This window comes from Solanum pennellii, chromosome 4 (assembly GCF_001406875.1).
Source record: "Solanum pennellii chromosome 4, SPENNV200".
Classification (NCBI taxonomy): Eukaryota; Viridiplantae; Streptophyta; class Magnoliopsida; order Solanales; family Solanaceae; genus Solanum; species Solanum pennellii.
This window is the reverse complement of record NC_028640.1, coordinates 56715620-56787708: the sequence shown is the minus strand read 5'-3', so window position 1 is coordinate 56787708 and position 72089 is coordinate 56715620. Positions and strand designations below refer to the sequence as shown.

General features: G+C 35.2%; 1 protein-coding gene and 1 long non-coding RNA gene across 2 annotated transcripts; both read left to right on the top strand.

Moving 5' to 3' along the window:
• The first annotated feature begins 11766 nt into the window (after nucleotides 1-11766).
• LOC107016805 lies at nucleotides 11767-37370 on the top strand. The gene is made up of 21 exons (XM_027916595.1): nucleotides 11767-12067; nucleotides 12978-13052; nucleotides 14359-14447; nucleotides 16138-16222; nucleotides 16805-16886; nucleotides 17907-17994; nucleotides 19109-19255; nucleotides 20674-20744; nucleotides 20957-21044; nucleotides 21137-21211; nucleotides 21453-21509; nucleotides 27025-27394; nucleotides 27493-27552; nucleotides 27882-27929; nucleotides 29043-29175; nucleotides 29274-29350; nucleotides 34856-34954; nucleotides 35028-35098; nucleotides 35182-35272; nucleotides 35348-35461; nucleotides 36954-37370. Exons 1-20 carry the CDS (start codon nucleotides 11888-11890, stop codon nucleotides 35456-35458), a joined length of 2097 nt encoding a protein of 698 aa, XP_027772396.1. The 5' UTR covers nucleotides 11767-11887; the 3' UTR covers nucleotides 35459-35461; nucleotides 36954-37370.
• LOC114076933 lies at nucleotides 25082-26281 on the top strand. The gene is made up of 3 exons (XR_003578005.1): nucleotides 25082-25130; nucleotides 25206-25323; nucleotides 26029-26281. It is a non-coding gene; the product is annotated as an uncharacterized LOC114076933 (long non-coding RNA).
• Nucleotides 37371-72089: the final 34719 nt, after the last annotated feature.

Sequence of the window (72089 nt, the reverse complement as noted above, 5' to 3'; positions counted from 1 at the left end):
TTGGGTCGTGACACTCGGTGTATATATCTGAAGGTTAGTGGGAATAAGTTAATTATGTTAGTCATGAACGTTTATGACATCTTGCTTTGTACTAATGATCTTGGTTTGTTGCACGATACCAAGAGATATCTATATAATAATTTTAAATAAAAGATATGGGAGAGGCATCCTATGTGATTGGGATAGAAATATTTCGAAATAGATCACAAAGATTATTAGGTTTGTCTCAGAAATCCTATATTAATAAAGTGTTAGAGAGATTTAGAATGAAAAAATACTCATCAGATCCCGTTCCAATTAAGAAAGGAGCTAAATTTAGTCTCAATCAATGTCCAAAGAATGAATTGAAACGTAAGAAAATGAATAATATTCTTTATTCATCAATAGTTGGGAGTCTAATGTATGCCTAAACATGTACTAGACCAGACACCAATTTCGTTGTAGAATTTTTGGGTTGTTATCAAAATAATCCAGGAATGGATCACTGGAAAGCTGCGAAGAAAGTGTAGTGATACTTGCAAGGAACTCAAGATCATATGCTCACCTATAGAACATCTTATCATCTTGATGTGATTGGATATTCAGATTTTGATTATGCTGGTTATGTGGATTCACAAAATCCACATTTGGATATTTGTTTCAGTTAGATGGAGGAGAAATACCATGGAAGAGTGTGAAATCGTATGTTATAGATGCATCCACTATAGAAGTTGAGTTTGTGGCATGCTTTGAGGCCACAGTTCAGGCTAATTGGTTGCGGAACTTTATTTCAGGACGTGAACTAGTCGATAATATTTCCAAGCCACTGAAAATTTATTGTGATCATACTGCAGCAGTCTTCTTCTCTAAAAATGATAAGTATTCGAAGGGTGCCAAACATATGGAATTGAAATATTTTTCAGTTAAAGAAGAAGTCCATAAACATAAAGTGACAATTGAATACATTAGCACCAAGCTTATGATTGTTGATCCTTTGACGAAAGAATTAAGCCCAAAACATGTGTTGAACATGTTGAAAGAATAGTTCTTATTAATAGCAATGAATGACCTTCTGTAAAGATTATATTATGTTTATGCAATTGACACTTTGAGCTCAACTAGATATATGTTTCTGTTATTACCTGTTTTTTCTTGTATACATTATGTTGATAACGATAATGACATGTTTTGATTTAGATAAATATTTTCTTAGCATTAATGTTGGAGCATTATCTATTTAAAGGTTGTGTTGGAAAATATATTAATATTTTAGTATATGGAAGGAATTATGTCGAGAAGTGATGTATGACCGCCATGACTCCTATTAGTTAATTTGCTCAAACTACAAATAATGTTGGATTTAGTATATGTGCACATTGTAATTGAAATGCTTATTAAACTATTAAGTAAATGATGTTACGTGTGCCAAGTGGGAGAATGTTCGTTTTATGACCCAATGACGTTAATATTATTTTGGTTTAATATATAATTACTAACTAAATTCTAATTGGATAAGTGTGGAAGTTTATCATGGTTATAATTCCCCAGTACTCCACTACTTACTTTGATGGAAAGTGGTAATTAACCGCTTGGTCCTCTCTCCGCCTATAAAAAGGCAACAACCTATCCCATCTATGGTATCGTGAAACACATAAAATAAAGAGAGAGAAAATAAAACTTAGTTCTTGATTTTAAGAACAAAGAACAATAAAGTGCTTCCGCTAATATTGATCAAGAGGTAAACTATGGACAACTAAGGTGTATTTCTTGACTGGCTTACTGTTATAGAATTGCATGTGAAAATCATTAAGTTCTACGATTATGAAATCTTAATATATTTACATTCATCAAAACCCTATGTGTCCCACATTCCAGGATACTTCCTTTCTGGGAAAAAAATTTGTGTGAGGATGAGACTTTTTAATATGTAGGAATCATTAGTATTTAGTTGTAAAGAGGAGGGGTTCCTTGGCATAGGGTATTTATTGAACATAAGTTTTATCCCAAAAATGATTGCTAAAAATCACCAAATGAGGTTAATGATAAGAAAATATTTTACTAGTAGTTTTGAATAGGCCAAGACCATCCATATGTTGTGGAAGAGTTACAGAATCCCAATTAACTAGGTGTATATTCCTATTTTCGTTGGTAGAGCTCTAGAGAAATTTCCTTGAATACGGTCTATATGATCTCGGATAATTTGAGGTAAAAGGTTACTTTGCATCACATACCTAGGTTTGGAAGTAAGAACCGACTTTACAAGGGTTATGCGACACGCCAAAGATAATAAGAGTTTTTTCCAACCATTTAATATGTTGTTCATGCTATCGATAATGTATTTATAGTTGGAGCTTTTTGGATGGTAGTTAGTAATTGGAAGTCCTAAGTACTTTCCTACTTTAGTGGATTGATGAATGTTAAGAATAGTGGAAAGGTTATTTTTTAATTAGCGGGAAAATTATTTGAAAAAATTACTTTTGATTTTGTAAAATTTATTTTTTGCCTCGATTGAATAGAGAGTGTATTAAAGATTTGAATGATGGTGGAGGCATTACTAGGATTGACTTTTGCCATTAAAATAATATTATTGACAAAGAGAAGATGTGATGTGAGTTGCCCTAAACTGCCAATTTTAATAGGTTGCAATGTTTCTCTTCTATAGATATTTTATAAACCTAGAGAGATTCCATGGAGATAAAGAAGATATATAGAGATAGAGGATCGCCTTGACTAATGCCTCTAGAGGGGAGAAAATAGTACCGTTAATTAAGATGGATATTGATAAGGTAGTAATGTGAGAAATGACCCCTTTAAGTAATAAGTTATAGTGAATTGAAAAGAGGGTATGAGAAAAATTAAAATTGTTACATCAAACCCCCATACACAACAAATTGTAAACTAAATGTCTCCTAAACATTTCCTAAATTTATACTGTATAATTAACGCTCACATGCAAAAACAGAATGATCACTATACTTATTTATCTTATGAATAATATATTTGTATAAAAGAGAACCCTAAGCGTGCCTATGTGACGCCACCACAAACAAGAATCCCCTTTTAATTCCAAAGCTAGCCTTCTTTTTTCATGAAAATTTGTGACTTTTATGAAAAGTTGCGACTTTTATGAAAAGTTGTGACTATTATAAAAGGTTGTAACCTTTACGAAGGGTTGTAACTTTTCCAAAGAGTTGTGACCTTTCCGATACGGCACCATAATAATTTGTTCATACTACCCTTTGTTTTCTATAAATAGAGAAATTTTCTCTTCTTATAAAACAACGAAAAATCTGAACTTCTTCTTCTTCTTCTGGATAGTTAAATACTTGTGAACATTGCTCCTGTTGAGTGACTCACTAACACCATTATTTACCATTGTTTTGTATCAATACACTGGTGACTAAAATTATTTTGTCATGAGATGATCTATTCCCATAAACCTCGGGTACTAGCGGGGAATAATTTCCTTAGGGGATACTGTGCATTCGGTGCGCTCGATTTTTTTCATTCTGTTTCATTCTGTTGTTACATATCCTAATATGCTTTTTACAATCATTAATTTATGCTTATATTACTAGTTATTGTTTTTTAGTACATGCTTTAAACTTTGTTGTTTATATATCTATAAATTTATTGTTATAAGTATTTCTTAGTGCAGATTAAATAACAAGTGTTAATTGACTATTCGGATAAGTTTTCTCTACTGGAATTTTTGAAGGTACGATAAAAGAATCGCCACAAATCTATACTTTTTTTTATCAACAACATCATTCCTTCACATACAAGGATAAGATTTTTTGTTAATTAAAAAATCATTTGAGAGTTAATGGCTATGAATGCCCATATCTTTTGGCTTTTATATTGTAAATTATCTATTTTTACTAAATTTTATTAGTGGATATTATGCGTTCTTTAAGGAGAAAGTTGATTGAAGTATTGTATATGATCTCATTTTGACAAAGTTCATCCTTTTAATGTTTTTCTTATTTCCTTCTCATTCAACTTTTCTAAATATTTTTGGTGTGATTTATGATTATTTTTGGTAAGCTTAATTTGAAAAATAATGAAAACAAACAAACTATAAATAAATGTAATACCTGAAGCTACAAAATATGACTATTAAAATAGATTGTTGGCCTTCAAGTCGCAAGTCATTGCTGAACATTTGAAATATATAGATAAACACATTTTTAATTTTTTTCATGTTCAAGAATATTTCTTTAACATGAGTCGAAAATTCAACATTTGATCTACTTGTACTTTCATAATGCAATAATTATATGTACATGTTTCTGAAAAAGTCATAAAATTGCATTGATGAAGCATCTAAAAGGGCCATCAGAGCAACAACTTAATGAAGAATGAATTTGTAAATGGTCAACAATATTATTTTGTTGTTTTTTCAAATTTATTTTTCTCCTTCTATAAATTTTGTTAGAGTAACAAAGTAACAATAATGAAAAGTGATGAATGTTTGACCTCAGACAAGTACATTTTCTCTAAGAAAATTATTTATGTTGTTGTGGTGTACATTTTTAACCGTCTTCTAACCCTAGAATTATCAAATTTTATATTTTTCATGAACAAAAAGATAGAAAAAAGTGATGCTTCATTGATACATAAAAATATCACTCAATTTTAACAAGACAATTATATTAGCAAACATATACTATGATAAATGATGTAAAAGATAAAAATAATTAGATATCAAGATATTTTTAATCATTCATTATATAGTTACAATTCTTGAGATATGTGATAATGTCAAATCATTAAATTTCTATTGAAATGTTCTTAAAACCTTCTAAAATTTACTTTTGTCTTCTTTCTTATAATATTCGATGGTTGGAAAGGTTGTTCTAAAGCATAGAAAGATTATTTATGCCCGCACGAACCGCGAGTAAATTACCTAGTAATCTCTATATTACAATCAATGTCCTCATGTATAAGTTATTGTGAAAAACACGATAATAGAAGTCACATAAATAATTAAAATGTTAATTGTCAAAAGAATAAAATCCAACTTTATATGAAACCCATACAGCCATGCATTTGTTGTCACCATCAATGATAGTTCCTACTAAAAATCCAGTAGCCAAGAGAAGCCACAATCAATAAATTACAACTAGAATATTACTAGCAAAAGAAATAAAGACATATAATAGGGTCATAACATATATATTTACGTAATGATAAAAAATACAATAAAGGTCTGAAAGTGACTTAAAAAAATAAAATATACATAAGAAGCTAACCCCGATTGGGTGTCACTGGTAGAAGAACATCTAACTACAGAAAGAGACTATACAAAATAATTCTATCTAATTAAAATACAAAATATATAGACAGTACAAAAGAGAGAAAAACAACAAGTCTCTAGACGCCACAAACTCACCACAATCCAAACTACAACCTTGAAAGATCAGAAGTTAATAGAGGTAACTTATACTAGGTGTTTCATAAGAAAAATGATGCAGAAATGTAGTATGAATATCACAATACCTTAGGTTGATCTCAGATAGAAACTATATAAAAGTCGGAGGTATAAAATGAGGGCTAACTAGAAATCATATTAAAAATTATAAATGGTGAGCATAACAAATAAGAGGGATAAAGTAAATCATAGACTAACACATAATGTAAGATAATGAAATGTTATAAGTAAGCCTCAAAATTGCTTTGCCAACCGCCCTCTAGGCACCTCAAGACATTTTATAGGCCCGCCAAAGCTCATCAACTTATACAGTAAATTAAAAATCTAAAATATAATCTACGGACCACGGTAGCTCATAAACATATGTAGAATGAATGAAGTGTGACTCTGATTCATATTTCGTGCTCACAATATCATAAAATAGTTATCTGTCAAAGAACTGTATAAATTAGAATGTTTAAAATAAATCATCTCTCAAGTTAAAATTAAAAATATAGTTATCAATTTTCGCACTTAATCTAAAATATCGAATAAATTAAGAGCTAACAAGTAATCTAGAGGTGCAGGGATTTGAAAATAATGTCACCTAGGGGTGATTGTGTTTCTCTATAGTATGAACATTCATGAATAGACTAAGTCATCTTTATTGACGTTAATAATCTTTTGATCTCAGAATTTATGCCTAGAATATCCTTTCGATCTCAAAAAAAATGTCAATCCTAAGCAACCCAATACCTTACTTTATTTTCTCTTTCCAAAATAGGGCAAATAAATCTGACTCAAACCTGTCTTTAAAGAAAGATACAAATATCAAACCTAAATTGCTAGTTGTAGACATTGAAATTTTATGGGACTCTACATGTTCAATTCAAATTGGGACTCTAGAAGGTGTATTCAGTTTCAATACGAATTCTTAGAGGCTACTTAACCCTAAACACTGATTTATTCCCATATAAAGGGTATTTTGTGAAGATATCAAGATCTCGATATTCTGCAAATTGATGAAGTATTCATATATAGGGCAAACCTAAATAAGCCTAATTCGAGATATACACCACTAATGAGGCTACTTTGCACCATTTTTTTACCGTTCTTTCAAACATCAATCCTTGCCTTTCCCAGTTGCCTTTATATTTGTAAGTCATCAATATTCTATTAGAACATGACAATGTCAGGTATTGAGGATACTAATTATTAAGCCAAATTGATATTAAATGAGTGCAAATATATCACTCATCAATACCCCTAACTCAAACTTTTATTTTTCCTCGAGTAAATCAAGAACACAATAAGCTTAATAAGTGTGTCTGCAAAAGTACTCAATGCGAGCTAAGATTCAAGTGTTCTAGCAAGACTATTTCAATAACATGTTATCCTCAATCATGATAAAAAAGCTTCAAATAATGACTAGCTAGTCTCAACACAAACTAAAACTCACCTTAGCTTATTGTCTAACGCAAGAACATGTTTCAACAAATGCATTCAAGTGCCCTCACATCAAGAAAAAATCCATGCTCTCACAAAGCAATTCAACAAAGGTAATAGGAATCAATGCAACTCTCACTCTCTCAAAAAGAAACACATGCAAGCTTTGTCTCATAGGTTTGCCCATATTTTTCAATCATCACACATCCTAGTTCATACAAAATCTCAAAAGTATTTAGGCATGCTATAGGTGGAGACATAAAAGATGCAGTTTTAGAATTCTTTTAGAATGGGCAACTCCTGAAGCAAGTGAATGCCACTAACATTGCACTTATTCCAAAAGTGGAGATACTAGAGAAGGAAAGTCAGTTTAGATGAGTAGCTTATTGTAATATTACTAACAAATTCATCTCTAAATTGATTTGCAAGGGAGTCATAAGTTACTTAGTAGCAGACAATCAAGCAGCCATTGTATAATGAAGATCAATGATCCACAACATATTGATATGTCATGACCTACTAAGACATTATAATAGGAAACAACTCCTAGATGTTTGATAAAGATTGTAAAATTTCGTAAATCGAAATAGCTAGGATTAAACAAAGAAACTAAGAATAGTTCATTTTGGAAAAAATAGGAGAAATCTGGAAAATTTCCCAAGTGTAAAAGTGAGTTTTTGGTCATTTTCAAACGGCCAAAACTTCTAACTCATGATAAGTTAGAGTCAGTGCTTTATATGGTTGGAAAGCCCTTGAATAGTTCTTTCTAATGTTGTCGAGTTTGCGTATTTTTGATATCGTATGAAGGATATATGCCTATTGGAAGTTGGTTTGTTGGATTGAGGAAAATCCAATTCGAATTTTAGTAAGGGTAAAGTGGTCTTTTCACCCTACTATTTCCTAATTTATTTTAAGGGTTTATTAGGGGTAAAACTAAGACTAAAGTCAGTTTTAGAAAATTGAAATACTCTTAGGGTTTGGTAGAAAAGACAAGAGAAGAAGGATAAAGGAGAAAAGGCCAAGAATTATTCAAGAACGCCAAGATCTTCAAGTAGAATTCGTCGTGGGTGATCCCTATAAGGTATGTGAGATAGTTCTATGTTGGGTTCGTTCACCCACACACTAAAATGTTTTATTCAACGAGTTTTGAATAGATTGGTTGATGAGTATTGAAGTTCTCGATGAACAATAATTGAATTCTTATTGGTTGAGTTGTAGCATGTTCTAGTTGATTGGATTCGTATTTTTGGGTTGTTTTTGGGTCTAATCTATTGGGTATTAAGGTTATTAGTGATCCTAAGTGGTTGGGTGATATCCATGGAAGTTTAGAAGGTTTATAGATGAAAAACGGATAAGAAAAGTCAGAGGTCCCATCTGAAAGGCCCTGGGACGCCACCCCACAAGAGCCCCACAGGACAGCCTCGGTTTGATAGGATCTAGCGCGCCGCGCCAGCCAGAGCGCCTCAGACTAGAGTCTGTCCGTTAGGATCTTGCGCTCAGCGCCTCTCGGAGCGCCAAGGTCACCTGGAGACCCCATTCATTCCCTAACTAGTTTTCAACCGATGTACTCATATTTCTTAGTTGATTCCAACACTCAAAGGTACATATAAACATCATAAAATCATCCTTAAACATGATTCATGAACCTTGAATCCATAATTCAATTCAAGGAAAGTTCTAAGTCAAAGAAGTTAAGAAGTCAAGTCTAAAGCTATGAAATAAGTTAAAGTAAAGTTTCTTAAAGTTTCAAGAGTCTTATTTAAACGTTTTGATTTCGTTTTAAGGATCAAGCTTCGAGTTAAAAAAGAGTAAGAGTTGAAGTACGTCCTTCAAAAAAGTATAAGGGAACTAAGTATTCCCTAAAGAGTTCATTAATATCAAAAGTTTCAAGTCAAGTAAAGAGTAAAGGGTTGAGTTTAATTCTCAAAAGATATAAGGGAACTAAGTATTCCCTAGAAAGTTTATAAATGTTTTTACATTTAAATTAAGAGGAAACTAAGATTTCCCAACAGAGTTTTGAAAAAGAAAAGGGAACCTTGATTCCAAAAGGGTTTTTTAAAGCTAAAAAGGGTTGAGAAAATTATCTCAACACAGAGGAAAAGAAGTTATTTTAAAAGCATGAGCTAAAGTATAATTGGGAGTAGCATTGAGCACTAATGCGGGGACGAGAGTTTATATTAACTGAAGTCTCCATGTAAACCATGTAGCCATCATGGGTTTTAATGAGTCATACTTTTTAGATGATCACATAAGTTTAGCCAATGGATCCGCTAGGTTGAGGATGTTTTATCGATAGCAAAGTATAGGACAATTCCGGCAACGTGGGCGAGACGTTGTATCACCACTTAGGCTCATAGTGGTGGTTGTCGGTTAGAGAAACTCCCATAGAGCTATATTACTTTCATATATAAGTAAAGTTGAGTTTGCTACTACAGTTTCTTTGATGAATTGAGTTGATTTTTTGTTTTACAAGCTTTATATATATCATATGTGTATACATACATCGAGTTAAGTAGAGCCAAGATAAGTTCATCTTATTCTCATCAAGCTTAAGTTGTTGTTTAACATTCCAACTCGAATACACGTACATTCAATGTATTGATGTTAGTTGACCTGCATCATAATGCAGACGCAGGTAATCAAGATCAGCATCCAGTGCCTCATTGATCCAGTTTGAGCATCTAGGAGTCAGTGGTGAGCCTCCTTGCTTCCGGGGGACCCTTTATTGCTTTCAATATTTTCCTTATATAATGTTGAGGGGTTTTCCCCAACATTTATCCTTGTTATTGTAGAGGCTTCATAGATAGATAGTTAGTTAGATTGTTCAGTTTGAGTCTCTTCTTATCTTATATTTCATATGTTTAAACATTGAGACTTAAGTGTCATTTTGGCCAAGATAATTATTTAAAGTATTTCTCATGAGAATGTTTTCAGTTTTGTAATGGAGTTAAGTAAAGTCTTCCGCTGCCAAGGGTTCGCTCAAAACCAGCAATGTTCATTGGGTGTCGGCCACGTTCGGGGTGTAGGCTCGGGGCATGACAAAGATAAACCTAAGAAAGGCATATGATATGGTGAGTTGGGAATTTCTAAAGGAAGCTTTGCAAGGGTATGGATTCCCAGCAAAATTCATCATCAGGATCATGATGTATGTGTCAACTCCAAAGTACACAATCAAGATTAATGGGGAAGCTATGGATATTTTGAAGGAAAAAGAAGATTGAGACAAGTAGACCTTGTATCTCCTCTACTTTTTTTACTAGTAATGGAGTAGCTCTCAGGGCCACTTAAAAACATGTCCCATTTGCCGGATTTCAAGTTTCATCCTATGTGTAAAAATCTTAGATTGAATCACCTGATTTTTGTAGATGACTTGATGATCTTCTGTAATGAGATATCAAATGTACTACTAGAATTATGTAGGCTTTACTACATTTCAATGCTACCACTGGGCTTGTGGCCAACATGGACAAGTCAAGTTTATTCTTAGCAGGTGTGATTGGATTGATGAAGGAACAACTACTGGTTGTTACTGGATTCACCCAAGGAGTTTTTCCCATTGGATATTTGGGACTCCAACTCACATAAAAGATGTGGGGTAAGTTGGAATGTCGTCACCTAGTTGAGAAAATAACAAGCTGGATAAAGCATACTTATGCATATAAACTCTCCTATGCAATTCATAGTTTTTGGGGCTCAGTGTTCATCCTGCTGCAAAGTGTAGTGAAAGAGGTAAATAAGAAATGTAGAGAATACTTGTGGGGAAGTAATGAGGTCAAAAGGAAGTATCCTTGGTTTCTTTGGAGAAAGTTTGTTTTCCGAAGAGGCCGGATGAATTGAATATCAAAGGATGTGGTAAATGGAATGTGGCTTCTGACGGTAAGCTTCTGTGGCAATTGGCTATGAGAAAGGAATCCCTATGGATGAAATGGGTGCATGGAATATGCATAAAAGCATATACAATTTGGTCACATAAAGCACTAGCTGATAGTAGTTGATATTGGAGGAATATAATTTTCCTGAAAGATAAGATGCAACACTGATATACACAAGGCAATTTAACATTACAGTTAATGGGAGGTATTTAATTAGAAGTGGATATCATGATTTGATTGGCAATCAAGATAAACTTGAGGTAGCTGCGTTAGTTTGGAACTCTGTATCACTACCTAGACAAATGATTATTATGTGGTTAGCAATGCAAAACAAATGGCTTACAAAGGAAAGACTACTAAATATGAAAATAAATGTAGAAGACAGTAGATGTTGCTTATGTCAACAAGGTATGTTGAAGACACACGGTCACCTGTTTGTAGAGTGTGAGTATGTTATTAAGGTAGGAGTTGCGCTGTTACAATGGGTCAACATCTCTATGCTTGCAAGAGAGTTAAAATCTTCATCGAAGTTGATTAAGTTGAAGTAGTGGGAGAAGTTTAAAAAGGAAGTGGTGCCTGCTATATGGGGAGCAATGATATATTACATCTGGAAAGCGAGAAACTGAAAGCAATTTAAAGGAGTACACATACAACATGCTAACATAGTAAAGGAATGTACAAGAATACAAAACGAGCAGAATATTTTGGTAGGATTTATGTAATTAATTTAGAGTTGTTGAGATTACTCCTCAATATACTGTTAAAGGTACTGAGGACCATTCTTAGATTGCAAGTGTTTTATCTATTAATGGTAATTTCACATTAGTTATCAAAAAACTTATTCCACTATGTATATAAGATAACTTATCTCGTCACTATGCTACAAATGATGAGATAAATTATCTCAAATGTATCAACCAAACAATATCACTATGCTATAAATAGTGAGATAAATTATCTCAAATATGTCAACCAAACAAAATATCTAAATTTTATCTTAGAACTATTATACTTATCCCTTGAACGAGCCCATGTTTTTACTAGGGCATACTTGAACAATTTTCATCTCTTGCACTTTCCCCCACTAAATAGTATTGGGTACAAAATAGAACACTGCAAAAGGCCCGAACAAAGTTTTGTTTTCGAGAGGACTTGTTTGAGTAGCCGTTGCTGGAGCATGACGATGGCTATGGAAGCTGAAACCCAAGAGTTGGTCACGCCAGGACAAGTATTAGGTAAAGCATCACAATTGAAAGCTGGAAAGGGGGCTTACGTTTCAACTGAGAATGGCACTGTTTACGCCTCTCTTACCGGGTTCCGTTCTCTTATACCTCCGCATTCCGACGCTGTTGATCAGGTGTTGTTCCTCTCTGAATCCTACTGTTTTGCATTTCTGTAATGTGGATAGAGGTGTTCATGGTGCAGTTTGACTGGTTTTTACTAGATTAATGCTAAAAAGCCAATACATTGGACTAGTTTTGTCAGAAGGTTTTCCTTCTTCTCAGCAATTGTTCTCCACTGCTGAACTTGTGGTGCCACTAACACAATCTAACAGAAAGTAACAGAGATTATCTGATTTCCCTTTCTCCCTCGTGCCAAGTAGCAAAAGGGACGGCTATTAAGTGAATCCATATTTCTCTAAGTTTTCTTATGCTATTTGTTTTCTCAAGTCAGATATATTTTGAAACTTTGCAACTTTTTTCTTTTGCCAATTGGGTTTTTTGTTGTTATAACCTATAACCGTGGTGTCCGGGCTAGTTTGCCTGCATCTACTAATTCCACCGGGATACCTCCATCAATCATCAACAACGAGTTATCTATTCTAAGGGTGGGGTGGGGTGGGGGGCAGAATTTCTTCGAATATGTTCTTGAATTCATTGGTATTTTTGTATCTGTTGGGATTTGAACTTGGTACCTTTGGGTGCCAATTAGAATTTTCTTGAAAGGGTTAAATGCCTTGAACACTAATGAATTAGCTAAGAAAAACAATCTGGAATGATTTGATCCAAAAAGAAAAGAAAGAAGGCATTGTACTCCAATTTTCACTGGGTGTTTTACTTCATACATAACCTGATCAAAGAACTTTGTTTTCTGGTTACATTGATGTGAGATGGATAACTCTAGCAGATTCTTAAGAGCTTTCATACATGAGCATGATTATTTCAGTAATAAGATTTTTATTTGGCACATTAATCTATTACTGTTGTTTTCATCACTTTCTGTTGTTTAAATGACAATATTTTCCTACATTTTGCAATCTTCATCAGAGATCAACAGTCGAAGTTACTGGTCATAAAGCCCATGGAGCAGTTCCTAAGCCTGGTTCCATTGTTTTTGCTAGAGTGAGTTTTCTTGGTTAAGACAATATAATGATAGTTTTCATGAATATTCTGTGTTGACGTTTGTATTACCCGAAATTGATAGTTGTTCCTTGAGTATGATAATACAGTCATCACTCTCTCTAACAGTGCTTGCCCATATGTAAAACATTGCTTCTTGTCTCAAAGACTAAGTGTATCCAAAACAGCTACAATATGATAGTTTTCATCTTTTTTCTTTTAAAATTTTTAAGCTAGAGGTGTCAGATGTGTGGTGCAAGGCAAAAACTTTGGCATTTTTCTTTTTTCCTTCTGTCATTGGTTGAACTTATGTGCTTTATTTTTTTCGTTTTTCTTTCCTGAATTACCGAGGACTTCACTAACTATCAAAAAAAAAAAAATCCCAAAACTTTACTAATTGCATCACTTTTTGTCAATTGTAGTTTATCTTGGTACCTATGTTTTTGGTTCTTCCATTGAATGCCATTAAAGTGGAACATTATCAAGGTGATATCATAATTCATGCTTTTATCTTCTCTACCATTTTCTTAGTAATTGTATAATTGTAAAACAACTTCAACCAATTGCGGACATGTCCCTGGATAGGAAGGTATGAAGGTCGAGGATTAGGGTAGAAGGGTAGTAGATAGTCGAGTGGTGTCGCACTTTATGTGGGAAAGGCAGGGGCTAGCTCCTCCCTATTAGTAGTATTTCATAGTCGCGTAGTTTCGTATTCTTCAATCTATATTACTATATGTTGCTTCATTTTCTGGATATCTTGCTATTTCTTATCATATTTCCGTGCAACCCTAATTCAGAAAACTTCTGAGTAGAGGTTCTATCAAGAACCTTATTCTACCCCCACAAAGGTAGGGGTAAGGTCTGCCTACATCTCACCCTCCCTAGACCCCACTAGTGAGATTACATTTTTTTTTTTGTTATTATTATATAATTGTAAAACAGAAATGAGAGAGAACTGCGAGTGCTTCCCTTAATACTTGTTGTAGACTGTAAAATGTCAGGTTCCCTTAATATTATCGTAGAACTGGTAATATATGCTCTTCTTTCAACCAGGAAGAGCAATAATTTAGAAGAATAGAAAACCTAGGTACTAGTCTATACTACCTTTTTCTGCTTCAACTCATTCTTGATTGTGATATAGAGGTGTAGATTCTTTAGGTTAGAAAGATATCCTTCAAAATTTAATTGGATTTATGTAAGCAATGGACTTCTTTTTTTAATCATTATTTGATAAGTCATTTCTTTGGCCACAGTCTGCAGACCTTTTTCAGACGATTTCTCTTTTCAATTAGTTGACTTTTTTTGACAGGTTACTAAGGTGATGGCTAGAACGGCATCGGCAGACATAGTGTGTGTTGATTCCAAATCTGTGCGTGAAAAATTTACTGGCATTATTAGGTGAGTTAATTTGATTTTCTTTTTCCGTTGAAAATTACTACAACAGGTTAGGGTGAATTTTGAAGTGTGATTTCATCAAGGGTTTCTCATTTGTCAAGTATTTTGGACAAAATGGCTGAAGAACTCTGTTGGGGCGTAATACAGAGCCTCATTTGACAGAATGATTGCTCTTCTAATGAAGTATGAGACATAAAGTAAATAGAATGTGCACTGGTGTATAACCGTTATTTAATCAGCGGTTATGGTGTAAGTTAGTTATATGAGAAGATAGGAGTGGTGTTTATGAAGGGTACTGATGATAGTTGGGCTGACAAATACATAGTATTAACAGGTTAATTTTCTTCTTTGAGAGGATGTGTTCAACCTAATTTGATCATTCATGATAGGAGATAGATTAGGGCATGTTCTGGTATAGGTAGGGTGTATGATTGAGGCTCTATGTAGTATGTGGTCTTTGTAGACTTCCATCCCTGCATGCACTTATTAAAGTATGAACCATATTGATGCAGATCATTTTACTGTGTTAAGTTTGCTTACTGGGTTTTTTTCATGCTGATTCTCTAAACAATATAATCTTACCAACCACTCTAAGTATCACAAAGTGCAAAATATGGTTGATTTCCTTAAATAATTCACGTGCTACACTTTGATTTGAAACCTCTACTCCATACAATTATAATGACTGAATTGCACATTGTTGCAATGATTACTTTGAAAACGGGCTTCATGTGATGACCATTGATCATAAAGTTACTGTTGTTATTATTATTATTTTTCTTTTTTCTTTCTCAAAAGGAAAAGTTGGCTGCCTTGTCTTTTAGTTCAAAATTGGATATTATGTTGCGGGTCATGAATCATTCATCATGCAGTAAGAAAATGTCTATAATACATGGTTATACAGTTCAAATTATTTGTGTTTCTAACACGTGTACTGGATATTCTATCTCTGGAATTTCATTGTTCGGTTGTATTGAATTAATTTCACAATCTGAGTGAAGTTGATGCTTAATACAAGACCTTCACAATAATCTTGTGTTAATAGCAAAGGGGACAAAGACTTGTCAAAAGAATAAATTGAAGGGGATAAAGAAAATTTGACACTCTAAATATCTTGTAGAGTTAATTCTTTTTTGGAGAAAAACTTAACAAATTTGTTTAACTTAAATTTTTTGATAGAAGAGTTGATTATTGCAGAAAAATGTAGTCCAGTGGCTATTGGTTTAAATTCAACGCTTAATTTACTTCTTTGGAGACGTCAAACATCTCAGCTAATCTGTGAATAGTGTCACAGCAAGCAAGATGTATTTCCTGTTGTTACATAATTGAAGGTAAGGATGTTTTGATATGCTGTTTCCCTTTCCAAAAAGACAACCCCTTTGGTTAGTCATGTATGTACCATAAAGCCTATGAACGATTCGTAAATTGCAGATCATTAAATACTGATTTTTCACTTTTAACACCCCTCGGGTATTTGTCTATCTTAGTGCATACAATTCATATTGGGTTTCAATCTCCGCTTTTACTACATCTGTTTGTTGAATCACAGCAGTTCATATTTTCAGATAGCACTATTTTACTTATAGAATCCCATCCTTTATCATGTTGACTTGCTTTACATGCTCATTAACTGACTCTGCGGTGCGGCAAGATTTTGGCACAGAAAATCTGAAACTTTCTTCTGAATGAACAGGCAACAAGATGTCAGAGCAACTGAGATTGACAAAGTCGACATGCATTTGTCCTTCCGACCGGGTGATATTATTCGTGCATTGGTGGTAATCTCCTATTAATTTTTATGACTAAGAATGGAATAAACTTTTGAGTGTAGCTAATCCCCAAAAGCCGCCTAAGGCAAATGTAAAAAGCTAGTAATTATTGTCCAGGCAACTGAAGTAAAAAAAAGGTATGTGAAGAGTATAATTCTAAATTCAGAAGGCGTGCTACATACAGTGCAGGTTAATGGGTTAATTGATAGTAGAGATCTTTGGTTGCATTTTTAGTCCATCTTCGATCAAAAGAATCATTACAAGCCATTGGGTGTTTACACTTAGGGGTCGTTTGGTGTGAGGGATAAGAATAAGTAGTCCTGGGATAAAAATTGGGTGTATTGTTTGGTTGCATGTTAGGGATAACTTATCCCACCATTTATACCATAGTGATGGGATAAGTTATCCCACTTACATGGTGGGATCCCAACATAACTATCCCAGGATAATCCTGGGATAACTTGTTCCCAACCAAACGACTCCTTAGTGTTTGGGGAATCTTTGTTGTGATTTCCTGGAACTAAACTTGTTTGTAATGTTTGTTGACTTGCTTCTTATTGAGTATAATTTGTTATGTTCTTTTTTGAAAAGCTATCACTTGGAGATGCAAGAGCATATTATCTGTCAACTGCGAAAAATGAGCTGGGTGTTGTATCTGCTGAAAGTGCAGCTGGTAAGGCTTTCTTCTCAACTATTTCATTTTGCTTTTCCATTTTCGGTCGACTTAGTTGATGCAGTTAAATTTGATTCAGAACATGACTGACTGGTTCTGAATATTGATTGTAAATGAAACAAGTACTACCATCGTGCTCGCCAGAGTATTTCCACTTGAAATAATCGTTGTAAATGCAGATGATGAATTTACTTGCCAGAAAAGCATACGAGAAATTAGTTATTGTTATGTGTTTTACAAAATCTAAATTCGTATACAAGCTTCATGTGATCTTTGATTCTGCAGACATTAAACATAGGACCTTGTCAAATAAACATCATACCGAGTAGCGTGGTATGCTAAATATCTAGTAAATGGAATCGGTCGACAACAAAGGAGGTTTCAAGTTCAACTCCCAGTATAGGCAAAGAAACACTAGGTGGCTATTTTCTCATCTATTTTTCAAAGCCTGGGTGAACAGAGAATTCCGGTACCTATGCTGATGGGGAGATAGCACGTACCCAGTGAAATAGTTGAGTTGTGCACAAATTTTCTCAAACACCATAAAAAATATCTAATTAATCGATTAATTAGAAGTTAAACCTCCTTGTGCAAGTATATTCCCGAATTTACTGTAGAAGTGGCTCCTCCTCCAGATTGACTTCAAGGAAAGAAGACTGGGCAATTCTGTCTGTTCTGGAGCTTACCTTATTATTAAGGGAAAAAAAGCCTCTCTTTTTTTTTATAGATGTTGAGGTCAGTTAGGGGGAAGGGCCGCAGCTTAAGGCTTTTCCTTCATCTGGAGAAAATTTGAATCCCAAAACCTCATTGTATGGAGGGGATAGTTGGCGTAAACCCTTTGCATTTCCATCTAAGTTAGACGCACAACTGCGATTTGAGATTATATCGTAGCCAGTTTATTTGCAGAAGCTACTATATTTATTTATAGGAAGATGTTATTTATTAATTTTTACATGCTTCAGATTTTCCTAGGGTTTGCATGGTTTAGGTTCTTAAAAAGGTGGTTGACAAACTTTGCAGGTGGTACCATGGTTCCAATTAGTTGGACAGAAATGCAGTGCCCTCTAACTGGTCAAGTAGAACCGCGAAAGGTGGCCAAAGTTGAAACTTGAGTAGATCAAATCAGATTATGTTGCTCTTAACTGCAACCACAGGAGGAGGTGGGTGCAGGAGGCAGCTACCAAGCTTTTCTTTGCTCTTGTATTATACATTAGAGTTTGATAGATTTGCTCCTTTATTTTGTTGTGCGTTATACATTTTGTTAGAATGTAGAGGACTTTCTACTTTCCGCCCACCAGGGGCAAGTTTGGGGATATGATAGTGTAGGTCAAGCTCAGTAAAGTAATGTTTATTTTGTATTGAGCACTTCCATTGGACCATTTTTTAATCTGTTACAAAATTTTTGAGATGTTACTAGTTTGTGATTGAAGAAGGAAGTTATAAAGTAATGTCAAATGTGTTAGGGTCGTTTAGTAGTTGAATAAGAAATGAGTCATTAATATATTAGTTTCGTATAATTTATATGTTGGCAGGTAAATAGGAAATAAGTTATTCATGTATAAAATTAACATGATGGTTGATAATTTATAAAGGCAAAATACATAAATATACTTGTTCTTGACTGTATGCATTCTAATTTTGGAGTACACAAATACATACTTGAATAAATAGTTACACTCATCCCATGTGATTTCCCTCGTGTATTATGATGTCATGTAGGATTCATGTGTCTATTTGTTCAACTTTATATTAATTTAAGTATCTATTTGTACACATTCATAGTTTGATGGTATAAATGTGATTTGAGACCAAGTTAAATGACACATTTTTGTATGATGATATTTTAGAACTTGTACAACTATAGATGAATAAGTATGAGGAGATTATGTAATATTTTGTGCAGGTTAGAAAGGCGGATTAATTGATACATAAATAACTTAAACTTGTGGGTTTTTTTATCCAATAGAAATAGGGGATAAACAAAATACACTGAAATTCTAAATATTTTTTTATAATAAACATGATCAAACGCACTCCAACTTCAATAATATTAACAACATTTAAAAAAAAAAACAACTGACTTTTATGGCCAGACACTCACTTATCTCCCTTATTTAGAAATGGCAGTTTGAAAAGGACGAACGTTGGCAAATTTGTAATTTTCTTGATTATTTGGGGCTATTTCTAAAAGTGACTCTACTCTGCTCTGCTATGTATTGCAGTTCTTCTTCATTCTTCACTGAGATTCTAGAATCCAGCATTCTGGCTTGCTTGCTCTTTTCCTTGTCCTTTTCAGGCCTTCGTTGCTGCTCGTTCTCAATCCTTATCATCATTTTGGATTTCTCTGGTTCAGCTCCAATTGGTCTTTGGTGTTATTTTTTGAATTACCCGTAAGTTTTTCTTCTTTTTTCCAAATTTTTCTTTTCTCAAATCTATACACTTCTGTGAAATGGACCTACAATGATAACTATTTTCATCTTTTTAATATTCTTAGATGTGCATATAAACAATTGTATCGAATTTCCTCTTGCATGTTTGAAAATAAAACTAAATCCATAGATGACTTTGGATTTTTTATGCACATATTGCAGCTAAGGAGATTTCTATGGTATATGGTGATATTTTCGGTCACTTTCATTTTTTCAGTAGTTTAAGTTATGATTTGTTTCATGTTTTAAGACGAAAGAGAGGAAGGAATTCAATATGCAAATAAAGTGTTTGGTGAAAGTCTTGATCTACGGTATCAATCTTTGTAAGTTGCACAAGCATTTTCACGAAGTTGTAGTACAAAAGAGGTTCGCCTTTCAGGAAGGCAATTTCTTTTCATTTTAATTTATAAGAGTGAAAACAAAATAATGTATTGATTTTGAGCACTCAAATGAGATCATACAAAGCATGAATGAGTTGGGGAAATGTTCAACAACCCAACACAAAGCATGATTCACACGAATTACATAAACTCAACATATCAAATTGAAAGAGTACTTTACAATGGGTTTAGTACCTTGGTCTAGGATCAAGTCAGAGGAAAAGAGATGAGGTCATTTCTTTTACCAAAGATCCTCAACACAAAAGAATTGAAGACCTTCTCATTACTAACCTTTTAAGTAGGCACATCCAGCGGTCTGCTCACAGGTTGAAGTATGCACTTTTAATGAAACTCACAGAGTCAAATTAGTCTTCAGACTCTATTTGCCATGTTGAGACCATATAGTGCATTAGTTAATCTATCATGTTCATATATGTTGGATATTTCTATGGCCTTCTTCTGCAGTATAGCAGATCAGTAGTGTTAGGACAAAAAATAAGCAGGTGTAAATGCGAAATCTAGCAATGCAAACTTCAAAAGATCACGAGTAAGAAGACAACGAGAAATATACCAAAAAACACAAAGATTTAACGTGGTTCTGTCAATCGACCTACGTCCACAAAGGAGATGAGCAATCCACTATAAATATGAGAGTACAAAATACAGAGAGAAACAACCTCAACCAATTCACTCGGAATACATGGGAGGTTCACATAAGTGATAACGTATCAAGCTTCTGACCCATAAATTCTCCCCCCAACCAAAACTCTCAAAGCTTAAGACTACATTGTGAATGTTGATTAAGTTAGAAGGAATATACCTCTATTTATAGATAACTAAACCTTTTCCTACCAGAAAAAAATTAGTCAATCCAAAACCTTTTCCTAAAAGGAAAACCTATTTATGGTAAGAAATTTAGGGCAAATAAAGCCTAACAAGTAGGACTGCACCATGATATGTGCTCTGCTTCTGCAATAGCATTCATATGGATGGAGAATCAACTAAGATAAAACCAGACTCAAAATCGCATATTGGACTATGTGAGCGAGGTAAGATGTCCTGTCGCTATAACTTTCTCCTTTTGTTCGATACAGATTGCTAATTGAGTGACAGCTTTGCGAGCGTCTTCAAAGCCCAATGAGAGAATCAGTTGTTGACCATGGAAAGGTTTCTTCCATGCCAACAGTCTCCTTCAAAATTTGAGCAAAGGTGCAGTAAAGGTTACTAGCTTTCCTGTTGAGACTATGCCATTGGGAAATAGGACGTCACTTGGATACTGGAGACTCTATGAGCATTTCAATGACTCCATTTGTTGGTGCTCGGTTGAAGGAATTTGGCGTACACATTGTGTATTAAGCATAATGAGAAAAATTTGTGGTGTCATACGTCATATCCTCCTGCACACCATCTCTTGAATGGGGTGGATATCTCTGCATATCAGGTTCAAGGCTCCTACTTCCTCTGTCGTCATGACTTTGATATTCAACAAAACTGTTCCATTTATGGATGGAATTCAGTAAGTTGGTATAACTTTTTTTTTTGTCATAATTTTGAAGATTTTCCTGATGAAATGCCTCCCTACGACTAGCCAAAATGTCTATGCATGGACTTCTATATATCTGGAGTGGATGATGATAAAACTTGGTCATTACCTTGATGCTGTTCTAAATTATATGATTCACCATTCATTTTATTTTATTTTCCTTGGGAAGTAGGTTCCTATTTTATCAGTATCAAGGTATTCACTACATTTGCAGGTGGTTCTTCAAAGAGAGTAGCGGATGGGCATCAATACAGGCTTGTTCCATTCCCAGGTGGTTCAATGTTAAACTGATCCTATTCATTAATTTGCATTTGTAGTGCCCGAATCAAGTCCGTTTCAAATTTAAGAGGATACAATCCATGAGGAAAAGCTAAGTAAGCCCTTGTAGTAGCGCGTGTAATTCAATGTGGAGTATTAGTTATTTCCATACTGATCATTTCTATTACTCCTTTGGAGTCTATTTTGACCTACTAATTTCAGTTCAACTGTACTTCTTAGCCTATGTAGGAGTGGTAATTAATAACTCTGTTTTATGTATTTGTGGTCAAATTGTGACAAACTAGCTATATGTAAATTGTTTAAGCATGTTATGCTCAATATTCCAGATCCAACTTAGGTTTCTATCATTTCCTCTTTAGTGTCATCTTTAGCCTATAATAAGATTATTATGCCGATGAGGTAGTAAAAAGGCACTTCGATACACAAAGCATCCCATGTTATAAGCAAATTCGAGGAAGGCCCGCACCTCAAGAGGTGTGATGTAGACTACTTATAAATCATAATGAGAAAACTTTACCATTGATCCAAGGCCATTTCATTTTGATGTTGGTTCAAATATCTGATATGGTTTTTCTTCTCCAGTGGTGATGTACAAGTCCTCTACATATCAAGAAACTGTCTTCTCTGGTGGTGATCCATAAGTTTTTCACAAATCAAGATCGAGTCTTCATCTATGGTAGATGTAGTGATCCACGCATTTTCATACCTCAGTGTTTAGCTCCACATTCTTGGTCATATTCAATAAATAATTTAGTCCATCAATTCAAGAACAAACAAATATGTCATTTTTTCATCTTTTCCATCATTTATACTTTTGTATTTTTCATTCTCCCATACTCACTCTAGGTGAAAAAGAGACTTTTAGAAATTGATGGATAATTAGAGAAGAGTAATTCCTATCCCGAGCTTATGCATCAATTTTGGTGATGAAATTTCACATTTCTTCTTCATTCTTTGTAGAATTTAGAATGTTGCTCCACATCTATTTTCACATTAGATCTTTACTCTATGCCGGATTCAGATCATCGTCTTGTATCTCTGTTTCGCCTTCAAATTTGTCTTCATTGTTGTTGTATTATTAAGTTACGGTGAGTTTTTCTTTCTATTTTCCCTAATTTTTCGACTAAGTATGTCTAACTCTTGATAAAAATGCCTATAATGATAGTTATTTTCATTCTTTTCTGAATTTTTAGATGTATGTATCATCAATTGTATCCATTTTGCTCATGCATGTTCGAGAATCGAAATAAATATGTAGATGACTTTGGACCCTTGATGCACGTGCATCCAAAACTTGCATTTTTTTCAATAGTCTTGACGCACTTAGTTCCGATACTTCTTCCTATTTTGGGGTAAAAACTTAAACAGGTGAAGAAGAGGAAACATTTGAACTTCTAGATGAAGTTTGACTTATTTTTTTGGGACAAAGCATTCGAGTTCAACTACCCACATAGAATTTAGTAGACCTTTTTACACTTGGATAAAAAATTTCCCTTTATTTGGCACTTATCAGCTACTCTTCGGGTTTTCTATTTTATTTTCCTTGTTCAGTTCTCCAATTTTCAGCTATTATTTTTTCAATTTCATTGTGTTTTAAAATTAGTTTCTTTCTCTTCTCCCGTTTCACTTTATTTTCTCTCAACTGCATTGTGTTTTAATTTACGTTCATGTGCAAAGTGGATCTTCGTTTTACTCATAGCCTTTGATGATAAATCTTATATAAATTGAAAACTCTCATGAAAAATTAGATAGTTCAGAACACTGATATTCTCTCCATTAAACTTGGACTAGACGTTTGGTACATATAGTTCGTAATCTCTCCATTAAAATTGAACTACGACTTTTGATACATATAGTTTGTATAAATAACTTTTAGTGGTTCCACACTATACACGTCCAACATTTTGATCATATACGTCAAAATTAATTTAACACTCCTGCATCGGTGGATATGGAGATGATTAAATGTAAATTATGTACACTAATTCTGTTCTGTTGAAATGCTTTCTAAATAGCCAGGAACTTTTGTAGTTTGATTTTACATAAAAATCTATCATTTTCAGTATCATGACCTATCAATATTATACAAGAAACCACTGTTTATTGTGATGTTTGGAACCAAAACAAGCTGCTTTCTTCTTTTGTGTCTGAATTGATGTTCAAAATGTGAACTTAAAATATCTGTTTATTTAGGAGATAAACCAGTGTTCTCTTTTAGAGTGTATATAAATAGTGACTATTGTTAAGTTTTAGTTGCAAAAGATTGAATGTATTGAGAATAATTGAGTGCAAGTGAACAAGTTACACCATGGCACACAAGTTGTACCACGAAGCCATGGGTAGTGATGTCTGATCGATCATTAGTGTGTTCATAATAAATGGTAACGGAGTTTTTGAAGGATTGAAAACGTTGGTAGACGTTGGAGACGACACTGGAACTGTGGCTAAAACCATTTCTAATGCATTTCCAAAGTTGAAATATGCTCTGTTTTCGACCTGCCTCATGTGGTCGAAGGCTTGGAAGGGGGCAACAACTTGAAATATATTGGTGGAGATATGTTTAAGTATGTTCCTTCCGCTCATGCAATTTGCGAAAGGTATAAATCGGAACTAATGTACTTGTCCATTCATAATTTGCTTGGGACAAAATAAATTGGGATCAAAAGTAATCAAATGATGGATCATGATAATATTTGAATTGCTATTTCACCTGTTATAATCCGATAATTTGATTAGTCATTTTATGTTCAATTTGTTATGTCAAGTTGACAAATAGATCATGACTCAACTTGTTTAGAATGAGACAGATTGAATGTGCTGCTAAAAGTTACATTGATTTTACTATCTTTTGTTTAATTTGTCTTGTTTTTATGTTAATATTTTTTAAGACAAGCAGTGGATATTACATGATTGGAGCGACGAAGATTGTGTTAAAATATTGAAGAAATGTAAAGAAGCAATTCCAAGTAAGGAGAATGGAGGAAAGGTGATTGACATTGACATTGTGATTGATAACGCGAAAAGAGATAACAAATCATTCAAAACTCAATTGTTTTCAGATGTACTGGTGATGGTTCATGTTTCTGGAAAAGAAAGAAATAAACAGGAAATGAACTAGAATAGGCAAAACTCTTCTCTGATTCTGAATTTAGTCGCTAAATAATTAGTCCTATCTTGAGATTAGGTTTTGTTATTGAAGTTTGAACAAGAAATATTTTCTAAGAGAGTTATACAAATTGTGATATATCTCAATAGTTAACAGAAAGGAATATGCGAGACGAGAAGTGTTCTTATGCCAGTGATAAGAATATGAAGCTTTGAAAAAAATTATTTGTTTGAGTTATCTTCCGTCTATAGTTATTTTAATATTTAGTTCTTGATGTATCATAATTAGCAGTTCATTTACATATAGAGATTTTCCACATAGATGCTTTTTGATATCTAATTGATCATATGAGTTCAAGGTTTTAAATTTTAAATTTCATCTTTTAATTCATTTTGTGTTCAATCAATTACTTAAAATTTTAATTGTTTATTGTTGACTAATCTTAAATGTTAACATGGCAGGAGCATGAGAAATTTTCTTTTGGTTGCTTAGTTCTCCCTATCAAGGGTGAGTTTTATATAGTTCTTGCCGAACGATATGATAGAGATGACCTACCTCTTAAAGTTTTAAATTTTTTATTAGAAATACAAACAAAAGTGAATGAAGATGAGGCGAACAAATTTTCAGTCACAATAGTCTTTATCAATTAAGGCTATGACACTTATCATGAAAATGATACAACCAAAAGGATGAGTAGAAGGTAAGATACTTTTCGTTCATTCTTTCGTTATCTTTTTTATTAAGAAAGCTATATAGTCATGGATACATTTTCAGATTTCTACTCTCAGTGTTATTAGGTTTATCTTCACTAAGCTATTGTTTCTTATTTTCTCTTTTTATTTGTACTTAATTGTCACATTTACATTTTCATCATTATTTTTAGTGATCTTTTGAAGTTGTACATGAGAATGATGAGGTTGCTGGTGTTCACCTATAATTTCTTTGTAGATTTGATATAATTTATTCCCATGTGATTATTCAGTTTGGAACAATTCTATTTTGACATGTATCGATTTGCATAGATTTGAAGATTACTGAGATAGAGAGCTTAAATATTTTGTGGACTGATTTTGTGCTATTGTTTGATCAAGTTTTTTTGCCTCCATTTCCTTGAACACATTGATGAGATTCTTTGATATAAAAAAAGTGTTTGCCACAAAGAAAATAGATCCCAAAATATGAGGGTATCTGTTGTGAAGATATATCATGCTAGGCTAGACAGTTCATTCATTGACACCCTCCCAATATTTTGATCCGTCGCTTGGTAAATCCCAATTTTGCAAGTGTGAGTTAATTTCTAGATTATTTTTGTAGTTTGAGTAGTTTAAAGGCTAATTTGAGTCATGATTATTTGATGCTGACCTTAGAAAGTTGTGTTTTTCACATCTTGTTATTTAATGTGCAGAATCGTCCCTGACAATCATAACAACAGAAATATTGCTGGCAGTAAAATAAAGTTGCTTATATGGCCCATGATACCAAGCTTGACACAAATCACAATAAAAATGTGTTGTATTAGATAACTTAATTTACCCTTTTTGTAAAGAACCTAGGTTCTTTTTTAATCTTTTGTACAAGTTCGTGTTGCTCTTTTAGTTGTGTTGTGTTATGTTAAAATGTTGCACGGTACCAGAAGATAGAATTTTGTCAATCCAAGTACTGCCCTATACATACTACTTCTAACGAAATATTGTAATACTGATTTGATGTTTGTCATTTGTTCATATTGGGCCGTGCTAGCACGGCCCGCACCCATCTAGTACCCATATAAATAGAGCACTGGCCCAACTAGAAGATATACAAAAATATACACTTGGATAAGAGAATGTATCTACATTCTTCTCCCCTCTATATCTCTGGTTGAATATTATTTCTCCTTTTTAGTTTGTTAGTCTCATTTAAACATTACACGAAATCAAAAAAGAAGAAGTGATTTTTGAATCTTGTGATATAAAATTAAAGATATGTTAAATTTATTAAAATATTATTCAATTTCATAATCTTAAACATGTCATATTAAAAGTTAAAAATTAAAAAACTATCAAAAAAAAAAAGAAAAAAACTTTTAAATTAGACTAAAAAAATTAAAGAGAAAGAATACCATATTTAGCTTCTTTTTTACCCCTCCCAAAACTAGAACTCACGGCCTTAGAATTCAAGAGCCTCTTTTCTTCGTTGAGGCTCCTCTCCATTACCTTTTTTATTCTCCATTTCCTCTAATTTTTATTAAGTTATATGTCATAATTATAAAAAAAGATAAAAGTTTATTTATTATTTTAAATTTTCATTCTTTATTTTTAATTATGACATGTGACTTCCTTACTAGTAAGAACTTGGGAAATGGATAGAAGAGTAACTCTTTTCCTTTTTATCATATTTAGCTTTCATTTGACAGTATTTGATATTTTTTTGGAAAATATGATTGGGTAAGGCAAGATGCGAAGTGGCGAAAGAGAAGGACAACCACGCAACTAAAAATATGGCTCTCGCCCAACTCCAGTTGTCAAAAAGTAATACTAGTAATTCTCTTCTCTTGTGCTTCAATGGCTTCCTCTATCTCACTTCATCAACACTCATCTATCTATTGTCTCTTTTCTACTCCTACTCTTCGTTTTGGCAAATACCCACATCATATCATCTCCATCCTTCCATCATTTCGCAAGAATTTCCTCAAATTTCATACACGTACAACAGTACCGTTTGCTGTTACTGAATCTGATTCCCCCAAATCTCTTGAACCAAACCCTCAAACACTTGTACAGGAAATCGCTGTAAGATTCAAAAAATCCATTTTATTTACTACTATTTGATAACTGTGTTTCAATTGAATCGTCAGAGTTATGCTAATTTATGGATTATATTTTTCCAGGAGAGTTTTGTTCTACCTGCAGACTTTTTTTCGCAGCTTCCCAGTGATCTTCGCTTAGATGTAAGTTCTTGGAACTTGGAACTATTCTGCAAAATAATATGGAAATGGTTTCCTGATGGTTCATTATATTTATGCATGCTGGTTAGTGAGTAGTGATCCATGTGGGTTGGTTAGTTTTCTTTTCACTTGTTTCTGGAATTGAGGCTGTCGTCGCCTTATCATTGTTTTCCTAATATCCCGGGGATTAATTTTGTGTGACTTTTGAATTCTTAAGATGGTTCATTAAGAGGTCTAGATGTTTGGGTTTCATTTGCATTCATTGTTGAAGGCTGTGGGGTTAATTATCACTTTGGTTTAGTTCTGATGCATAAATTTTAAACATGGTGCAGCTGAATGATGCAGCATTTGATCTTTCAAATGGGCCAGTTAAAGTTGAGGTTAGTCACCCATACTATTTTTTCTGTTTGCAACTTCTTTACAATCCATTACATCTCAACCATGAACTTGATAAATCTTGGATCAGCAATTTGATTTGGTTAGTTGCACTATAAAGAGCTACTCGTTTACTCTCTATGTTTCAATATAAGTGTCTTAGTTTGACTCGACATAGACTTCAAGAAAATATGGAAAGACTTTTGAATTTGTGTAATCTACCAAATGTCCTTTGAATCTAATGGTCTTAAACATGCCATGTAGAATGTTGGAATCAGAGAGTTACTAAATTTAGAAAGAGGCATTCTTTTTCAAACAAACTAAGAAGGAAAGTAAGACACAAAAATTAAACGGAGGGAGCATAATTTTTGATGACTTAGCGCCAATTCTCCCACTTTTAGGATGTCATTATCTGTGCTTTGAACTTAAATTATCCAAGAGGTAGGAGTTCCGTGTTTGTCATCTTCAAATTTTGGAACCAACGTATTATATGATCTGAAAGCAGCTAGTTGTGTACTCAAGTTTCTTGTTCAGTAGGATACTTTATGCTAAAGAATTGCTTGTGCTGATTATGACTACAAAACCTCCTGTCTGAGATGACAAAAGCAAATGAATCTTGATAAGGGTTTCCATGATCACCTGCCCAGACATCTTTCTCAGAACTCTTCCTCATTTTCTGCCAAGTTTGTACAGTAAAGAAACTACGAAGAGGAATCTATGCAGGAAGTTAACAGAATATAAAAACAGAAACCATGGTTCCTTGCGATGTGGTTAACCGTGAAGATGATAAAAGATGCAGTATGCTATATCTGCTGCTGAGGAATAAAGGAAACTACCTCCTAGAATATAAAAAATGTTTTCAAAAGTTTCATTAGCCATCGAACAAAATTTTTCTGTATTTCAGTTTTTGATGATATGTTCGGTATTCCAGTTTTGAACAAGTTGATAGTTCATCTTTACTCTTGTTCAGCTATGGTTGATATTAAATGGGTTTTTTCCGGTTATGTAAATTTGAATTTTGAAGCTATCAAGCCACCCTTATAACAGTAGGATGAAAGAAAGAAAAACTCACTGATAAAAGAACATCATAGATTGTTGTTTAAATCTTGCATTTGCAGTGTGGTGAAGAGGTTGGAGAGACATTGTTAAATATAAGTCGAGCATGGGAAATGGCTGATACATCAACATCCACAGCTTTAGTGGACAAGCTGCCTTTATTGGTTGGCTCATTGACAGGCTCTCAAAAATCAGGCAAGAAAAAGCCTACAACTATGATACTTTACTTCTTGCCTTGCACAAGCAAATTGAGTTCCTTTTTCCACCTGAATTTCATTCTTATTACTAGTTAGCATTTGGAAGGCGCTTGTTATCAGCTGGAAAAAGGTTCCAGTCCATGGGACAATATGGCGAAGGTGAATTGCAGAAGGTACTTTATGGAATTCCTATGCATCTTCTCATGCTTTAAAAGAATTCCCTAGATCATTCTAATACAGGAGTAAATGTCATTTTTATGTAATAAATGGATTAATGCCTCTTTTTTTCATGTTGTTGCTTGTCTAGTGCAAAGGAAACAGGGTCGGTCTCTCTACATACTTTTTTTTTTGTTCTTTTTGTCTTTTTTTCATGGACGTGTGCGGCTCTGAGTCAATGATGAAGGGGTTGATATCTGTACATCCGCAAAGGATTTTTTAGTGATTGAACTTACTATCATAGAATATCGATTATCTAGGTGTTATTTTGGAGATAAGTTATAGAGGGGGCATGAAAGTAAATCGTTAGAGAGGAAACCTTGATAGGCTAGTAGACAGTTTTTATTTTTGGTGTAAACAAGAGTACATTGAAGACACAGTCCTTGATAGGCTAGTAGACAATTTTAATTTTTGGTGTAAACAAGAGTACATTGAAGACACAGTCTCTATGACATGATTTAGAATCACTATAGACAAGTAGACAGTGCTTTCTAACTTACTAGTCTATATGCTTTATTCCCCTTGTAATTATGGCTTAGGAGCCCTTTTTGTTAATCAGTACAAGCTTGTTACCATTTCAAAATAAAAATTAAAGTAAACCCAGCCTGCCTTGCTTTATCCTGGAGTCAAAACATACATTAGCAATGATTGAGGCATCAATGGTTTGTCTTCCTTAAATGAAGGCTAATTGTTGAGTGGATAAGTTTCCAATGATCTTTTTTAATCTCCCTGCTCGTACTTTTGACTTGTAAAAGCTACCCACAAGACTGGTGGGCCTTAACTCATGCACTTAGCTCCAATCTTTTATGGGATAAGCCCAATGAAGGTGGCATTTAATCTCCTGGCAAAAGCATTGGGACGAAACAAATGATATTCCAAACATTTTTTAAAGAATCCCATAGTGAATCCATCCAGCTCAGGAGCTTTGTTCCCCATAGAATCTTTGGTCACACTTCCTCCTTCGAAAAGGAACATTAGAGGAAAACGTTGTTCTTATTGTAAAATAAACGAATATTAGCATGGGATCAAGAAGGCCTCAATCCCCCTTGTTCACCATAAAGTGTGGAATAATTATTTATTTTTTTGATGACTGGAGTGTCCGGGCCAGCTTTGGCGCACCTAGACTAATTCCATGGGATACTTGCCACCTCCCACCAGCAACACGTACCATGTAACTCCGTCCACCAAGGCTAGGAGCAGGATAGCTGGGAAGAATCACACATGTTTTTTTATCTCGGTTGTGTTTTGAAGCTGAGACCATAGAGGTCTCAACCACTTCATTGACCACTAGGCCACACTCTTGAATGCCCGTAAAATGTGGAATAATTTGGAAGTATTTCGTTGATAATTCTCCCCACTTCAGGGACTGTTTCCCCATTGATAACCAAGGTGTATGAGTTTGAATCTTCGGTGTGCATTGCCAGTTTATGGAAAAACTAGTATTGTTATCTCCCTGTTGTAGCCATAAAGCCATAAATTTTTGTCTCCAGATATCTCCTCTTGTTTAACAGTATCTTCCAGATTCAATTGTAACCCAGCCTTCTATAATTATTCATCATCAAGTAGGACTCTATTCTCAGCCAGTTTGTCTTCAATCAAAATTCCAGGGAGTGTCGGATTACGGGTGTGAAGGTGCCTAAAGGAATGCTTGTTCCATTTTTTAGCTTGCCCTTCAAAAGTTTCAATGTTGATGCGAAGATAAAATCTAGGCTTCCTTGCACATCAAAAGAAACCCACCACGAGCCAATAAGTTCCACAAAACCCTTTGACTACATTCACATATGTTCAAATTTGAAACAAGAGTTGTTCTGTAACCCCATTGAATTGCATTGGATTAGAAGGAGAGTGATCAGAAATAACTTTTGGGAGTACAGATTGCTTGATGAAGCCAAAGCAATCATCCAATTCCATGGAGGAAAAATATCTGTCAATTCTAGATGTCTCCGTTGAACATGTGCTAGGGGACCAAGTATATAAACCACCAATAAGGGGAGATCGATGAGTTCCAAATCCTCTATAAATTCCGAGAACTACGTCATACTAGATGAGGTATAGCTTGAAGGCCTCTCATAAATGGATCTAGTGACATTAAAGTCACCACAAATAGTCCAAGGCCCTTCCGACTTTCCCCAAGCAGCAGTGAGTTCCAACATAAATTTTGCCTTACAACTCCAGAGTTAGTGGACTTCGGAAATAACACAGGAAGAATTAGAGGGAATGTGTGGAAGAGAGAACCTTTCAGCAGACATGAGCTGAATCCCAATGTTGTATCTTGAAAATTCTTGAAGATCATGAAGCTCCCTAGTATGCACTCCTTGGACGTTCTTGGACTTGGAACGAGTCAATGGTACGCTAGAGAATTGAAGATCATCCACTATGTGCTTTACTTTGTCTAGACTATTCAGGATCGTATCTGTTAGAAGATGAATAGGAATAGATTTATACAATCCTATTAGAATAGGAATAGGTTTATACAATCCTATTTTGAGTAGAATAGGAATAGAAATAGAAATAGGAATAACTTGGTAAGGATTGTATTGTAGTGTTTATAAATAAGATCTCAATGTAATAATGTACACACAACAACAATTCAATAATGCTTTTCTCATATATTTCTCACATGGTATCAAAACCTCTACTATCTTTGTAGAAAGTCAAAGAACTTCCGCTGCCGGTGGGTGGCTATTACCCGTATATGTTGCCCGTCTAGCCAATAATTATGTTAACAAAAGTGACATCATTGATATATGCATGAACCCCATATTCGAGGAAGAAAACTCAGTAGACGGGTCATCGTGCGTCAATTTTCGAGTACTTTCTAGGAATGTTTTGTGTCAACCCCATATTCGTTAGTATTTGTGTAGCATCATGCTATCTTTCCAATGACTACTTTTTCATATTCAATTTGTGTAGCACACCGTGCCATCTTTTCAATGACTATTTTTTTATATCTGATTTGTGTAGCATCGTGCAATCATTTCGGTGACTACTTTTTTTCATTTTTAATTTTTGTAGCACCGTGCTATCTTTCTAGTGACTACTTTTTTCATATTGATTTGTGTAGCACCATGCCATGCTTCTGGTGACTACCTTTCTTTGCATATCTTATTTGCGTAGCACCATGCATCTGTCCGGACTATTTTTCATATTTAACTTGCGTAGTCCGTGGATTTTTAGAACTACTTTCTCATATCTGAGTTGCATAGCACTGTGTGTCTTTTCGATGACTCTTCAGATCTGATTTATGTAGTTCCATTCGTCTTTCAGGTGACATTTGAGATCTGATTTGTGTAGGGTTGTGCCATCATTCCGACCTTACCCATATAATTTCTCTTTTTCAGTAGGGTCTGCCATCATTCCGACCCTATCCATATTAATTCTCTTCTTCAATAGCTTCGTGCCATCAACCAACTTTTCCTATATAATTTTTATTTCTAGTTGGGTCGTGCTATCATTTCAACCCTACCCATATAATTTTATTTCATAAATTGTAGTGTTATCAAAGGCGCACTTTAAGCGTGCTTAAGCCCTGAAGCGAGACTCAAAACGTGTTGAGCGCTTTGCCCTGCTTTATGTGCGCTTCAGTGTCGTCATTAAGGTTCTAAGGCAAAAGTTTCCTTGTCAATGAGCCTCTAATGAAGAAGTGATACTAAATAGTTGGTCATATATTTGTCATTCGTGTTTATAGTTATTAGTCTTGGACTAAACATACATATTTGTTTTCTTTTCTCTCTTTCTGCCTTTTTTCATTAAAGCCCACACTTTATTTGGGCTTTGCGCTTAAAGCCCCTACGAACCTTAGAGCTTTTTTGCGCTTTTCGCCTTTGATAACTCTGTTAAATTGTGACCATTTTCAACCATCAAATCTAATACTCCTGCATATAAACATGTTCTGTCCAGTTTTTCAATGATTTTCTTGTTTAATATCGACTCTTCTATTAATTCCAATACGATCCATATACTTTATACTTGATTTTAAGCACTTTCCGGCAACCTTTGCATTGTGAAGAAGTCCATATGGAGCGAGTACCTAATTTTGTTGCTTAGGGAGAGTTTAGTAGCCTTGTATGGCGATTGTGTTAGTCACTCTATGATCTGAAATCGCTTGTGCAAGCTTGGTTTGAGAAGTTCAACACCGTAATTTTATCACTCTATGTATCAATCATATTCAGGAGAAGACTAAGCACATTGAGATTGTTGTCAATTTTGTGAAGTCGAGTGATCAACTTGTAGATATCTCACCAAGCTCCTTATCGATCCTCGTGTTAATTACATTTATAATAAGCTAGCTACATGAATTATATGCACTAGCTTGTGTGGGAGTGTTAGAACATGAATAGATTTATACAATCCTATTAGAATAGGAATAGGTTTATACAATCCTATTTAGAATAGAATAGGAATAGGAATAGAAATAGAAATAAATATAGAAATAGAAATAGGAATAGTAAATAGTATCCTACTCCCTCTGTCCCAATTTATGTGACTTATTTTCCTTTTTAGTAAGTCCCATAAAGAATGACACATTCCTATATAAGTAAAAATTTAACTATAAAATAGTCCCTCTGTCCACAATTAATTGTCATGGTTTCCTTTTTTAGAGTCAAACTATAAGAAATTTGACCAACATTTTGCGATGTATATTTTTATCATATTGATATGCAAAAAAAAAACAATTTATAGTTCTTTTCGTATAATTTTTTAATATCTAATTTTTTTTAAAAAATATCGAATTAACCTAATCTAATTTAACTTTAAAAATTAGTCAAATTGACTTTGGAAAAGCGCAACATGACAAATAAAAGTGGACAGAGGGAGTATCTATTTTACCTTTAATAAAACGATTCATAGCCACACAAATTTCTATCATTCATTTTGGACCACAAGTTTTAAAAGTCTTCCTTTCTTTCTTAAACTCCGTGTCGAGTCAAACTACCTCACATAAAATGAGACGGAGGGAGTACTTGTAAAGGATTGTATTGTAGTGTCTATAAATAGGGTCTCAATGTAATAATGTAAACATCACAACAATTCAGTAATATTTATAGGCATAGAGGAGTAGAAGTACCTCAGTAGCTGTAAGATTCTGAGCTAGTAGGCTCATTTCCACCTCACCTTGTCATCTAGGTATGTAGGTTTGGCAAGCATACTAAGAATATGACTTAATGTGATATGTGTATCCCATGTGGAATAGGATAGTAGGTTTGGGTATATTTTAATTCTTGATCTGTAGTTTTTAACGGTTAAAAAGATTTGTGGGACAAGAATGAATACTGAAGGTGTACAGACGGCTCATTCCTAAGGTTTTACCCACATTAACCTCTTCGATTAAAGTCACCTGGGTGAAATAAGTCATATAGCTGACAACTGTTGTCAGGCATAATTTCTTCTTCAAATGCCCCCTCCTTGATGTCATCAAAATATTTAGTTTCTCTTAAAACTTTGGTACTTGATCACTATAGATTGCTAAAGTTATGATAAAGACTGGAAAGTTGTTGTCTGCAAGTCCAGTATCTGGGGTTGATGTTGAAGAATTTAAGCAGCAAACCAGGATGTTCAAGGTATAAAATGGTATATGGATTTTTTTTCCAAGATGTGGTCAATGCAGTTTATCCTAAAACTATTTCGCTTCAGTTTGGGGATCTTCAGGTTGAATTGACCTCTGGAAAGGCCTACACTGGAGCTGCCATTGCATTCATCTTTAGGTAATTGGTTCGTTTGAGCTGCAAGCCTCTGTATCTTTCATTCAAGGTTAAAACAAATTCTGTGTCTGCTGTTGGGAATACAGTTTTCTTTCTTGGGAATTGGGCCAAGGCATACAGAGCATACCGGAGAGCTCATTACAGTATGCAAATGACAATGCTTTATTGCTTGCTAAGGTAACGCTAGAAAACGGCTCATTCAGTTGATATTTATTTGTGTTAGTCTTTATGAAAATAGTTTTTTTGTTGCAGTCTCTGCGAGCATCTCTGCTTGTGATGTCCTATTCATCAACCGTTTTAGCTGCTTTTGCAATGGTGGGACTTATTTTACTTGGGGGACAACTTAAGTCGGAAAATAAGTGAGAAGTATGTAAAATCTTTGCCTCCTTTCTTCCCTTTTATTATTTGTTTATTTCTCTCTTTATCTTCCTTTTCCCACAGGCTGGGCTCTTTTGGGGGAGGGGGAGCCACTTGGTTGTCTAATGGGGCTAATCACTAGGAGGTCTTCTGTGACTGAATAATGACTCTGCTGAAGTAGTTGAAACAATTCTACTTCTGATGGAATCTTTCTGCTGTTAGACAACTATAAATCACTTACTTTTCTAGATTTTCTTTTGTTCCCTCTCAAAGTTACGATTCCACAGATGCTCATGATATCTTTCAATGGCAATATTGTGAACTTAGCCATTTTTTAAGCTTCGATTTTTTCTGTGTAGTCTGTAGTAGAACATTTGCTCAGATTCAGGCTAAAAGTGTACTAATCTTTCTGGGAAACATATTACCTTAAGATGAGCTTCAGGCATGGCGCCCAACATAAACTATGGTTTTCATAAGGTTCCTTAATCTCTTAGGAGACACTGAAACGCTACTTCTGTGAGGTATGGGTAGTTTTATCTGGTACAACTAGCCTATAAACTTCCTTAAATAACAACATAAATGACCAAGTACAGGACAAAAAAGATTTTATTTAATAATGTCAACATTAAGTTTATAGAGATCATATCCTGTTGCCTCAAATACAGAATGTACAAGACAAAATTAAAAAACTCTAAAACTTCTTTCTTAAACTTATTGTGCCTATAAAGTATAAAGCAGCGCAGTTAGACCTTTAACTTTGGGGTCCAAATTCATCAATCCTAACTTATATTAGTTATATAATTTGCACCTCTGGATTTAAAACATTTTAAACTTCAAACTATTCTTTGTGTCTATCCTTGATAATTTCCTGAAATCCTATTATGTTATGTGTTTCAGGTTCTAAATTTTTGTCTAGCCTTAGATGTAAAGTAGAAATTCAAGAAGATTGTCTCTGTATAGGCTACATTATCAGGCTAAGGAATGCAAAACTTTTAGGTGAACCATCTTCACGATACTTTCATGCACCTACACAAGGCTTGAATTCTTTTTGAATGGTCTACATCTATGAAAGAGATATCTTACCATTGTCTCATGGCATATTGATTTTTCATTTTGTCTGTCTATCAAAAGAATTAATGTCCAGTGTCAATTTAATGAACTTGTCTGATTGGTTAAGTTTTACTTTGGTCCATCTTGTGAGCTGTTTGTCCCGGTGCACTTTTGTTTTTAAAAGGAGAAAAATTGAATACAAGTTCACAAAACCCGAGGATTGGCCTCTTGGGTTGTTCTTCCTTTTTACCACTCAGAGTGATTCTTGTACTCAATGTAAAAGTGTTTCACATATCAATATGTATTTCACTTGCACTTCTCCAGTTACTAATGTGGTTTCAGATTTGGTTGTCATTTCTTTAATCTATAGGCCTTTCATCTCTTTTGCTAGTTATATACATCGTGTTCATTTCTGTGCTTTCCTTATGGACTCATCATTTTTTTTCCCTAGGACATTCCTGTTACTGATACACTAAAATGTGGATCAACAGACTGTTACTGGAATTCCAATGGTATCAGTAGACTCGGTTGGATTAACTAAGCATCTTACTTTAAAATGGTGGCCTCCTCGAATTTGAGTATAATAGAGGTTCTTTGCTTGTAGCTTCAATGTTGCATCCTTGCTTCTGGCTTACTGACTGCAAAGCTTGTTGAAAATATTATTTGGCTTCTTGGATCTTTTGTTAATTTTTGTTTTAGGCCATGTCTTCTTCCAGTCAATGTATCAATATTCCTTGTGATCTTCTCGTGATGTGTTTCCTCAAGAGGGATGCTTCTTGAGGAATTTGGTTGTTTTGTGTTGTCTCTCTGTTAGCATAGAAACACTTGTCTCATAATTGATAATGTCAAGTGTCTATCATAATGTCAAGTGTCTATCCTTAGAACTTCATGATGTGCTTGTTTAAAAACCAATTATCAGGTGCGAAATTATATAGAAGATCCCCTTTAAGCTAAATAATTCCTATGAATTGAGTATGATTGTATGTGTGATAGCATCTATTATACTAGGGATATCAGTGAACCCGATTATTGCAATTGCTCATGATTACCCTATTATTTTAGCTTCTAGGGTCTATTTTCTTAGTTCAAGATTCCTCTTACTTAATGGAATCATTAAATGAACAATTGATCTAAAGTGTTCAAGATTCCTCTTACTTAATGGAATCATTAAATGAGCAATTGATCTAAAGTGTTGATTGCAAGAATGTTGTTTGCAAAGCCACACTTGAGAAGGTAGGGTAAGTTTTTTCTGTAGTGTGGTTGTAAATATTACTTTAGATTAGCTGATCCTTTTCTCTTTTTCTAATAGAAAATTGACAAGTGAGAGCATCAGGTTGGAAGATGTTGGTTTGAGAGGGAGCTGGAAAAATACTAGTAAGAAGAGGCTAATTTGCTAGGTTGTAGACTTGTAGTCCATTAGTCCCAATAAGCTTTTGTGCACAAACCTCATTGATTATTGCAATCAGTGTGGTACTTTGACCCCCCACCCCCAAACACACACACTTTAGGTATAGAAGACATTTTTTTTAAGTTCATTTGAAAAATATTTTTCAAAATATTAAAATCAATCAAACATGAGAAAAATAAATTTTTTTAAAAATACAATTCTTCATATTAAACACACCTTGAGAGGTCGTTTGGTTAGCGTATAAGATACCTCTTATTCATGTATAAAAAGTTGCATTAATTTTACTATGTTTGGTAGAAATTTTGTATAAACTATAAAAATCAACATAACTTGCATCATGTTTGGTTGGTAATAATTTAAATGTTGTATAAAAGTTATTCTTATATTAATTTATACGGTGTTTGGTTGCATTTTTTGTAGTCCTACATAAGTAATGTCAATATAACTTATGAGAGAATCTATGTATAAAGTTATGCAGTGTAGAAGATAGGATAAATTATGTGGGTATTAATTATACATGTATTAAAATGATAAATTACATATTTATCCTATTAATTTATTTTATTTTTTTAATTGAAAAATTTACTGTTTTGTGTTTTCCTATCTACATTTGTTGTTTTTATTTCTTTTTATATATAGACTATTTTCATTTCTTTTGTATACTTACTGTTCTTATTTATTATGTAAATATAAATATTTTTTTAATATTTGAAATTTGGTTTCATACTTTTTGACGGTACATATGCTAAAAATTTAGCATTATATATTATTCAAATATCCCACATATAAGTAGCATGTATTATTATTTTGTAAATAATATATATTAATAATTTATAACAAGTTTAATATTCAATAGTAAATAATTCTTGTATTGTAATATTTATATTAAATAATACATATATAACTAATATTTGCATAGGTAACACCCGCATAATTAGACATAGCATAATTGATACCTGCATAACTAAATTCTATATAACTATTACGTTGCATAACTCTAACCAGTAACCAAACAACCCAAAGCGTTTTATACTCTACATTCAGAGGGAGTGCAATTGATGGAGACTCATAAGTTAATTTTATAATTGATAATATGAATTGATCAACTTTTAAATGATCGAATAACGAAGCTAATTATAATAAATTGGATCAAGTAGATAACCACAGATTCTATCTATATTGTCATCCCTATTCATGACCTAGAGACAACATTCTCATTATGTTTGAATTAATTAGAATCATTGAGGCACATGATAGTACTCAGAGCTGTTTGATACCTTTAATTTTTTTATGGTCCATTGCACTTATAATAATGAGTTGCATTATTTGTGATATGTGCTGTTGATATGATAACTGTTGTTCAAATTTAATATTACATGGAGATTTGAGTTGCACAAATTATTATGACTACCTTGCTTCATTTCTTGTTTTTGAAAACCTAGAAATGGATAGAAATTTATGTTTTCAAAACAATAGAATTATGCATTAAAATAAGGAAAAATCCTTTTGGCCAAAAAATTTGGTCAGTAAGAATGATATTTTTTCTATGTTATTTTACGTTTTAAATATTTTTATCCTTTTAATTTTAATATACTTTATCTGAAATAAAAAAAAGATCGGCTTATTTTAAAAATAAAAAAATGTTATATTTATTTTAATTTTATGGCCATTTAGCACTTCTCTTAAAATAAAATAATTTTTTTCTTACTTGATGTTTGTATTAAATTAATTAATGCAAGACATATGTTGCGTGTATGGATAAACCCTGCTCAATTAACCATGATTAACTGATATGATTTGTCACATTAACTTGTTAGTTTTAAGGTCGAACTATTAAATATTGAGCGTGAATAAGTGAACAAATGTTTTAGCCTCTTCTTTATATTTTCTTATTTGCCATTTCATGTATGTCCTTGATGTACAGACAACATCTGCTGAGTCAAAAGTGCTAGTTCAACTACTCTATATTTTTTTAAATTACATTATGGTATTTTAAGAGCTAACATCAGCTCTTTGGACTACCGTTGTAGTTTTATACTTGAAAAATTTGTCAGAATCTACTTCTGATTATATGTGAGTTTTTTATTTTCTTCATACAATTAATATTGTTGTGAATTAGAGAGACAGAGGCCTTGTTTATGTCATAATTTTCTTGATTTTTGCAATCATTTTTTTAAGAGCTCTGACTCTCTTAATGTCACTCACCACTTTCTAAACCACAAAATTAAAATAAATGAAACTATAAAATTAAATTTTGGATTCCAAATGACTACTTGTTCATTGAGGGGCCACCTGTCTTTTGCTTGTTTTGGACCTTTGATTCAATAATTAATTGCACGTTGCCCCTTTCATTACAAGTACCAACGAATTGATGAATGACTCTTTAGATAAATAAAAAATTATACTTCAATCCATATTTAATTAAATAGAAGATATGTGTTTCGGAGATAAGGATACTGAGATGCATGTGTGGTTATATTAGGAAAGATAAAATTAGAAATGAGTATATTCAGAATAAGTTGGAGTGACCTCTATAGTGGACAAGATGTAAAAAAAGATACTGAGACGATTTGAGCATGTGAAATAATAAAATCACTTTTCAAAACTCTCTTTCAACTTCATGACCATCCCAATCTATTCCACCCAGACACCATAGGTTATCAACCCTTGACTTCCAACCCTCGGCCTACTAGCCCATCACACGACCCACCACGACGTTTTGCTTAGCCCCACACCCTCTCTCTTAACCCACTCTCTCATCATCTCTATCGCGTGAGACCTAAATTCATGATCCTAATCAAGGATCTTGACTCGATCCCAACCTCAACATTAGTCTAGGATCCAACTCTCAATCGCGACTTGAGAATCAATCTGAGACTTGGTTTGGGACTCGACTTTTGACTCCAACCACATTTCCCATCCACAACTCAACTCCTGACTCCGACATAGGATTCAACTCCCAACCCTGACATAAGACCTAGGAATCGACTCCCGGCTCTATCTCAGGGTTCCAACTTGGGATCTTATCCTGATCTCGATTCGAAATCCAACTTGCATAATTTTTTATATATAGAAAACTTATGTAATTTGTGTTATTTTTAATACATCAAACTAAACAATGCATGAGAGATAGTCTCAAAAAAACTAATGCAAGCATAACTAATATATCATAGTCAATGTTATTCTTATACACCCTACCAAACGACCGTAAGGGGAAAAGAGAAGATGATTGGGACAAGCAATAGAGCATGGTTGGAGGAGATTTAAAGTATGGAATAAGTTCTCCCTTCATGCCCTGCCTAGCCATTCCTAACTCCCATTGAAATTGTTCTCAACCATCACTTTCTATTCCTAGAATCAAAGTTGTGTGGCCTTATTTAGCATGCTGGAAGCTATCATATACTTTATGATTCAAAGTAGTAAAGCTTATCATGATATGTTCTTCAATTAAAGATTTAAAGTTGCTACCATTCATGTTTTTCTTATTACTATTATTTATTTATATTTATATTAAACAAAACAAATATGTGCATAATTATGTAATGTCCACTTGCCTATTTTCAAAAGCTACCGCGTTGAAACTTCAGCTTGAGTAGCTATATATCAAGTCTACCATCACATCGAAGTTATTAGTCTAAGACTATACAACTTACGGACAATGGTGATATTTGTTTTTCTACTTTTACAAATAAATTGTATTTGTTATTTGTATTTTTTTTAATATAATGATAAATATATCATAAATTATATTTGAAAATTAAATGAATAAAGAAATATTTAGTCTGAGGCTTGATATTTCATTCTCTTTAAAGAGGTTGTGGTCCATCGCGGTATAATCAATATCGATCCCGGCAATATAATTCTAATCTCCTCCAGGATATAACAACGTTGTATAACCCAAACAATTCCAGATTAGTTGAAGATTCAAAGAGTCCTAAGCTTTACCAAAAGAACATTTTCTTCAATATCAAATTACTCTTTTTATTATTATTATGAATTAGTTGAAAACTTAAAATGTTTTTCTTTTGTCTCAACTTTCTCTTCAATACACTAGCTAATGTCAAAATATAATCACAACATAATACTTCTCATCTTTTTTTCACTATTCAATACAAGGAAGAAAACATTCTTTATATATATAATATAGGTGTAGGATTAAGAATGTGGAAACTCATTTGAAAATTAGTGGGACAATTACAGGATCTAATTAATGAAGAGAACATGTCATTGAGTTATAAAAAATTATTGTGCTACCTTTTCCCCTTTATGCCTACGTAATTATATCATACGCTTAATATTTAAATTTCTAATATTAAAATGCACAATAACACCAACACCTTTTAACATATTTATATTTTTATTCACTTTTAGGACGTTTATATTAAAAAAAATTCATATTCACCGTAAGATGTTAAATTTTCATGTCTCAACTTAATTTCCAACGCAATATACTTTTTTTTTTTCAATTGAATCTGCAAACTTATTTAAAATTTTTTGACCTGCCCAACCCATTAAAAAATTCTTCCACAAAAATTATATCGTGTCTTTAATTTTGAATATGAAGCATGTATAAGTAACTTATTAACAAGATTACATGCGGATGGTTCATTTTTATTGATATGTCTACTAAGGTAGTTATAGCTACAAGGGCTTCAAAATTTGCATCTTTGATCAAGGATCCACCCTTAGAGCCAATAATCATATAGCAATTTTTGTGTCTTTCAAGCAAATATTATTTTTCGGATTGACTCTCACACTTGTTAATGTGAAGTAGATTGGTTTTGCTTATTTTTCGGATTGACTCCCACACTTGTTAATGTGAAGTAGATTGGAAGCAGAGAAACAATAAAAAACGTGTGAAAAATATTTTTCATACAGCCATTATACATAAATATGTTTTTTGCTTAAGTCATCGATAGACCCTTAAAGTTGTCCGCATAATTCACTTAAACACCTATTGAGGTTTGTACCGATAACACTTTGACTCTTCTGAATTTGAACCATTCAGACACTTTGTGCACACGTGGCTTAAAAGTGTATCCTACACCTTTTTAGGCGCGTGAATCATTTAATCAGTGCCTTCTTTTTTTTTTAAAAAAAAAGAACAATCCTTCTTTCTTCTTTTTCTTTCTTCTATCTTCTTTCTCTTTCAAAATTGTAGACCTGCTGCCACCAATTATTAATAACAATAAAATCTACCATCTAACATTTTTTTTTATAGATTTACTTCTTCTGAACTTATGCTTAAATTTAATAAGAAATGTAAGCCCTTATTTCCTTTGTTATAAAAAATGAAAGAATATAAACTAAGTTTTCTTGCAGGAAAAAATGGACATCACCATTTTTATTTTGCCGGAAAATATGGAGGCCACCGAAAAATATAGTGGCCACACACACGGCCTCATGTTCACACCCCTTCTTTCTTCATTTAAAAAAAAACAGAAAGTAAATTTATATCAAAATAAAAAGACACTGAACAAATTTTTTTATAAGAAAAATGTACTATCAATTTTGAAATAGGAACAAAAAAGAAAACATAAAAAAAAGAAGATAAATTCATACTTAGTATATATTAAAATCTCCATTTGGAAAATAACAATGGTGGACAAGAGGTGATTTTAGTGAGATAAGAAATGGAAAGATTTGAGGTGGTGAGGGTGCAGGTGGGTGTGAGGGTGGTAACATGAATTTTTCTTTTCTTTTTTTTTTTAAAAAAATTGAAATTCTTAGTTTTTTTTTATTTAGATTCTTTTATTTTCAAAATTCATTTATAGAATTATTTTAAATTTAAATGCCACATGTCTTCATTTGATTTGCTATTTTGCCACATCAGTTGCATGTGCATTACACACTTTTTCTTTTGATCACGTCTTAGAAAAATGTTTGATAGGTACTTATTTTTTAAGGTTTGAGAGTCTAATAGAAAAATGGGCATGTTAAGGTGTCTAAGTGAATTTTGCGGACAACTTTAAGGGGCCGCAAATGACTTAAGCCTATTTTTTTAACTTTACTTCAGTTGTCATTTATGCCCCTCAACTTTTGATATGTATAACTAGACACTTAAAATTGTATAAAACTAAACAAGTAGACACACACGTCCTACGTGGCAAAATACACGTAGGATACCACATAGGACACACAAATGCTACATAGAATGCCACGTAGGATGAATGTCTCTATTTTTGTTCAATTCTACATAAGTTTAAATATTTATTTATGCATACTCAAAGTAAAACGATAAAATATAATCTAAAATTAAATTAAAAGACTTACTTATATATTATGCCTATAAAAAACAGACATTTATTACACTAATTTTTCAATTTGATATATCACTTGCAATTGATGAAATCAGATGTCCACAAGACACACATGTATCAAATTGAAGTTTAATTTATAATTGATAACTGAATAAATTGAGGTGTCAAAATTAACAATTGGACCAAATTTGAACAGGTGATGCTGATATATAAATAGACATTTGATTGGTGGCTTTGTTCATTTTCACTGTTATTATTTTATGAGGAAGCTATTTGTTTGTATATATGAGACGACGGGGATAAGGATTCGCTAGGCCACCACCAATTTGAATTATGTATTTCACGGTTCATTTGAAGGTAGCGCTGTTAATAGAATCGAGTGCTACTCATCCTCACTCCTAATTTGAGTCGTGACATTTTAATATTGCATTTTGCCTTTATCATTTCTCAGACTTTTTTTTTATTGATAAAATGAACATTTTCTTCGTCAATTTTATATGAGTTAATTAGTTTGACTTGATATGAAGTTAAAGGAAAAAAAAGACTTTATAAACTTGTGGTCTAATATAAGTAATAGATTTTGTATCAATATAAATAAATATTTTAAAATTAAATTATTATTTAATATAAAAATATATCATTCTTTTTTGATTAACTAAAAAAAGAAAATATATTAAATAAATTTAAATATAAAGTCACTTTCTTGTCCCCATATGACAATATCAAATAATGCTCGATCAAATTTTTTAATAGTTGAGTTGATTAGCTTTTTGAATTTTTATTTTTATTAGTAAGGATTCCATTTAGTCTCCTTTTCCTTTACCTACTGCGAATTTTTTTTTTTTTTTTTTAAAAATATTTTTCTAAAATTATTGGACTTTTTCTTTTTTGTGTTCATAATTGACAGTGTAAGGATGAGCGTGGACTATTCTCCGCCTCCTATTTATTATTATGTGATATTTTAGAAAAAAACAACATAAATTTTGTTTTTATTATTAATTAAAAAGAATTTTATAAACATCAGTCACGTAAGCAAGGAAAAGACAAACAAGAAAAAAGAAAAACATGCAACATCATAGAAAAGTCATAACGTTATGGTCCCCGCAAGATTTTGGTAGAATTTCGATAAATACCCAATTATAATTTGGCTTTCATTAATTCTTTTCAAATTTTTTAATGTTACAAGCAAGTGGAATATAATAATATATTTCTTTTTATAGAAAAAAAACAAGTTGGACATAATAATTATTGTAGGTATTAAATACAGATTCCTTGTGCACAGCAGTTGAATAGTATCTTCTAAGAGATTCTACGCTTACTTGTCACAACTTGATATATATTTTGTATTTAATAATTGTATGAACAGGCAATTCAATAAGTATATTGTTGCAAGGTCTGAAGTCTATTTACTTAAAGTTATGAGTTTTAATAGGGGTAGTTAGTAGCTTGCATACGTATTCAACAGAATTTATTAAATTTTATCCCAGCAATATATTTGTGTTAGTAAAATCATTAAATATGTACAATTAATATTAAATTTAGAATCCAGTTATAAGCTTTTGAAATTTTATTGTACAATTCAAAACCTATATAATTAAAATTCTAATTTTTCCTTTGCTCTAAACTCATGTACGTGAAATTCTTTTTATAAATGTATATATATATAAGAAATATCATTACATTACATAGCAAGAAATCGCAAACGAATGTTCATTTGATGAATAATGAAATTATTATTATTAGTTTCATTTATGAAAGAATTGGGGCGAAGGAAATTACAAATCGAAGAAAGAAGAAAAAACACGTAAAAGGGATATATTTTTTAAAATACACTTTTAACTGTAATATTTGAAATTAAGTGTATAGTCTGAAAAATATTATACAGAATTGAAAAAGTTGAATTATTTTTAAGGCTATTTTAAATTTGACATGAATTATTAGTTGTGTATTAATATTATTAATTTTATTGATTAATTTTTAAATTTAGTTATTTATTTAATAGTGTTTCCACTAAATGTGTGAATGTGTGAGGATGAAAAAAATTGTAAAATCAGCTTTCAAATAAGTTATATTTTTGGAAAATGTAAATCATAAATGCCATTACATTAACAATAAAAATAATATAATTTATAACAAAACAGTTTTAAAACAATTAAAATCATATTTAACGCTCAAAGTCTACACTTAACACTTTCACTTTTAAAATTTACGCTTTTAAGTTTGAGGCTTGCACCCCAAATTTTAAGGTGACTTACACCCAAAATATAAGGCGTATGTTTTATAGACTTACTTCTTTTATTTGCTCACGAAATACATTTGATACATCCTATTCTAAGACTCACTTAAAAAAACGTTTTTAAAAACATTTTCCTGCAAATTACGAGTACAAGCCTCCCACTAATCCCTAAGTCGAACATCTTTATTTATTCAGTAATTAATATCATAAAAGTCGCACCTACCTTAACTTTAACAATTATTAATTTGTAATCATGATTATGTCATTGATTAAGTATGCGCTAATTAAGATGTCAAACAGCTAATTATTATTGATAAGACTTGTAAACTTTTGAATTACTTAGTTGGTATCTTCAATATGTTTTTTAGTAGTATGTTTTAATATTTTTCTTATAATAATGTGAAGGCTTCAAGGTAAATTAATCAATAGTGTTGATTAGAACTTTATAAAGCTTTAACTAATGACGATTAATAGAAATTTATGGGTCCTCCTATCTTGATTTAAATAATATCCCCTCTGTCCCTAATTATTTACTTGTCCAATTTTTTCTTTTTTATCTATTTTGAAAGTGGAAAAGTAATTAGAGACACAAAGAATAATTGCAAACAAGGAAAGGAAGAGTCCAAGCATATTTATTTGTGTAAATTCATTTAAGGAAGAAGAAAAGAAAATAGAAGAGAAAAAAAGGAAATAAAAAGAAAAAGAAAAGGAATGCAATGTATCAATCATTAGGGGTGTACATAGGCAGATTAGAGTTGATCTATCCATTTTGATTTGTGAAAACATTAAATCAATGACTAAATTGAAAAGGTATTTATTATTGATTCTCAAATTAGCAGTTGTTGGATCTTAGATCACCATGTAACATGTTATTTAGAAAGCAACCAAAAATTAATCATATGTCTTTTCTTTACTAGTGTGTTAGTTACGTAGAGGTGACAAATTTCAAGATAGAGCTAGAAAGGCAGTCATGATAGGATTCTAAGAAAATCAAAAGGATTTCAGGTTGTATGAATATGAAATTAGACTTTTATTTATCAATAAATATGTAGTAATATTTAAAAAGACAATAATTCCCTTTCAAGATGGAAAAACATTATGATGCTACAAATATACTTCTTGTCACACCACTTGGAGTCACTAGAGGAAAATTATGTTCACATTCCTGACACATTCATGCAAGAGGAAAAAAACATTATGATGCTACAGATATACTTCTTGTCAAACCACTTGGAGTCACTAGAGGAAAATTATGTTCACATTCCTGACACATTCATGCAAGAGGCTACACAAGTTATAGTTCTATCTGATTTACCTCTGAGACTACTGCAACGATAGTCTTAAGAGATGTGGACCTTGCAGGTTTTGATGAAGAGTTTTCTGAAGACATCAATAAGGTTGATCATGATGAAGAACACATTTCTTTAACTTAGGATAGTCAATAAAGGCCTCCAAGAAATGTCAAACCTCCTATATGGCTACAAGATTATGTCGGCAAGACTGCAACAAACTACACATACCCTATTCACAACTATGTTGATTGTTCTCACCTATCTAATAAGTGTCAAACTTATTTGAGCTTCTTTTCAGCTATTTAGAAACCAATGAAATTCGAAGAAGCTTCCCAACATGAACAGTGAATTGATATTATACAAAAAGAAATCAATGCCTTAGAAGGAAATCATACATGGAAATTAGTATTATTACCACCCGGTAAGCAACCTATAGGGTCAAAGTGGATGTACAAACTCAAACTTGAGGTTGATTGATAAATTGACAAGTACAAGGCCTAATTGATAACTAAAGGACATACACAAAAAGAAGAATTGTATTACCATTAAACTTTTTCCCAGTGGTAAAGATGAGATAGTCAGAAGAGTTATAGCTATGACAACTTCTAAAGATTCAACCCTTTTTCAGATGGATAAAAGCAATGCATTCTTACCAGGAGATCATTATGAAAAAGTTTATATGTTTTTACCTCAAGGGTTTCATCGTAAGGAGGAGACTAGAGTGTTCAAATTATTGAAGACATTGTATGGACTCAAGCAAGCATCAAGACATAGATACATTAAGTTAACCATTGTCTTGCTTGATGTAGGCTACAAGCAAAGTTCAAATGATCATTCTTTATTCACTTAATATTATGGTGATGATAATGCGACGTCGTTGATTTATGTAGATGATATCCTTCTTACAAAAAGCAATCACACACTTATTGATGATATAAAGAAGTATTTGCATAGTCAGTTCAAGGTCAGAGACCTAAATTAATTGAAGTATTACTAGAGATTGAAGTTTTGAGATCTCAATATGAAATTTGATGAATCAGATGAAGTATGCATTGAAACTCATATCTAGTGTTGGCTAACAGGAGATAAACTTGTACACACACCATTGGAAGCTAATGTCAAGCTTACCTCAAGAGAACATGACAAATATACAAGAACTCATGAAACTCCTTTATTAAAAGAACATATGCAGATATCAAAAGCTTATAGGCAAACTTCTTACTTGACAATTACTAGGTCAGACATATGTTTTGTTGTTTAGTTACAAAGCCAATTCATGCAACATCCTAAGTAAGCACATAGAATGGTTGCATATTGAATGGTCAAGATATATCAAAGGTTCATTAGGATTGACTATATTTCTGAGAGAAAGTCTCATAGATGAGTTAGGAATGTATTTTTTTCACGCCCCGACGTTACCCCATTGACATAACACGGGACCTAGGATCACGAGTGACCCCAAACTGATCCTGAATCTAACTTATCATGCTTACAATAACTAAGTAAAATGAACAAAGCGAAGGCTAAATTAATAATTGTCTAATGTTGGGACAAATCCCAAAGAATCTAAAATGTAAAAATACTAAGAGTTTAGTGATGACTGAAACAACCACTTAACAACTCAAGTTTAATCGACTACTATGTCTGAAAAGCCTCTAACTGAGTTGAGTTTCTAGGACATGCCCTGGTAACTCTTACAAAATTGAAAGTAAATACTAAAAATGAAGAATGTTTATTATCCTCAAAATACGAGGACTCACCATTGAAGCTGCTGAATACGGATCGAGAATCGATCTATGCATGATCTGGATGCTGAGTAACTGAACCTACATCATCAAAGGCTGTAGCGCAGAGTATCTTTTAGTACTTGAAATGTACTGCGCATACAAGATATAAATATGTAGCTGAATAAAGTATAAAAGTTGAGCAATAATATAGACTGTATAATTATATAAGTCGAACAATGCATCTCAAACAAAATATAGATATGTACTGGACTATAAGTGAAATGAACTAAACTAAGTGCAACAACCAAGTGCTAATCACAAATATAACATGCTCAACTGTAAACAATATGAAGGTTGAAAACCTGGTCAAAGGCACTAAGAATCTGGCTGTGGGATCTACTATAAACTGACATAAACCACGTGAGCTAAACATGGAATCTAATGTATACGCCCAACCGAGAGGACCCAATATACCTTGACAGAGGTATAAAGGCATGATTATCGTGATCATTAAATCTGACATCCAACAAATGGGACTTATGATCCTACTAGGGCACGTAGTTTTGGGACTACAAGGGTACGCTAAACCCGAGTCCAACTACGCGCTAAGTCTACTCCCAACTAAATATGTATATGAGTGAAATTTAATTGAAATAGTGAATAAGTCAAAATACTGACATGCTAATGGAGAATGCAACGATTATATACTTATAATGTGACATTTAAAATCTAAAACATGATTATTTGTTTAACTGACCTAGCGGGTGTAATTCATGAACTAAGGGAATGTACACAAACTAGGGTAATGAGTAATATGCATGGAACTATACTAAATTATCAAGAAACAAGTTTTTTAGATCAAGGAAACCATAATCACAATAATTCTTGAAAATCTAGAATCCCTAAGTCTTAACTGTTTATGAGAATATGAAGAACTAACTGAATTCTAGGGACCTAATGGGTGAAAGGAACCCACTAGTGAAATATCACATAGCTGGTGACAATACCTACGGAGAATCCTTTGGATTTTGGGGCTGAACTCTGAAGAACACTGTTAGTTGTTCTTGAATGAAACTGACGCCTCTTTCTTTTCTTTTCGTTCTAACTTTGGTGAATGAGGGTTTCGGGTAATGTCTGACTATAATATTAGGATTAAACTAAGTAAAAATACATATTTTAGGTGTTAAACGATGTAGTTTAAATTTCCAATGCATAGGAAAAACACCAAAACAACCCAATTTAAAAGTTGTCGAGGGTCGACCATGAGAGGATAGACGAACCGTCAGTAGCACCACAGACTGTCAACAAAGTAGTGGTCGTGGACCTGCCCTGCCTTCATGTTTAGTAGGACTCGCCTACGGTCCACTTCACGAACCGTGTAAAGGACCACGGGATTTGAAGGCCACCGTGGTTCCTCGTAGTGTGTTGGGGTCTATTGGGTCAGGATGATTGACCCATCGACAGCCCTCCCTGTGGTCCAACACTTGAGCCGTGGTGGCTCTGCCTCACTTCTACGAGCCATTCCACGGCTAATGAAGGGCTCTATGGTCCACCATGCTGGCTGGGTTTGAACTACGAGCAGGTCGACGGATCGCAGTTCCTTTCACGGTCCATGAACCATTTCGTGGTTCACCCAATTTCCTATTGTTCAGTCTGTTAGGTTTTTGAGGTGTTATATATCTCTCCCTTGGGAACATTCGTCCTCGAATGAAGTCTAAACATGCCGAGTATGGAGGGAAAGAACTGCAATCCCTACCACTACGTTCTACAAACTGATACCTAACATAACCGAGTTCCATAAACATGCAAATATGGTGAAATCCAAGAATAACTGAGGGAACAAGATACTGAGACCGAATTACACAAGAGTAAATTGAGATACTAAAGAGGAACTATTACCTCAACTTGAAACAAAATCATAAGGAAAGAGCCAAAGATGCTAGGATACTTGGACTTCATGGTTGCTTCTGCTTCCCAAGTAGCTCTCTCTACGGACTAAAACCTCCACAAAACCTTCAATGAGATGACTACCTTATTTCTTAACCTGCAAACTTGATGGTCAATAATTTCAACTGGAACTTATTCATAAGAGCGACTGTCCTTCAAAATCACACTCTGTAATTGTACTATTGATGTCGGGTCAACCACACACCTTTTCAACAAGGAAATGTGAGAGACCAGATGAACCACTGCTAGTTCTGCTGGCAACTCTAATTCATAAGCCATTTTACCAACCCTTTTCAGGATTTTGTACAAACCTACATATCTAGAACTGAGCTTTCATTTCTTGTCAAATCTCATTACCCCCTTCATGGGTGAAACTTTTAAGAAAACCAATCATCAATTTCAAACTCTAAGTCCCTTCTCCCTATATTTGCATAGGACTTCTGACGACTCTCAGTTGTCTTTAGTATATCTCTAATGAGCTAAACTTTATCCATCGACTCATGAATTGAATTTTGCCCAATCAAGGTTGCCTCATTTACTAACCAACCGACCAGGATCTGCATCTACACCCATATAGTGCCTCATACGGGGCCATCTGAATACTGGAATAAAAGTTATTATTATAGGAGAACTCTATGAAAGGTAGATGATCGTCCCAAACACCCTTGAAATTGATCACAAAAGCTCTCAACATTTCCTCTAAGGTCTGAATGGTACGCTCTGCCTGACCATCCATTTGCGGGCAAAATATTGTATTAAGATTTACGCTTGTACCAAGACCTTTTTGAAACGATTTCAGAAATGAAAGGTAAGCTAAGGACCTCTATCTGAGATGATAGACAAGGGATACCCCATGAAAATTTACTATCTCGTTGATATAGAGTTTAGTGTAGTCCTCTTCTGAATCTTTAATTTTAACAGTCCATAAGTGAGCGAACTTAGTGACTCTGTCTACTATCACCCAACTGGAGTCATGTTGTTTGCGTATACGAGGTAAACCCGTAATTAAGTCCATGTTTATCACTTCCCACTTCCTTGTAGGAATGTTAATCTCTTGATCCATACCTCCTAGTTTTTGATGTTCTACCTTAACTGTGACAATTAGGACACTTAAACACAAAGTGTGCTATGTCCCTCTTCATGTTGTTCCACTAAAAGACTTTTGTAGATCACAATATCTTAGTGGCACCTGGATGAATAAAATACCTGCTATTATAGGCTTCTATAAGAATATGTTTACTCAACTCACACACGTTAGGAACATATAAACGACCTTGGTAACGAAGTAAACCATCTCCTCTTGGGATAAAACCTCAAATTTCTTCACCTTTCAACTGAAGTAATATCGGGTAGCTATACTGATTTTCCTTAACCTCCCCTATTAATGAAGATTCTGGCCTATTCTGAACCATCACACCCTCATCTAATGTAAGGCAAACTCCTAAGAGAGCAAGCATGTGAACATCTTTGGCTAACTCTTTCCTTTATTCATCAACATGTGTTATAATACCCATATATAGTCTGCTAAGAACATCATTTAATACATTGGCCTTACAAGGATGGTAAAAACATTCATGTCATAGTCTTTGAGAAATTCAAACCATCTCATGTGACGAAGATTCAACTCTTTTTGGATGAACACATATTGGAGACTCTTATAATCTGCGAACACATCAACACGAACACCATCCAATTAGTGTCTCTAAATCTTTAGGGAAAATACTACGGCTGAAAACTCGAGGTCATGTGTTAGATAGTTCTTCTCATAGACCCTAAGTTGTCTAGAAGAATAAGTTATGACCTTACCTCGCTGAATAAACACACAACCTAGGCCATCCTAGATGAATCACAATAAATCACATAACCGTCTAAACTATCTAGTAGAGTGAAGACATTAGATGTAGTCAACCTAGTCTTTATTACTGAGAAATTCCACTCATTTGACCATTGAAATTTGACTTTCCTATAAATCAACTTTGTCAACGGGGAATCCATGGATGAAAATCCTTTAATAATAACTGGCCAAACACAAGAAAATTTTGATATCAGTTGGAGAGGTGGGTTCGGGCTAGTTTGGAACTGATACGCTCAAATTTACTTCTCGAAACGAAGTAAAAGCGGTCGTATCAAGTAAAGAACCCAACTATGAGGTTGGGGTAGATCCCACGAGGAAAATGATTTAGACTTAACTTTAACCTATTATTACTTCTATTTAATAAAGTCCTTTCCAAGAAACTAGTAACAAAAAGGGGGTTTTAAGCAATAAATGTAATTAGTTATTTCTAAGTAAATAAGTAACAGGTTCAAAGATTTGATTTTTATCAAGTAATGAGAGTAACTAGGGCTAAAGTGTTCCCACAGGTTCATAACGCGGTAATTCTAGCTATAACAATCCTTTCCTAGTATCTTACATGCAAAGTGGTAAGTTATGTATCCCTAATTCCTTGGACCGACAACTAGGGAATTTCACTTCGCACCTTGGTCCGACTACGTGTGTATGCTTTACTAAACCTTACCTTTACCTCATATTAAGCATCATAATCGGTGTTTGGCTTAGTTTTTACTTCGCACCAACCGACACTAGCCTATTAGATAGTATATACTAAATCTACGTTGATAATTCTTTTCTTGTTATCTACCTCCTTGGTCCAGCAAGTAGCAATAAGGCAGGTTCTAACGCGTGCACTCGTTCAAAAGACTTCTAAATGAAAGAATTATCAATACATGAAAGACACTATTCGAGAATTGTTATTTTAGCTAGGTTTTACCTTGTTTTTTACTCATGGCTCCTACAACCCTAGTAATGGAGTTTAGTTACCCATGTTAATAATCACACAGTTCATATTAATTAGATAAGAATTCATGCACTTACTTTGATGAGATTGAAGAAAATCCAGAAGATTACTTGAATTAATCAAAAACTTGCAACAAACGATTCTGGAAAATAAAGTATTTTTCACAAAATCCTAAAATTCAACACCTAGAACAATAAAACTAGAAACTATCCAAGAGTCTAACCCTAAAAATGAGGTTTTTACAAGTATAGAGTCCTAAAAAAAGAGCGAAATCTATTTAAGGAAAATCTGCCCAAAAACGCGTCTGAGTCGACGACTGGAGCGACGGACCGTCGAGGCCCTCCGTCGTTCCAAACTTAACTTCTTTTTCTACTGCTTTCTTCACCAACTTTCTGTTACCATCGACAGACATGCATGAAGGTCCGTTGTGTGCACGACGGTCCGTCGATGGCTTCCGTTCTTCCATACTTAAAATCTTTTGAAGATGGGTACTGGCTACTTTCTGTTAACATTGACGGATGTGCAAGACGGTCCATCGTGGCTGTGAAGCTCCGTCGAGAGTCTCCGTAGCCCCACACTTAGTCAGAATTCCCCAACTTCATTTAGCATCTTCGTACGACAGTGGCCACCTACGAAACGTCGAGGTCACGACGGACCATCGATGGCTCCGTAGGTCGTCACTTCTGCAATTTTCAGCACAATTCTCCCACGTTCTCCTTCTGGACAGATTTCCTGCAAACAAAGAGAAAGCTACATTAAAACCAATACAAAAAGGCCTTAGACACACACTAAACTTAAGGAAAAAGCATTGAAAGTACCGTGAAACCACGGTACATCAACACCCTCAACTTAAATTCGTAGTTTGTCCTCAAGCGACACACTATGACTCACCACAAAATCTTTGTACAAGTATATACTTATTTTAACTTTTTGCAATCATCTGGCTATCAATACTGATTATTTTCAAATTGATTTATGCCTGCTATCACTATTAGGCTTGATCATGTGGATCAGACCATGACACAGACTCACCACACACCGACACCTATCCTCTTTGATCTCCCACTAAGGTATCATTTTTTTGGTATTGCAACTAGTGTCCTCTCTTCAAAACAACATCCTCATTTTTCACACAATGATTTTAGTTTGAGTATAAGAATTATTTTTTAACACTCACTCTCAGATCAACTTGTCACCTCATTTATACTTGTTGCCATAAATTTACCATAATGCACTGTTAGGATCACGACAGAACTTTCTTAGCTTGTAACTTAGGGTCAGGGTCAGGTAGGGTACATTTGGACATGTTTTAGTGAATTGTTTCCCTCCTAGACATAACGGCTAAGTGTCCTACCTTTTAATCGTTTTATTCCTCCCTTTTTCTCAATTTTCTTTCGCCTTGCTATTCTCCCTTCTTTTTCCTTTTGTGTAAGTGACTCTTCTCTTTTCTTGTATTTTTAAATATTTATTTTTTTTACTTTACTTTAAACTTTTCTTCAGTCACTTTTCTTTTGTTCTTTCTCTTTCTTTATTCTTTCAACCCCACTTTCCGGAGTATTCCTCATAATAGCCACCCTCAACTCATGGCTTTTCCATGAGTTAAGGTACACAATACCCAAAGTTGGGTAAGGGCCACAACAAGGTTGTTTTCTGTATTAGCCACCCTCAACTTATGCTTTTGGCATAAGCTGAGGTGCACATGTCCAAGGAGGGACCAGGGCCAACATATTGTTCCCAGAAAAGATCAGTTGGGGTGAAAAAGAAAGGTCTATTTTAAGCTCAAATAATTTGGATCAAGAAGGGATTAGTTTCATCCGATTTTCAATTATTTAGGCTAAAGATTGGCTATATTGAACAAGGGCCTATGATCCTTTCCTAATTGTCTATTACGGCTTACTTTTAGCAGTACTAACCAGGCAAGTTCTAGATCACTACAAATAGTGGTCTATCAAAATTTTCCTCACACTCACTTGACATCTCATTACTCTGCCAGATTATCAGACACCTAGTTTGAGTCTTAGATTTAGGGTCATGCAGTGGTGTATCTCTATGTCATGCTTAAAGCCACACATTTATCGATTAATGTGCCTAGTCAAGCAACATTTTCTCTACATCAGCATATCATTTTGTTTAGCCATCATGCTTCAAATTTCATTTCTATACTATGTACAAAAGATACCAACATGCCGGTTCAACAATAAAAATAACCAGTCTCTTGGGGAAAAAGAACACAAGCAAGAAAACCCCAAGAGAGGATCGTGAGTTGGGCTACTCAGACTTCACCCTAGAACTCACTTTCTATTTGCCCCACCCCCAACAAAAAGACATGCAATTGTCCCCAATGCATAAAAGTATATAAAATAGGGTGGTAGGTGAAGCAAACCTGAGGCGCAAAGCGCCGGCAATCAACAAGCTGGCAGGTCCGGTTGCCCGAAACCCGCACCCACTGTAGTCGGGACACCCTCAGTAGTGTTCTCATCAACAACAACACCATCAGTAGTTTAAGTGCTGGTGGACCTCCATGACCTTCTGCTCAGTGTGCTAGGACATCTTCCTCTCTAAGCGCTCCTCTGCCTCTGCAATAGACCTCTGCATCCAAGGATGGATGTGGTGCAGAAGTGTTGCCATTTGGGCCTCAAGTTTTTAGACCCTACCACTCGGGATAGACTCGATAAAATGGTGTCAGTAGGCTCAGATGTATCCGGGTTAGCCACTTGGGATTGCTCTACCGTTGCCGCTAGGTTCTCACCAAGCGGTTGCACCTCCGGACGGGGCCCTTTGTGGGGAGCCAACTCATTGGCCTCATCTCGAATGAGGCCAATATCTACTGTGCCAGACGGGGTCTTGAGCACATCAATGTGCCACACGGGCACTTTTGCTGACCTATACAAAGCAAAAACCATGCACGGTAAGGGGTAAGTAGTAGTGGCCATGAAGGCCCTCTCGTGCATCACCGATTGTAGTAGCCATGCAAAGTCCACCTCGAACCCCGCAATCATCACCGCCATCAGTACTGCACGATCCCAGGTGACAATATATCAGCAGCAGTGGGGGAAAGGCAGTGTCGGACCAGTAGAAACAAAAACTTGGCTGTGAAGGTGAAGTTAGCCTTCTTGATACTTCCCTTGGGCTCCAGCACCCAATCGGCAGCCTCACCATGGAGAGAAAGTTACTGTGCAATCCACCGCTTGGTGGTTTTCTCAACTCTGGTTTATGATGGAACCGGCCATTTTTAATTAGCTTCCACCGTTAGTCGAACTCGGCGGTGAGAGGTGTCCGAGTGGCATCAACATCCGCATCATAGAGAAACCTGCGGATGACCGGCAAGGAAATGTCAACCCGCTTGCCGCGGACTCGGACGTCATCCAAAGAAGCATATTTGGCGGGGGCTGACCGCCTGTTTGGTTGAGATCGGGGGTTCGCCACATAGGAGGCGTAGAACTATCGAACCATCTCCTCAGTGTAGCGGCCTACATCTCGAGCCGTCTACGCCAGTCGATATCGGATGAATAATTCATAGATGGCCGGCATGGTGGGAAGAGTCCCTGTGAGGACCCATCGCTCAAGTGTTAGGGTCCGGGTCATGACCCCCTTGTCATTGGGAATCTTATTATCAATGTAGATTTGGTACTTCCCCTAGACACACCACCGATTGGGCTGATCAGCAACCGGAGTGCAGACGCTAGTCTGGGGTGCTAGAGTAGAGTCAGCACTATCAGCCTCATCAGATGAGGCAGACTGGGATACGTGGCTGGAGAATAGGCCTCCTCAGACCCGGAGACCTCCTCAGAACCGGACACTTCCTCAAAACTGGAAGCATCCTCGGAGCCAGATGCTCCCTCAGACTATGCAGCAGACCCAGAAGGTGTGTCGGTCAGTATGCACTCCTCTTTAGACTAGGAGGGAGTTACTCCGTCGGGCGCCACCTTCATGGGCGTGGCTCTGGTGGTGCGTGCAACATGAGTGGAAGTGAGAGTGCCCGATGGCACGTACTCCAGGTCATGCTCATCGTCTGAGTCCATGACCATCCGAACGGACGGGGCAACGGACTTGGAACGCCCTCGTGAGTAGACGCGGTCTTGTTTTGGTGCCATTAGTACCTGACAACTGTAGTAGAGAAATAAGAGTATGAACTCTAGTAGTTGAACAGTGGCAACAACCACCACGAACACCGACCGGCAACGGAACTGAAGAAAATAGGAGAATTAGGGAGAGAAAGGGACTGTGGTATTTGGGGAAAATGTGGGAAATCAGAAGATGGAGAGGGAATGGGAGTTAATGGTGATGAAATGGGGAGAAATGGTAGGAAATGAGGAGAGAAACGGTTATGAGGGGTTAGGTGAATAGGGTTGAACTTTAAAGGTTTAAAACTTTTAATATTGAGCCGGACGGGTTGGGTCGGGTCGGTGGGTAAAGACGCGATGATTCCCCATCAACGGACCGTAACAGGGCCGACGATCCGTCATGGGGGTCCGTCGAGGGTGCCCTAACTTGGAAAATTTGAAAGACATACTTTGGCATGACAGATCCCACCGATGTTCCGTCGATGACACGACGGTCCGTCGATGGTTCCGTCGATGGGTGCAGCAGACCAATTTTCTGCAGATTTTTGGTGATCTGATACCTGCACATTTAACACCCATTAAACTAATATTTTTTTATTTTCTGGACACTTTTTGGACATGGACCCTGATCTATGCTCTAGCCAACACTTCTAAAGAAACAACAAAGGAATAGTCAGACGTGACATAAGTAATAAAAGCAAAAATAATGCCACTATGCCTAGAGAATCATGAAAAACCTATAGTTGGCTAGAGGATACATATTGGGTTGCCTTCCAGTCAGCGCTTGATTTAACATCGCGTCACGATGGAAGACTCTTGATTACTCAGACTTCATCAAGATGGTATGCCTCGATCACTTCCTTCGCCGTTTCAGCATGCCCTAGATATATTTTGATTCGTTGCCCGTTCACCTTGAACCTCACACCGTCCTTGTTCTCCAACTCAACCACACCATGAGGGAATAGTTGGGTGATCAAATACGGACTAGTCCATTTGGACTTGACTTTGTCCATAAACAAACGCAACCTAGAATTGAACAAAAGCACCAAATCCCCAACCAAAAAATTGCGCTTCTCAATCTTTTGGTCATGGTACTTCTTCATCTTTTCTTTGTATAGGGCTGAAATTTAGTATGCCTTCAAGCGAAATTCATCAAGCTCATTTAACCCGTTTAACATCTGTTCCGCAGCCTCATTCCAATCCATTTTCAACTTTTTCATTGCCCACATGGCCTTATGATCTAATTCAAACGGTAAGTGACAAGACTTCCCATATACAGGTTGGTATGGTGACATACCTATGGGAGTCTTGTATGCTGTCTGGTAAGCCCAAAGAGCATCGTCAAGCCTACTTGACCAATCCGTTCAACTAGTGTTCACCGTTTTTGCCAAAATTTGCTTAATCTCCCTGTTTGACAACTCAACTTGCCCACTAGTTTGAGGATGGTAAGGAGTGGAAATATTATGAAGAACCCCATATTTTTACAATAATCCCTTAAACAGCTTGTTGCAAAAGTGAGATCGCCCATCACTAATTATAGCCCTTGGGGTGCCAAATCTGGAAAATATGTTCTTTTTCAAGAATGCGGTGACACTATTCCCTTCATTATTCGCAAGCGCAATAGCTTCCACCCATTTAGACACATAATCGACTGACAAGAATGTAATTCACCCATGAGAACTTACAAAAGGGCCCATAATGTCAATGCCCCACACATCAAACAACTCAATCACCAGAATAAGATTTAGAGGGAGCTCTTGCTTTCGAAATGCCACTGTCTCTTTGGAATTTATCACATGCCTTGGCGAACTCATGAGCATCTTGGTGGATGGTTGGCCAATAGTAGCCACATTGCAAGATCTTGTGAGCAGTTCGAATACCACTATGATGCCCACCTACAGGCGAAGAATGGCATGCCTCTAAAATACTCAACATCTCAACTTCCGGCACACAATGCCGAATAAGCCCATCTGCACAACTCCTATACTATGGCTCATCCCTAAAGAATTTTTGCACATCATGCATGAACTTTTCCCTTTGATGAAAGGACAAGTCCGGTGGGACGATATCACTAGCCAAATAATTTGCAAAATTTGCAAACCATGGAATCGAGTCTTGGGAGGCAGCCAATACATGCTCATCTGGGAAAGTATCATCAATCTCAGCCTTTTCACCCAACTGTCTCATTGTTTCATCTTCTAATCGGGACAAGTGATCAGCAACTTGATTTTCGGTCCCTTTTCTATCTTTTACCTCAAAGTCGAATTCTTGCAATAGTAATACCCAACAAATCAACCTCGATTTCGCAACATGTCTTTGCCATCAAATATCGCAAAGCAGAATGATAAGTATGCACTATAACTCTAGTGCTAAGCAAATAGGAGCGAAATATCTCGAAAGCAAAGACTACTGCAAGGAGCTCCTGTTCAGTCACGGTGTAGTTATTTTGTGATTTTTTAAGGGCTTTACTAGCATAGTAAATGGGAAGAAGGATTCTGTCCCTTGTTTGTCCCAATACCACACCAAGAGCAAGCCCACTCGCATCACACATCACATCAAAAGGCTTGCTCCAATTCGGAGAAATGATGATAGGTTCAGACACCAACTTTTCCTTTAACTCACCAAATGCCTTAAGACAAGATTCATCAAAATGAAACTTACACTCTTTCTCAAGCAACTTGCACAAAGGATGTGCAATCTTTCAAAAATACTTTATGAACCACCGGTAAAAGCCTGCATGCCCAAGAAAACTTTTCACACCTTTTACAGAGATAGGTGGAGGAAGTCGCTCTATCACCTCAACTTTAGCTCGATCAACCTCTATACCCTTTTCTGAAATGCGATGACTCAATACAATACCTTCTTTCACCATGAAGTTACATTTTCCCAAATTTAGCACAAGGTTTCAATCTTCACACCTCTTAAGAACCTCAGACAAATGACTCAAACACCACTCAAAGGAGTCACTAACCACTGAAAAATCATCCATAACCACCTTAATAGTGTCCTCCACCATATCGGAGAATATTGTCATCATACATCTCTGAAATGTGGCTGGTGCATTACATAACCCAAAAGGCATTCTCTTGAATGATAAGGTCCCATAAGGACAAGTAAAGGTGGTTTCTCTTGATCTTCCGGTGTAATAGAAATCTGATTATAACCCGAATAGCCATCAAGAAAACAGTACCACCCTTTCCTGCAAGTCTATCTAACATCTGATCCAGGAAGGGCATAGGAAAATGGTCCTTCTCGGTCCATGCATTTAATTTTCGGTAATCAATACATACCCTCCATCCAGTCACTGGCCTCATCGGAACAAGCTTATTTTTCTCATTGGGGACCACAATCGTTCCCCTTTTCTTAGGTACACACTGAACAAGGCATACCCAACTACTATCAGCGATTGGATATATCACTCCAGCATCCAACCACTTAATGATTTCCTTCTTCACCACCTCTTGCATAGGTGGATTTAAACGTCTCGGGTGCTCAATACTTGGCCTATGATCGGGCATGAGTTGGATTTTATGTGAATAAATCCTGGGAGGGATCCCAATAATGTCCGCAGTAGTCCACCCAATAGCTCTTTTGAACCTTTTTAATATCTCCACCAAACTATCAACTTAATGCACATTCAAATCTGATGCAATAATTACCGGCAAAGTGTCACCTTTTCCCAAGAATATATAGCTCAGATAAGGTGGTAGAGCCTTAAGTTCTACTTTTGGAGCCTCCTCCATAGATGGTTCCGTGGGTGGAGAATCGTGATGCTTCATATCTAACTCCAACTTATTTGGTTTAAACCGAACATAACCTCGATCAAGTGCCGCGACCAATGACACATACTCTTAAATACAATCACTATCAAATTCATGATCATTGCCGCTAGTGCTTCTACACCCAGACGCTCTTCTATTTGTACCTCAGATTACTTTTCAACCCTATAAGATATGACAGATATCGATTAGATCTCACCACTCTTCCTCATGGACCTAAAAATGTTGAAAGTCACTTCTTCATTGTTCAACCAAAATTTCATTTGCCATTTCTCCATATCAGTCAAGGCTCTACCCGTAGAAAGGAATGGCCTCCCAAGAATAATAGGCACCTCAAAATTAACCTCACAATCCAGTATCACAAAATCGGCTGGAAATATGAATGACTCCACCTTTACTAACACATCGTGGAGTATCCCGATAGGCCTCTTCACCGTTCGATCGGCCATCAGTAGTCGCATCGCAGTGGGCTTTGGGTCACCCAAACCCAACTTCTTGTAAATAGAAAGAGGCATGAGATTTATGCTTGCCCCGAGATCACATAATGCTTTCGCAAAATGTAATAACCCGATTGTACATGGAATAGTGAAGGCACCCATATCTTCTTTCTTTTGCACTAGAGACCTTGTAGCAATAGCACTATAATGATGCACTCTATCATCATCCTCAAAACTGTCCGATCTTTTCTTAGTGACCATATCTTTCATGAACTTGGCATAACCGGGCATTTGTTCAAGAGCTTATATCAAAGGGACATTGATGGAAAACTGTTTGAGCATAGTGATAAAACACCGGTATTTACCATCCTCGGTCTTTTTCACTAACCTCTGTGAGAATGGAGGTGGTGGTCTAGGCATGGGGGTCACCTTGTGGGGTACCTCAGCTTCTTTCCTCGTTTTTTCTTCTAACTCACCACTAACCTCCACTACCCCATCATCGCCTCTTATCACATTTTCTACACCAGACGGCATCGGTGAGTCAATGGTTTGCCTACCACCTCGAGTTGTGACTACCATACAATGTCCATCATTTTTAGGATTTTGGACAGTATTGCTAGGAAGAGTGCCGGGTTGGCGTGGGTTCACAGTCAAAGATAATTGGGCCATTTGCAACTCAAAATGCTTGATCGAGATTGCATGTGCATCAACTTTTTGCCCAGTACTTGCTAAGTCACTCCTTAACTCTTTAGTGTGCTCATCATTAGCATCAAACCTCCTCATCATTTTCTACAACATATCCTCAAATCGCGTCAAACTACCTCCACCATCCCTAGGAGGAATTTCACGATTTTGAGGTGGAACATAGAACCCAATCATACCATTTCTGTTACCATTGTTACCCCGGTTTAAGTTGTTTTCACGGTTGTAATTCCCATCTCGGATATAATGACCCTCTCGGTTGTAATTACCATAGTTCCGACCTTGATTTCCTTGACCTTGGATCCAATTCTCCTGATTGGAGCCTTGGGTGTTTGGTCGGAAACCCCCCGTCTGCTCATTTACCGCATAAGAGTCCTCCTCATAGTAATACTCATCAGTCAACGGTAGTGGTTTAGACAAGTAGTTCACAGTATTTACCTTTTCTGCACCCCAGTGACGTGTTTCAACACCAACCCAAGCTATGAGCTATTTCTTCACGAATCTCATCTGTGGCTGGGTTGTGTGCGGATTACACTACAAAAGTGTTTCTCCTAGTATCTGACTTCCTATTGCTCCAAGCTTTATTATTTTGGGAAATTTTCTCTAACTTCTCAGCAATCTCAGTATAAGGACACTCCCCATAAGAACCACCCGCTATCGTATCAAGTACTGCTTTATTATCATCCTGTCCCCGATAGAAGTATTCTTTCAGTGACTCATCATCGATGTGGTGATTGGGGATACTTTTCAAGAACGCGGAAGTTTTTGAGCGAGAAATGCAGAAGTGACCACCTACGGAGCTTATGACGGTCCTTCGAGCCTGTGACGGTCCGTAGGTGACTCGTAGTGAGGAGAGAAGCTGCTGAAGGAAGATGGGGAAGTTTGACTTAGTGTGGGATTACGGAAGTCCATGACGGACCGTCATCGCCACGACGGTCCGTCCTGCTGGTTCGTCGTAATGATCAGAGAGTAGTCCCAGTACCCAAATTCCAAGAAGTTAAAGTATTATGGAACGGATACCCTCGACGGACCGTTGTGCTTGGAACGGTCCGTCATACCTGTTCGTTGAGGGTAATGAAGAAAGCAACAGAAGAATGTGTGAAGTATGGGACGACGGAGGCCATGAAGGCCCGTCGTGACCACGACGGTCCGTCACGAGGTCGGTCGACTCAGACGCGTTTTGACAGATTTTCAGTAATTACAATCCTTCTTTTATTAGGTTTTTGTTTTTATTATAAATAGTTTGAAAAACCGCGTTTCGGGGGTTAGACTTTTTGACAGTTAAACTTTTGGATAATCTTTAGTTCTCTTGTTCAAGTATTGAAGGATTAAAATTTCAGCATTTGTTACAATTTTTCTAGAATTGATTGTTGGTGCTTTTGTTGATTAATCAAGTGAATTTCTGGATTTTATTCTTTCTCATTAAAGTAAGTGCATGAATTCTTATATTAAATATATGAATAGTGTGATTATGACCATTGGTAACTAAACTCCATAACTAGGGTCGTGGGAACCATGGGTGAATAATGAGGTAAATCTAACTAAAATAGCAATTCTAGAATAGTGTCTTGCATGTATTGATAATTCTTTCGTTTAGAAATCTTTTTAACGGATGGCCAACGTTAGAACTCGCCTTAATGCTACTTGTCGGACCAAGGAGGTAGATAATAGGAAAAGAATTATCAACATAGATTTAGTGTACACTATCTTATAGGCTAGTGTCGATTGGTATGAAGTAATAACTTAGTCAAATATCGAATACAATGCTTAATATGAGGTAAAGGTAAGGGTTAGTGTAGCAACACACGTAGCCGGACCAAGGTGCGGAGTGAAATTTTCTAGATGCCGGACCAAGGATTTAGAGATACATAACTTATCACTTTACATACAAGATACTAGGAAAGAATTGTTATAATTAGAATTATCAAGTTAGGAACCTGTGGGGAACACTTAAGCCCTAGTTACTTTTATTAATTGATTAAGCTCCAAAATTTGAATCTGTTAGTTGTTTACTTTAATTTAGTTCATTATTTTCATTAATTTAGATATAAAAACCCCCTTTATTGTCTTTTGTTTTCTAGGGAAATAATTGACTAAATAATAATAATAATAGAATAAAGTTAAGTCTGAACTAATTTCCTCGTGGAAACGATCCCAACCTCATTATTTACTTGATACGACCGCTTTACTTCTTATTTGAGAAGTAAGTTTGAGCGTATCAGTTTCCTCCGTAGTTCACCTTCCCCACGATTTTCAGGTAATAATTAATCATGAGCATCACCTGTGGTGGAAGTTTTGGGTTGTGATCTTCAACGAGATTTCCCAAATTTCGATTTATTCTACGCAGTGTAAGCTCTACTTCGGGATCGGGTGAGTATGGGTTCTCACGAAAGTTAGATCTGCAGGAGACAAAAACAAAAAGAAAAAGTAAATCAGAAAAATATTGACTGAAGTTTGGTAATAAGTTTAAAGTTAATTCTAAAAGCCACTTTCCCCGGCAGCGGAGCCAAAATTTGATACGCTCAAATTTACTTCTCGAAAAGAAGTAAAAGTGGTCGTATCAAGTAAAGAACCCAACTATGAGGTTGGGGTCGATCCCACGAGGAAAATGTTTAATCTTAACTTTAACCTATTATTACTTCTATTTAGTCAAGTCCTTTCCAAGAAACTAGTAACAAAAAGGGGGATTTTAAGCAATAAATGTAATTAGCTATTTCTAAGTAAATAAGTAACAGGTTCAAAGATTTGATCTTTATCAAGTAATGAGAGTAACTAGGGATAAAGTGTTCCCCACAAGTTCATAACGCGGTAATTCTAGCTATAACAATCCTTTCCTAGTAACTTACATGCAAAGTGGTAAGTTATGTATCCCTAATTCCTTGGACCGACACTAGGAAATTTCACTTCGCACCTTGGTCCGACTACGTGTGTATGGTTTAGTAAACCTTACCTTTACCTCATATTAAGCATCATAATCGGTGTTTGTCTTAGTTTTTACTTCGCACCAACCGACACTAGCAGGTTGATGTTGCATTTATCCAGACGTGGAGCTTTCATCTGGACTTGGTAGTCCCTCATGCTTTCGAGGATGTCTACCATTATTATCTTAGCTGTAGGCTATAGCTAGTGGAGCATGTTCCACTACTGTTTCTTTCCACTTTTGTTCAGACTTTGTATTGGTTCCGTTTTGGCAAAAATATGTTTAGTAAAATTGTGAACTGATCCTTTCATTCGATTATCTCTATATTAGATAGTTGATTTGCGAACGCCTATGATGTTAAGTTTAAAATGTTTAGCATGAAATAAGAAAATAAAAAGTTCAAATTTTCCTCTAAAATTAACCTAGATGAAGTAAGAACGACCTATGTAGGCTTGTCTGCGACCTCTTAGAGGTCAACGATAATGGTATCGTCTGGGGTCTATATTCCGGTGGTGACAAAGTTTGTATCAGAGCTCTAGGTTAAATTCTGAAGATAATAATTTCACATCAACCACATCGAGTAGTTTCTAAGTCATGGTAGTGAAGTGCACCACTATGCTGGATAAGATCAATACATGCAAGACACTATTCGAGAATTTTTATTTTATCTAGGTTTTACCTTGTTATTTACCCATGGTTCCTACAACCCTAGTTATGGAGTTTAGTTACCCATGTTAATAATTACTCAATTCATATTAATTAGATAAGAATTCATGCACTTACTTTGATGAGATTGAAGAAAATCCAGAAGATTACTTGAATTAATCAAAAACTTGCAACAAACGATTCCGGAAAATAAAGTAATTTTCACAAAATCCCAAAATTCAACAGTTTTAGAACAATAAAACTAGAAAATATCCAAGATTCTAACCCCAAAAACGAGGTTTTTACAAGTATTTATAATAATAGAGTCCTAACAAAAGAGGGAAATCTATTTAAGGAAAATCTGCCCAAAAACGCATCTGAGTCGACGTTTGGGGGACGGACCGTCGAGGTCACAACGGACCGTTGAGGCCCTCCGTCGTTCCATACTTAATATCTTTTTCTATTGCTTTCTTCACCAACTTTCTGTTACCATCGACGGATATGGATGACGGTCCGTTGCGTGCACAACGGTTCGTCGATGGCTTCCGCTCTCCCATATATAGAATCTTTTGAAGATGGGTACTGGGGCTACTTTCTGTTAACATTGACGGATGTGCAGGATGGTCCGTCGTGGCTATGACGGTCTATCGAGAGCCTACGTAGCCCCACACTTATTCAGAATTCTCCAAATTCCTTTAGCAGCCTTTTTCTTCGTACGACGGTGGCCACCTACGGACTGTCGAGGTCACGACGGACCATCGATGGCTCCGTAGGTCGTCACTTCTGCAATTTTCAGCATAGTTCTCCCGCGTTCTCCTTCTGGACAGATTTCCTGCATATAAAAATAAAACTACATGAAAACCAATACAAAAAGGCCTTAGACACACACTAAACTTAAGGAAAAAGCATTGAAAGTACCGTGAAACCACGGTACATCAGGAACTTCCTCAATTTTTTGAGAATTCACTCGGATCTCTTTGCTGGATACCACATGACCAAGGAAAGATACTAACTGTAACCATAACTCACATTTGCTGAAATTAACGAATAACTGGCGATCTTTTAGAGTTTGCGAAACAACTCTTAGTCGCATGCTGTTCCACACTCCAAGAATAAATAAGGATATCATCAATATTGACGATAACAAACAAGTCCATATACTGTTTGAACACCCTTTTCATAAAAGTCCATGAAATGTACAAGAACATTTGTTAGTCTAAACGACATAACTACAAATTCATAGTGACCATACCGAGTTGGTCGAACAAGTATCCTGAAGTTGGCCGAACAAGTCATCAATCTTTGGGATGAGATACTTATTTCTGATTGTGACTTTGTTCAACTAACGATAGTTAATGCACATCCAGAGAGAACCGTATTTCTTTTTCACGAATAACACTGGGACACCTCATGACAATATATTGGGTCTGTTGAATCCCTTATCTAAGAATTCTTTCAACTGTTCTTTCAATTTCTTTAAGCTTATCTAGATCCATTCTGTAAGGAGAAATTGAATTGGTGTGGTATCTGGAAGGAGATCTATTCCGAAGTCAATTTCCCATTTGGGAGGAACTCCGAGAAGATTTTTTGGAAACACTTCAGGAAACTCATCTACTACTTAGACTGACTCAAGGGTTGGGGTATCATAGTTTGAATACTTAACCCAAACAAGATTATAAATATACCCTTTGGAAATCATTTTTCTGCCTTAATGTAAGAGATGAACTGATCCATAGGCACTTAGCTGCTACCCTTCCACTCTAAGACTAATTTTTTTGGAAACTGAAACTAAACTATCCTAGTTCTACAATTCACTAAGGCATAAATGGAACGTAACCAATCCATGCTTAGAAAGATAACAAAGTCTACTATTTCTAACTCTACAAGGTATTCTATATGGATTTTCAAGGAGACTGTGAGAGGGCAATTTTTGTATACCCTTCTAGTTATAACTGGGTCACTAATTGGAGTAGAAATTGATAAGGGTTCTTAGAGAGTTTATGGACTTACGTCGATCCCTACCTCAAGTTCATAAATTCATGAATACTAGCCTTCTTTAACTCTCTCAGGAAGAACCTATCCAGAAAAGCAGTCTTGAAAAGTTTCCAACTTACCGGACCTGCATTAGTACCATGAGATTCCTTCTACTGCTAGTACTAAGTGGAGGCCACTCACTTTAATTGATAGGCGACCAAATCTGCACTCTCGACTGGAGTGACAATCATGATGCCTGTTACCTTCTAGATGTCATTGAAAAACTCTTGTGGATCTTACTCTTACTTAGACCCACAAAAATTTGGAGGGTAAATACGATTAAATTCCTGAATTCTTGTTGTATCACTATTAGTATGCGGCTGAGTTGGTACCACATCTTGGTGATTTACTTGGGTGGTCCTGGACTAAGCAACCACTTGGAAAATAGCACTGAACTCAACATGCGTGACTTTCTCATTCAATGGGTTTGCTGGAGCAGCGGGGTGATTCCTTGTGTTAACTTTTCTAGGAGGAATTTTCTCAAAATGCGAAGAGTATGAGTTAGAATTAGGTTAATAGAGTTCATACTCTATAGCACGAGTTGGAAACAAAAGAATGGATATTTTTCTTAGAACTCTTTGTAGCCTCTTTTTCATAGGTATGGCACATTTCACACTCATGAAAGAGACTCTACTTAGTGTGACTTTACGACATCCTAAGACTCTTGAACCTAATGCTCTGATGCCAAGTTTATCAAGACCCAAGGCTACCTCGTTGATGTAACACGGGACCTACGATCATTAGTGTCCCCAAGCTAACCATAAATCTAGCTTTTTATGAACATACTAACAATAGCTAAGTAAAGTGGTGTCACACCTCGAGCTACCCCGAGACGCGGACAAGGGACCTAGAACCATAAGTGATCCCAAGCTAACCTTGTTGGTATGATCATGGGGATACTAAAGATAATAAACTGATGCAGAAGTTGAATCATAAATAAAATTGAAGAATGGGGAATGCCCATATAGTATAACTGAGATAAATGAAATGTTGACGAGTTTAACACAAAAAAAATATTAACTCAATACTAAGTTGAATCTAACTATGTGTGAAAATAGCTTCTAACTTACTAGAAATGTTAGGACAGGCCCCAACTAAGTCTAACAAAATTGAAACTAAAGTACTAAAAATACGGAAGGAAACTCATGACTATTGTCCTCGGAGAATGAGGACACACCACTGATTCTGCTGAACTGGAGATGGGGAATCGGTCTAAGCGTGATATGGATGTTGAGAACCAGAACCTATATTACGAAAAGATGTAGCACACATATACGTCAGTACTTGAAAGATACTGAGCATGAAGGATAAAAAAAGATGAAATAATACATAATTGAACAAAATCAAAAGCAAGTATGATATTTTGAGCATGATATACTGAATGCTGAGCTAACTAGATGCAATTATAAAATTTATAACATGCTGACGCTGAAAATTAACTAAACTATAAATATGGTCAATGCAATAGAGTATGACTGAACTATGAATCTCGTCAATGCAATAGAGTCTGGCTGAACTGTGGGAGCTACTAATACCGATGATAAAACGACATGATCTAAATGTGAAGTCTGATGTATACCCTACCAGAGGTATAGAGGTATGCTGGCGTGATCACTGAACTAGTGCCTACAAAGGGGACTTACGACCTACTTGGCTGATATTTTTAGGACTATTCGGGTACGCTGAACCCTAGTTCAACTCGGTAATATGCTACTCCCAATGAATTAAGTTGTTATATATTATCACTGAGTTTTTGTAATATTGGATAGTTCCAAGCTAAACATGCAAACTGAGAATGCAACAATTAATCTGGTAATGATACATTTATGACTGAGGCATGTATAACTAAATAACTGATATGTATGGCCTAGTATGTGTAATTCAAAAACTATATAAATACAAAGTTAGCGTTCTGAAATTCATGTGATAAACTAGTAATAATATTATAATCTGATTTGGAATATAAAGCTAACAATTCATCTTAATCTGCTGAATTTCTAGTACCCTAGGTCTATTGATAATAAGGGAATCAACAAATGACTAAATTCTAGGACCTAATGGGGAAAAGGAAACCACTAGTGAAATCCCACATACCTGGTGACGAATTCCACAGAAAAATATTTTGATTTTGGGCTGGAACTGATGGAATCTTGCTGCATTCTTAAACTAGGGTTCTTGACCTTTTTCTCATCTCTTGCTTCTAATTTTCTATATTTTGATTAATGATTTGACTTATGTAAGTTCTACTTATGTTTGTTGTCTTAAACTAAATAAAATCTTGTGATTTAGGGTCTAAACGACGTATCTTATAGGTCCAATAAAGTAGGAAAAGACCAAAAGACTTTTGAATTAACTGCTGTCAGAGTGATTGACAGATTGGACCTATGGGCCCTAGTTGAACCTAAGGTCCGTAGGTTAGGGTAGTAAGTAAAGTCTGCTCGACATAGCTTCACTAAAACGAGCGTAACTTTTTACTTGGAGGTCAAATTTTAGCAAAATCGGTGGTGTTGGAAATAGGATTCAATTATATATCATATCATAGGTCATGGGACACTTAATTCATTTTCTGATAAGAGTTATGACCATTTGAAGTTGACCTAATTAGAAATTTCCCTCTAACTAATTGTGAACCTTCACCCACGATCAGAACTATGGTCGATAGGTTCGTGTACGGACCGTACTAGTCGATCGTGGTTCATATCAGAGTCTGGGTAAAAGAGGCATCGATCTACAGACACAGACCACAGACCTTGGTATGGATAGTGATCGTAGGTTATACCTCTAATTTTTGAAAAGTTGATATCTGGTCTATTTTTGGATATAGAGTATTACATTATCACCCCTTGAAAATATCTGTTCTTGAATAAAGACTAAACTAGCTGAAATAAAGGGAGAGGGCTACAATCCTTACCACTAAACATTGAGAACTGAATTTCTGATTGATCTGAGTTCCAAGGACATGCAAATACGCTAAAAATGCAAGTACAAACTGAAGGAACATGATATTAAGACTGAATTTGTGCGTGAATGACTGATAAACTAAAGAGGAACTATTACCTCAAACTAGAGTGGAATTGGAAAGAAAGAGATGAGGATACTTTTCATTCATGGCTGCTTCCGCTTCCGAAGTAGCTCCATATATGGACTGACTCCTCCACAAAATCTTGACTGAAGAGACTTTTTTGTTTCTCTTACTTCTAACTTGACGATCAAGATTCTCAACAGGTACATCCTCATAATAAATACTATCCTTCACAGCCACACTCTCTAGTGGCACTACAAAGGATGGATCACCCACACTTTTTCAAAAGAGAGATATGGAAGACCGGATGCACTACTGC

What these genes read in the sequence shown, in the direction of transcription:
- LOC107016805 (XM_027916595.1), top strand. Translation starts at nt 11,888, where the DNA reads ATGACGATGGCTATGGAAGCTGAAACCCAAGAGTTGGTCACGCCAGGA. An exon ending in AAATTTACTGGCATTATTAG is followed by an intron (nt 14,448 to 16,137) that starts GTGAGTTAATTT and finishes CTGAATGAACAG; the next exon opens with GCAACAAGATGTCAGAGCAA. An exon ending in ATGGGCCAGTTAAAGTTGAG is followed by an intron (nt 27,930 to 29,042) that starts GTTAGTCACCCA and finishes TTGCATTTGCAG; the next exon opens with TGTGGTGAAGAGGTTGGAGA.